The 60,996-nt window shown below is 28.9% G+C and overlaps 2 protein-coding genes across 2 annotated transcripts; both read left to right on the top strand.

Moving 5' to 3' along the window:
• Nucleotides 1-452: 452 nt before the first annotated feature.
• Nucleotides 453-1,250, top strand: LOC119666935. Its single transcript, XM_038076214.1, has one exon. The coding sequence runs from the start codon at nt 453-455 to the stop codon at nt 1,248-1,250; it is 798 nt and encodes a 265-aa protein (XP_037932142.1).
• A 10,567-nt stretch (nt 1,251-11,817) lies between these two features.
• On the top strand, nt 11,818-60,005 carry LOC119670887 (the record flags this gene model as incomplete). The annotated part of the gene is given in 20 exon segments (XM_038081322.1): nt 11,818-12,435; nt 24,426-25,092; nt 25,669-25,823; nt 26,046-27,404; nt 28,127-28,339; nt 28,432-28,630; nt 29,851-30,578; nt 44,189-44,342; nt 45,605-45,728; nt 46,054-46,285; nt 47,302-48,603; nt 49,113-49,318; nt 49,595-49,889; nt 52,248-52,386; nt 52,664-52,739; nt 52,852-52,970; nt 53,095-53,309; nt 54,994-55,236; nt 58,243-58,601; nt 59,154-60,005. Coding segments are annotated over 20 exon segments (8,145 nt in total), but the record flags the coding sequence as incomplete, so codon positions are not given.
• Nucleotides 60,006-60,996: the final 991 nt, after the last annotated feature.

The following is a 60,996-nucleotide window of genomic DNA, read 5'->3' on the forward strand; positions in this document are numbered from 1 at the left end:
TAGTCTGAAGTCACATTAAATTTGAAGAGAAGCAAATAATATTTCTCCAGGAGAGGTTTTGCAGATGACCTCTGCTTTTGTGTTGGTAATGAGAACTCACCATAGATATTCAATACATATATCTAGATAAACAGTGTTAATACAGTTTTAATTTTATTAATTAAAAGCATTGTACTGTGGTGAGAATCAACAAAGTAGGCTAAAATTGTCAGATTCTCTGATATTTAAAAATATTTTATTTAAAAATATTTATTCAGATTTTTTCAGTCAGTTGGTCAGTCAGTCAATTAGTTAGTGTTTCTAAAGTTGTATGAAAAATAATAAAAGTTTGTGTTACAATAAATACTGTTTTTTATTAATAAAAGCTATTTGGTTATTGTAATCACAACATTGGTGACCCCGACACAAAAAGGAGTTGTAAGTTATTATCAAGCCCAACATTAGCAAGCAAGATGACTAACCGTGAGGAAGAAGATTTTTTTCCGGCAGAAGGAGAAAGTCGCACTGACAAGGAGGTATACCGGGTTTCAGTTAAGCCGATGATGTTTTCAAGAGAGCATCCGGACCTTTTTTTTCTGCAAATGGAAGCACAGTTCAGGAATGCGGGAATAACGAAAGATGATACAATGTTCGACCATGTAGTAGCAAGTTTAGAGCCGAAATACCTGGAGTGCATAGTTGATGTGATTCGAGATCCACCGAAGGTGTTGAAATATGAGACGTTGAAGAAACGGTTAATTTATGAATTCACAGAATCGGAGCACAAAAGGCTGCGTAAGTTGCTGACAGAATTGGAGCTAGGTGACATGAAACCAACTCAATTGCTGAAGAAAATGAAGGAGATGGCCGGCAATTCAATGAATGATGATGTACTAAAGTCATTGTGGTTACAGCGACTGCCAGTGGGAGTTAGAACAATCGTAGCTGCAGTGGAAGGTGATTCTGCACAGTGGGCCAAAGTGGCTGATAAGGTATTTGAGGTACAGGAAACAGAAACGGTTTGTGTAGTACAAAGGAATGAACCGAAGGAGATGAGGAAGGAAATTGACGAGTTGAAAGTCATGATAAATAATTTGGTCATTCAGTTGGGCAAAAGAGGAAGAAGCAATGACAGAGATCGTGGAAAAGGGCGATCATCAAGTGCTAGAAGAGATAATATCTGTTTTTATCATCGGCGGTTCAAGGAGAGGTCCACAAAATGTGTTCAGCCTTGCCAGTACAAACCACCGCAAAACTCAGCGGAAAACTAAACACCACTTCACGTCTGACGGCGAGTGAAGTGGCAGAGGGTAAAGCATGCCGTTTGTTCTTCAAAGATAAAAAAACAGGTATAAATTATCTAATAGACACAGGCGCGGAAGTTTCAATTTTGCCAAAGAGAATGCAGCCTGAAAATGAAGCCACGCAATATTATTTATACGCAGCAAACGGAGCGAAAATTAGCACGTATGGAACGAAATTAGTGCAAGTCAATTTGGGGTTGCGCAGACAGTTCCTGTGGGAGTTCCTAGTGGCGAAGGTAAATCACCCAATAATAGGGGCGGATTTTTTGAATAATTTTGGTTTGATAGTTGACCTGAAGAACAGGAGAATTTTAGATGGCATTACAGGCCTCCAGGTAATGGGTTCGAAGAGAGAGATGCACTGCGTGAAGCTAAGCACAATTGATGCGACTAGCCCGGTACATAACATTCTGCGGGATTATAAAGAGATAACGGAACCGGCTACTAGTAATAAGGTGGCCACGAAGGTTACGCTAGTAGAGCATCAAATTGTTACCAAGGGACAGCCAGTGTATGCAAAACCTCGGCGGTTAAATCCTGAAAAATTTGAAATTGCGAGAAAGGAATTTGAATTTATGACGAAACAAGGTATTTGTAGACCAAGTAACAGCAATTGGGCAAGTCCGTTGCATTTAGTGGCGAAAAAGGATGGTAAGTGGAGACCGTGTGGTGACTATAGGAAGCTTAATTCAATAACACTACCAGACCGGTATCCAATACCCCATATACATGATTTTACTCGCATATTGTACAATAAGAAAATTTTCTCAACCATTGACTTGGAAAAGGCCTACAATCAAATTCCGATTGCTGAGGAGGATCGACCTAAAACGGCGATAATAACCCCGTTCGGCTTATATGAGTTTAACATGATGACTTTTGGTTTATGCAATGCTGCGCAAACTTTCCAAAGGTTTATGAATGATGTCCTAAAGAATCTGAGTTATGTGGTAACGTACATAGATGATATATGTATAGCATCAGCTGATGAAAAGGAACACGAAATACATTTAAGAGAAGTGTTCAAACGATTAAGTGATCATGGTCTGAGAATCAATCTGGGAAAGTGTGTGTTTTTTATGAAAGAAGTTACCTTCCTGGGTCATGTGATAAATGGGGATGGAATTAGACCTATAGCTGAAAAGGTAGAAGCGATAAGAAATTTTAAAAAACCGAAGGAAGTACGAGAGTTAAGAAGGTTCATTGCTTCAATTAATTTTTACAGGCGTTTCCTCCCGAATGCCGCAAAAAATCATGGCATCCTGCACGCGCTATTAAAAGGAAATAAGAAAAATGATAGATCTCTGATTGATTGGACAGCAGAGGCCGAGAAAATATTTGAAGTGTGTAAGAATAATCTGGCGAATGCTGCAATGCTAGCACACCCGGCTCCGAATGCGAAACTGGTGCTAAATGTGGATGCTAGCAATGTTGCAGTAGGAGCAGTGTTGCAACAGCTTATAGATGGACAGATGCAACCGCTGGGATTCTATTCCAAAAGGCTGACAGAGACTCAAAAAAGATATAGTACTTATGACCGCGAGCTACTTGCTATATATATGGCGGTCAAGTATTTCAGGTACATGATTGAGGGCAGGAATTGCACTGTGCTAACGGATCATAAACCGATTACATTTGCTTTCTTACAAAGATCTGAAAAAGCATCAGAACGTCAGTTACGCCATTTAGATTTTATCGGGCAGCTGACAACAGATATTCAGCATATAGCAGGCAGCAAAAATACGGTCGCAGATGCTTTATCTCGAGTCGAAAGTGTAGTGGCTGGAGTTAGACGATCACTAGACTATGATAAGTTGGCAGAAGCTCAGAAAGTTGACCAAGAGATGAACGAGTTGATAAGAAACTGTACAGCGTCATCTCTGGAGCTCAAGTTGGTAGAGTTAATTACAGAGGGTGTTTCTGTGTATTGTGATGTATCCGGAAAGAAACCGAGACCGTTTATTACAAAGTCCTTCCGAGCGCAAGTGTTTGAAATGTTACACAATTTAGCTCATCCTGGTAGAAAAGCAACTATAAAACTAATAAGTTCTCGTTTTTGTTGGCCTAAAATGAAGACTGAAATAAGTCAAATGGTGAAAACATGCATGGCATGCCAAAAGTCAAAAATCCAGCGGCACAACAGGACTGTGTTGCAGGATTTCAACGCTCCTGATCAACGTTTTGAGCATGTTCATATTGATATCGTGGGACCTTTGCCCTATAGTAATGGTATGCGGTATTGCCTGACATGCATTGACCGGTTTTCAAGGTGGCCGGTGGTGGTACCATTGGCGGAGATTACGGCAGAATGTGTGGCTGAGGCTTTAATTAAGGATTGGATAGCGCATTATGGTGTGCCGAAAAGGATTACGACAGACCAGGGACGACAATTTGAATCCAAGCTTTTCGATGAGCTAGCCAAAATTTTGGGGTGTGAAAGGCATCGAACTACAGCATATCATCCACAGTCAAATGGACTTGTCGAACGTTTTCATCGCACGCTAAAGTCTGCACTGAAGTGTAAATCAAGTGTTGAATGGACAAGGGCCTTGCCAATTGTTGTAATGGGATTAAGAGCGGCATTTAAGGAAGATTTGCAAGCGACACCGTCGGAATTAATTTATGGGGTAAATATACGTTTACCAGGAGAGGTGTTTGATGGTGATTTAAAGCAAGTATCGCAAACAGAGTTTGTTAAGAAGTTAAGGGAAACTATGAGCGAACTGAAGCCATTGCAAACATCGCGTCATATGACGGAAAAGCCATTCGTATTTAAAGATTTGAAAAGCAGTACGCACGTATTCTTACGTGATGACGCTGTGCGACCACCACTGAAACAGCCGTATGAGGGCCCATATGAAATTTTATGTCGTGGTGAGAAAACTCTAACAATAAGGGCAAGAGGACGCACGATGAACGTCAGCATGGATCGAGTGAAACCAGCATATTTTGCAAATGAAGCTGATGAAGGTTGTTGCCAAGATAGTGTCAAGGTGTTAGATGATGACAGTAACAAGCAGATAGCACCGAAGGTGACTCGAGTGGGTAGAATAGTGCGTTTTCCATTGAGGCTTATGAGGTAGTAATAATGTGTAATACGGATAGAATTTGTCGTGATGCAGCCGTCAAATTCTAGAAGGGGCTGTGTGGTGAGAATCAACAAAGTAGGCTAAAATTGTCAGATTCTCTGATATTTAAAAATATTTTATTTAAAAATAATTATTCAGATTTTTTCAGTCAGTTGATCAGTCAGTCAATTAGTTAGTGTTTCTAAAGTTGTATTAAAAATAATAAAAGCTTGTGTTACAATAAATACTGTTTTTTAATAATAAAAGCTATTTGGTTATTGTAATCACAACAGTAGCAATTGTTTTAATTAAATATTTATGTCAAAATCGTCTTTTAATAGATAAAATATATATGTACTTAAATATAACTAATGATTTGAGTATTAATGAAAACTGGAAAATGTGGCAAAAAAATATAATAACGAAACTAAGTATTGAAGAACGAAGAAATTTTGTAGAAACGGCAAGAAACAGTATATCGAGAGATGCATATAGTAAGTTGAATTATGATCTAGGTGTCAATAATTACTTTCACGAGCAATATGACCTAGAAACAATAAGGACAATCTTCAAAACCCGCGGCGAGCTCCTACGATTGTGCTACGTACCGCATGAAAGTCTAGACACGCTGTGCACGATATGCAACCTTAAATTGAAAGGCGATGTTATACACTTAGTAGGTGAATGCCCAATTTTTAAAGAACATAGATTGCTGTACTTCGGTAAACCCACGCTCGATGTCAATGAAACCATACGGTTACTGAATGGCCCCAACTGGAGATTGTTAACGGCGTTTATTAAAACTACATTTAAATATAGGCAAAATATTATTAATGAAGACTTTTAAATTAACTTATATAAAATCTATTATTTTTATTAAAGTAATTTAATTTAATTTTTATATTGTATTGAGCTCATAAGCAAGAATACCTATTTAATATTTATAAAAATTGGATTAATTAGTTATTAGTTAATTAGCTATTAGATTAATCTAAACTTCCGGCAGACGGCTAAAATGCCATAGCTGTAAGCTTTATGTATATTTATTATAATTATATGTATTATAATTATTATATAACTTCGATGTAATATAATAACTTTAAAATGAAGTAAAAATAAAGCTACTACTACTACTATATGTACTTCAAAGTAATTTATAAGCAGTTCAGGTATATATTATTATATAAAGCAATCCATAATAAACAGGATATTTTAAACTTAGGTATTTGTGGTCAGATCACCTAACACATTGGCAATTACACAAGTTATATATGCTGTCTACTCTATATATTAGCTCTATTTAAAAGAAACAATGAAAGCTTTTGTATTTAAAAAGCTTTAATTGTTATTCGAGTCGTAGGTTAATAAGAGTTAATAGGATAATAGTTAATAAGAGAGTTTTAAAGTTACTTTTAAGATAAAACTCAAAAACATAAATACAAGAGGTATTTAAACTGAAGTTATTTAGTGCATTGTTTTAATAAATATTAAAAAAAAATATATTTAATAAAAATTAAATATAAATATTACTTACTCGCCCAAGTGTTAGTTCCTACACGGATGTACCAACACTATTTCGCGACATTTAGGCATTTAGAGAGCGGATTATTGCTTCTAAAGTAGCAATACTTATCGGTAGACAAGTTAACATAGTAGAAAAATCTTATGGGTTTTTGTTTTAAACTTAATAAACATTTTACTAAAATATTTCAATTGATGACTCCAGTTATAGTGTGGAGATATGAAAAATTTATTAATTATAAAATTTATTAATTGAGATAAAACCTTTATTGCAATTCATAGTATAGTAATAGAAAAGCATTAACTTATCTTATATAAATGTTACGTTACCCAACTACCGAAAACTGTGTGTACGATTTGTTCTAAGAAAGTAAAATTCTTGCTTTTAATAAATGGTCTCGGTTGATATTTTTGCTAAAATTCGAATTTTAATTTTCATCCACACACAGTCTTCATTTTTTTCGGTACCGTACCTCTCCGTTTTCTTTGGAAAAATGCATATGTCGAAAAAAAGAAAGCATAAAGCATTACCCAACAATTCTCGATAGTTTCAAGATTCCGGAAAGAAGTTTCTCGGGACTACATATTGTCATGATGGGACCATTGTCTGCCTACAATGAACTCGATTTTGAATCTGAATCCTAAACTCTGAATCTGAATCTTGAATTCAAGATGCAATATCACTGTTATCGATAGTCTGATATTCTACCAGACTACAAATTAATAATTAAGAATTCACTTAAATTTACTTGACTTGAGGTCTTTTTAAAGACATTTCCCGATCTCATTACCTTAATATAATGAGAGTTAAATTATATTAATTTAACATTAATGGCAGACAAAGATCTTGAGAGGTGTTGTAATGAAGGCCTAGATTGAAAGAAGAAAATCGATTGAGTCTAAGACTGAGAGTCTTGTCAGCATTTTTATAAAAAAAATACCATATAAAAAATATAAGAAAGCTGACAAAATCAGGATTATATTTAATATAAAATATATATATTTAAATGGTGTTTTTCATAAATAACATGCAGTGCTCTTTTGAGATTTTAGTGATTTTGTAGTGATTTTGTAATGATAATGATTTTATCTGTTAGCTTACTAACTAAACATAAATCTAGAGTTTTTAACCAAAATCTCTGTTAAAAGTCATTGAGGTTTAAAAAATCATACCTATAATTTTTTTCTTCTTTCATCTTTTATAATTCTAAGTAAAATTAATATTTTAACTTTTCTAACATCTTCCATAATCCATCTTCTTCATTAATATTAATATTAATTTCACACGAAAACATCTAACTTTACTTAAGATTCACAAATTTAATTTCCTTATAAAGTTAACATTTAGGTATGTTATTTATTTTCATTTAGAATAAAAACAAAACAGTAAAAATTAATGTGAAAACTTTGTTAATTTGCTTGATACAAAATTATAAACTTACTTAAAGTGGTTAAAAAAGAGGTTATGTGATTTACTCATTTACAGAAGTTTGCCAACCTTCAGAAAAGTAAATATTATTTAATTACCACATCAAGCCACACATCAATTACTTTAAACAAAGCATGTGTAATGAATTACTTTCTGCATTACTCCTACAAATTACTAACTATTAAATTAGCTATCAACTCTTTTTCTTTTTGAACTTCATCAAGTATATATAAAGGATCTAAATTAATATATAAACAATGATATACATATTTGAGTGTATATATGATGCTATAATAATTAGTATTAAAATTAATTATACACACATTAGAAATAACATTTTGAACACAACAACATAAAATCTTCCATACAAGCACAATCCTCCACTCCATCATCATGTGTTCTCTATTAGGATCACAAACATTAAACTTAATGCACTTGTATGGGGAATGAAGTACTTGCTTCTCATATGACTTCTTGATGTTAAAGGAAAAAGATTGCAGGAAATATGCTCAAACAAAAGCGAAAAGTATTTTACGAGTACTTAAATGTATATATATATTCTCGCATATGTATTCTACATAAAATACACTTAAGAATATGTACATCTTTTGCTATTGCAAGCTCCTTCAAGAAGTTGCCTTAAAGTCTTATATAAATGCTTGTTTCCTTGTTAGTTAGCTCAACTGATGTGCGGAGCATAGTATGTAGCTTGAGTAGACATACAAATGTACATGGGTATGCACATGAGTACTTAGTGAACACATTTACATTTAGCTGGAAAATAAATTTTAATTAATAAATTGTTTAGTGAGTGCCCAAAGATAGTATTAAAATAAGTAGCAATCTTTATTGAAATAAACAAACAGCTGCTGCTCCAGTGTGGTGCCAGCACGGCAGAGTAAACAGAGTTATTTTTTTAACCAAATCATACTTATGTAATGTTCAAGGCTTCAAGCCTTAAGCGACTGGACAGATAGACAAACGTGCGTCCATACTGCTTATATATATATATATAGAATTATATACAACTTTGTAACATTTGTGTCATCTGGCATTTCAATTAACTTTGTCAGTAATTTCTATTTAATTCTTATTAGTGAACAACTAGTTGCCCACATGTAAGCAAAAATTTGATATTTGTAATTAGGCAACTTACTTATTAATTATTAACTTTATTGGCAAAAAAATATCTACATATATTAAATATATGCTTTCAAAATGTTCAGTTTCTTCTACAGTAATGTATTAAATACGATATACTATATAGCTTTGCAAACGTATATATTAAATACACTTCTGATTTAAAATTGAATTATTGCGATATACTAAAACGGAACTATATAGATTGCAAAATTCTCTCCTTTCTTTTGATTGATTGTAGGCAGTTGATTTTCTCTTCTCTGATTAAATTCATACTATTGAAGAATGTTTCTGGAAATGCTTACAAACAAAACAAAAGACTCGTCAATATACCTCATCTGAAACAAGCTTTAAAAAGTCTAACCACTTTAGGCGAATGGTGTAATGAATCTTTTATCTGGTTTTATGGATATCAGAATATTGAAGAGAAGCGAAAAAATTAGATAAATTGGTAACAACTGAATTTGCAACAAGAGAAGCTCTGTCAAAACCGGTTTTCATAGTACTAAATGTGAGCGCTATTAATAACAAATACCTTTAATAGTTGACTGTATATAGTTAAATCCTTCAACGTATATAACAAGTAAAATATTATGACCTGGATATAATTTCACGACGTAAACATTATTCTATCAACATTGCATTATGCTAAATATCACTATTATTAATCATAAATCAAGTTCGATTTTATTATAATTGAACTACAAATGTTTATAGTATTTACTATAATAACTAAATGACAATTACAATTTTTCATAAGACAATATTAGTTCCATTTATCCATTTATCATTTATCATATATATTAGTTCCATTAGTTTTTTAATCTAATAAAAGTGGAAAGATGTATTAACTAAACGGATTAATTAACTAGACACCTGCTACAGTGGTTTTCATTGTATTAGAGTAGCAAACGAATTAGATAAGGAAAATGTCTTAATGCAGACATATAGACCGGTATCAACAAAAATCACTCCAAAGCTAATCATGATTGCTTTCACGGAAGAGGATCCCGTCATTTAAATTAGTTAAGGAAACTGTCTCATGGCAGCCATATTGGTTGATGTCAGCATAAATCTCTTCAAAACTAATCACAATTGCTTTGATGGGAGAGGATCCTGCTGAACCAATCTTTTTATCTCACAATAGTCTAGAGATGAAAAGCAAATATCTTCAAAATCGGAATAGATCGATTAAAAACAAAACAATGGGAGTGATAACTGGTCATAGCTTTTCAACAAGCATAAAGTGCAATGAAACGTATCAGAAACTGACGAATGCAAACTAAGTATAAAAAACATAGAAATAGACATTTTCCAATTTCCAATTCCATTTCCAGCTCTTATATACTATAAAAGAGGAATTTTCCTGAAAGACTTGGTACACATATCAGAGTAGTCAAACATTGACCGCAAAAGTTTAGGACTTTACTAAATGTAGCTGAAGTAAAAGAAATCGTTCAACAACTTTGAAATGGGCGAGAAAAAATAGTCCAACAATAGACGCACTGTCACGGATAGCTATTGTACTATATTACATACTTTATATCAATTTAATCACGCGTATATTTATTAGGTCTAGTCCTAGTCCTACAATTCAAAATTTTTGAAATATATAATACATTTTTTTCATAATTATGCTTGGCCTATTAAAAATAATGTAATTAAATAAATGAAATTTGATATACAGGTTACATATTTTAGCCAGAAATTTTTATCTCAACGGGTGACATATTTTATTCGCTTGGACCTTATATGAAAAATGAATTTCAATACAAAGAGCATTAACAATAAAAACCTTTTTATTGTTAGCAATTTTCGACAAAATTATAGTGTATAATAAAGTATATAAAATATAAAATAGATTAAGACATATTAATTAAAATAATGAGCACATAACTCAACTCCTACGTTTGTTGACATTCCACGTAAAATGTCATTGAGTGCTTCTGGAATTATTATTTTGGGTTCCAACACGCACGTGGAATTGGAATTGAAACTGAAATTGAAAGGAATTGAAACATGAAGAGCAAAGGTAACAAATTTATTTATTAATACGATGCGTACTTTAACTAAGTAAGTAAACGCTGCGTTACGCTGCGCTGCAATTGCCAAACTTGCGACGTTAACTAAAAAATATAAAAGCAATGAGAAAAAAACAAAATATAATCAAAAGAACTAAAAACACAAAAAACACATGTACGACGTAATATAATAAAAACCAAGTGTTGCTGGTGGTGCATTACCAATACCATAGGTTGAATGAACTTTAACCTTTTCACACATACATAAACATACATATGTGTGTAAAATTTTTGTATTTTGTACGAAGAACTTTGACATTTACCCAGAAAATTGTTGCTTCACCTTTGATGGAAGCATGTAAAGCAGGTATAATATAATGCTTTAATCAAAATATTTATTATAACACTGAAGAGTTACTAAAATAATAAAATTTATATATGCCTGTGTATAGAGAAAAAGTTTTATATACTAATTTGGGTATATAATACATATAAGTTTATATTATATAAAAAATAATTTTCTCTTATTTTAAATTAAAAAAATACTTTTTCATAATTTTAATTAAATCATTGTTTTATACACTTTGCAGGTGACGTCAAAACGAACAGTATTCAAGAATGACAATTATAAAAACAACAAATTATACAATAGCAGAAGAAGTGTTAAACAAAGTAACAGGAACATTATGCATAAAACAACAACAACAGCATATGGACAATATATGCGCCTTCAATATTTGCAAAAATAATATAAAGCATAATAAAACTACACAAAAAAACAAAAACAACAATAGCACGAATGACAAATAAGTTGCAAGAAAATATTTAATAGCGCATTTAAATAGTACAGTTAAACACGAAGAAGCATTATCATATTTTTTTATTTCTAGACTAAGAACTTTAACGTCTATGGAAATCCAATTAAAACCGCTGCAGCAACAAAACTACCAACGCTGTTGTTGTGATAATGACGAAATTAGTTGTTTACCTTTTATTTTTCGGACTTTTTGCAATACAGACTGTTGGCCACATGAACAGTGACCCAGCGCCCGGCCGCTCTCCTGGACCACCCACAGAACATACAGACAGAGTAACTGTAACCGCTGCTACTTTAAATATCGCAAGCAGTGCAGCTGGCGTTCATACAGAAAATAGCAATAACAAAGAAAACAAGAGCAGCAGCAACAACAACAGCGGCAGCATTGGCAATAATAATACAAATAATAATAATGAAAATGAATATAACCGCAATAATAATAACAACAACAATAACAACGAAAATAAATCAAACAAAACGAATACAAAAAATATTTTATTTAATAAACAAAAAACAACTGTAGAGAATATATTAAATGATGATAAATTAAAAAATAATGCAAATCACAATATTAAAAATGTTTACGTTGATGATGTTGATGAGAATGCTGATAATGATGATGTCCAAAATGAGACGCTCGTTAAACAAATGCTGCCAATTCATCAAGCACCAATAGAAACAACAAAAACAGCAAGTGAAACAACAAACGAAACAAAAGCAACAAATACATTATTTTCTTTACCATTTTTTGCTGCGCAAAACCAGCCACTAATAGCCGAAGCAAACGTAAATCCGCTACATGCTGCCGGCATAGCTGCAGTAACACTAACAACGAATGATAAAGCACATGCAGCAAGATTAACAGCAACAACTTCAACTACTACGACAAAAACAACAAGAAAAGCAGCAGCAGCAGCAGCTACAACCTCAACGACTACAACAGGAGCTGAAATAAATTACTGTGATGAAAGTTTAAGCAAATTTTTGAATGACGTTGACATTATTGACGAAACGGAAACAACAGAAACCACAAATGCTAGCCAACAAGAACAACAAAAAACAACACAATCTCAACGTATACGCATACAATTACATTTGGAGCACGACACCTTTGACACGCATACATTTGGTATCAATTGCGGTTTAATGTATAAAGGTGAGTACAATATGATTGAGTGCGTTTTAATGCGAACAAAGTGTAACGTATGTGGTGTGTTTTTGGTGGCAAAATGAAAAATTTATTTACCATTGCAGTTCCACCATATTATTGAGATTTAAGTAAATATGCAGATTACTCATTAATATTGATGTATGCTTATGTTACCACAATTACAAATCCACTACACTTATATATCGCATTCACACTACTTTTTATTTGAATGCATCTAAACAATATAGAAACGAAATTAATTAAATTGAAATCGCTTTTATATAACATATAATTATAGGTTGGAATTTTGATAAAATAAACATATTTACATACTTTGTGGTCTTTAATCGTTTTCAATTAAACAATATGAAATATAAATATTTGATTGCATATTCTCTAAGCATTTTAAAGGTCACATGATTAAATGTTTACAATTTCAAAATTGTAAAAACTTTTTTCACTATTAAGTGGCTGAGGTGAATTTTAAAGAAAAATTGAATTTTATTGGTTTTGAGATAAATATTTTATTTAATATACATGGTCGTAAAATTTATTATTATCCTTGTAAAACTTAAAAGTTTTTATATGAATCTAAGTAAGTAAAAGATTTGAACAAAAATGCAAATTATGTTATTAACAATTTAAAAAATATTTTTATAGCGAATATAAAAAAGTCAACATATTTGAATAAATATTCGCAAATGTTTCGAATATTTTTATGAATTTCTGTATACATAAAAAACAGTTAAACAGCTTATTACAGCAAAAATAGTTTAATATTATTTTGTTATTATATAAATAATTATTTATATTGCGCCTTTACTCTGTCTGTTAAATCCAACAAACTCTAACGATATTAGAGATTCTATTCTTAACTGTTCCACAATCTCACTGTAGTTCAAGGCGTGATCCATTCATCTAAATAGCTTTTGAATTTTTGACATGCACGTCTCTTTCTAAAGATTGATCTAAAATGGGATAGAAAATCGAAATTTTTATTTTCATTCATTATGGACTCGAAATATGTTACTTCTTGCTTAGAACTAAAGATATAGTTAGTGGCATTGTCTTTCAGCTGACAATGTGCTTAGTAAGTTTCTTGGCTTTGTAGAAGTCATTATAAAATATTAACATCTTATTACTTTTACATATAACAGTCACAGTAGTGTAGCCAAGACTGTGCCAAGGAATGGGATATACTCGAAAATATTTTTTGGTAGCTTTCGTTATATTTATATTTAGGTATATATAGATTATTGAACATCAAGTGGTGATCTATGTCTTAATCTTCTACTTGAACACACGTCTAAAATTTTAGTAAAGGTATTTATTTTATTATTGTAAACTATTTTGTTATTCTAACAGCAACTATTTATAAAATTTTCAACAAGATATTCTAACAAAAAATCAACAAAAATAGTTAAAAATTCTAATGACATGCAAACTTGGGTTCTTCTACCACTGGTAAATACTTTTAGTTGCAAGTAATTTTCAAGTTGGGGTTATTTTCTCTTTTATTATTATTAAAAATTTTCACCATCTTAGTTAAAAATTCTAAACTTTTGCAAAAACTTTCCCTAAACGTGTTACAGTGGAAACCTTTAAAATTTTAAGTTGATTATTCAACATTTTTAAATAAAATTTCCCCACATATCACTTTTCGGTTTAAATTTGCTTTGGCACAAAGCTCATTTTAAATTTTAAAGAGTCACAGACGATGTGAAAGTGTTCGCACATGCCTATAACAACATCTTTATTGAATTACCATATTTTATGCTTGTTTATTTACGACATAAGACCTTCTAATATGACTTCAGGTAATAAAATATGTGTGCCACATGATAACATACCAGAAAAATTATACTCTGTTAAAGTGAATTATGCAAATATGGCTGGTTTCAGTGGGTTCAGTTAAAGTGCCAAATAAATTGTGGCAAAAAAGTATATGTAGGTTCAGGCAGAATATCGAAAACATTTTTAAATGTATCTACTTTAAGATGTGCCACTTCAATTATTATTTTTTATAGTAATGTACAATATTACTGATAAAATATTAGGCCTTATTTCTCCTAATAAACTTGCATGTTCAATTAAAATTCCATTAAATTCACACGAACTCTTTCCTAAGCGGGACTAAAATAACACATATGTAAGTAATATCTTTTTAATGTTACTTACATATGTGTTATTAAATTCAAATTTATGCACGCACATGTACATAGCAACGAGTAAACTGAATTAATATTAAAAAAATATTATAAAGCAGCTATAGCTACTAAGCTAATGACAATTGATTGATTGATAAACAGACAGACATTGTTGTGCAGTTTTTCTTTTTTTGACATCCTTTCGTTTCGGGATAACTGAGAGTCATTTGCATGCAATGTTATTCGCATGCAATTGCATTTTGCTTAATAATTAAATTTGCAAATGTGAGTCCTTATTGCAACACACATGCACATGCACATACACATACAATATGTACATTAGTATTTGTAACATAACATGTCTATAGATATAGGTTAACTTACTATATTGATTTCAAGGCGCACATGCACTAGTCTAATGAGTCTGTTGTGCATTCCTCGTACTCGCACATCAAAGGCTTGTGCCGAGAATTTTAATATTTTGCATAATAGAAATGATATCGTTTACCAATCAATGACTGTCAATGATATTAAGGACATTAAGTAGTTCATAGATTGCCTTTTGAATTGATTATTAAGAGTTTTATTGGCACTTTGATTGCAACGCAAGCGACAGTTTAATTGATCTTCATTCTTTGTGAGAAGTTATTTTAAATTTTTAATGATTTTTGTAGAACAATCTAAAGTAATTAAAAGTATCCTTCGAAAAAAAAATAATTGGTACTGAATTAATTAATATTTCTTTTATTTATTGACTCTATTAAAAGATGAAAGAAAAATCATAAAAAGAGGTTTTACAAAAAAATTGATATAAAAAAACAGAAGGGAAAGAAAAGTGTAAAGAAAATCCTCTTATCGGAATGAATAAATTATCAAATAAAAAAAATAATGTTGAAAAAATAATATATTTTTAAATAAACTACCTGTAAATAGTCCTTCATAAATAAGAAAATTGAAATCCAGTTAAATAATAAATAACATTAACAGCATAAGCTTACTTAAAAGAAAAGTGAAAAGAAAATCCTCTTATAGAAATTAAAAAAGAATTATGAATTAATTTTATTTAAATTGTAAAATTGTTAAGAAAACGTATAAGTAAAACTTTATAAATAAGGAAACCGAAAGCTGGTTGGTTAATATATAAATTAAACCGTATAAAAATTACTTAAATATAAACCTAAAAAAAAAACAACAGATTGAGATAGAATATGATTTCACGAAGGGCACTTAACACATGAGATGGAGCACGGTCTCCTCCGCATCTTCATAGCCACAGCCTCGACAAAAGTCATTGTGATGGAGATCCAGTCTCATAGCATGCCTTCCTATTTCGCATTGGCCCCTCAGCACAGATACCGTGGTGCTGAGCAGATTCCGTCTTAATTGAAGCAGCTGACTACATAAGCTTGCTGAACATATTGTTTTTTAAGTTGTAATTACATACTTTACTCGTGTTACTTCTAGATTTCCTTGAATCAAAAGCCTATCAAATATGGTGCTTCTTCACGATATTCAGTGAGTCAGTAGTTTGCTTGATTCTAAGTTCATAGCTGTAAGTGGCCATTGCCGTTATGGTAATTATAACAATATTGCTGCTTGACTATAAAAAAATGGTATTTGTGACATACGAAAAAAAATGAACATTAGTAGCTAATAATATATGAGATATCTTTAAAGTAAAAAATAAAATTGTTCATAAAAACTTTCATAGCAAAAGTAAAACTCCAGAAAATTATGCGAATATAAAAAGTCAGTACGGCTTTGGATCAGTTGGTAAAAGTGCGCTGATTCTGAGCTTCACATTTGCCAGGACCCGAGTTCGATTTGAGACTTGCAGTCTCAAAAAAATAAATATTTACGAATAGTTAAATACAAGAATTATTTCCAAGACCACTGATGATGGGTATTTGGCAATACTCGAAACAGCTGTATGGTCAGCCAAAAATTCAATTAATTAAAATAATATAAAAAATAAAATTTTTGTTATTGTAGTTTACTACTGTTCGAAAGACCTCTTCTTGGAAAAAAATAACTTCATAAACTAAATGAAAAATAGCTCTAATTTGATTTTATAATTTTTAAAAATTTATTTCTGCCTATATGCAAATGAAATATATTTGCTGCAATTGTAATGCTACATAATTATACTTCCTGCTGTCTTGTATTTATAAAAAATTAGTCTATTTTTTAAGAATTTTCTACATAAACTGAATCAGTGTTTCAACAGAAAAGCTTTAAATTTAGAAATGCAAGAAAATTGTTCTAAAAACATGCATAAATACTAGAGTTGGCAGTAAGTGCCAACATGTAGAACTTTCCAGCACTTAATGTGAAATCCACTTTCAGAATGGTTTCAAGACGAAAGAAGTAAATTAGTAAATCACACCAAGCAAACATTTTTACTTACAACTTTTCGTGTGAAATGTGTACGAGTGTATATGTATAACCTAAATAGCAATATATACTCGTATCTATAGGTATGTAGTGAGAAGTTTCTACTTATAACTTTATTTTTACAAAATTTTGGAAAAACGTAATAGCGATTACTGCAACAAAACACCGCTTACTTGTGTATTGCAGAAGGAACTCATGTCAATGACAGCGCCTGGTACAAGACCAGCATACGAAAATATTTAACAAACTCACTTTAGCTGGGGTTTGTTCTAACGAAATAGGTATATCATGGGTATTTCTAATTTCTTGCATGAAAAAGTTGCCAAGCCGCGAAATTGTTAAACGTTCAACTTCATACATAATGCGCAGAAATGAGCAAAATAAAAAATATATATATATTTACGAAAAACTTTGACATTCCAAAAAATATATATAAAAAACAAAAAATAGAAAAATTAAGAAATTCTGTTGAGGTACGAAAACAAATGGCCTAATTACTGAATAGAAAGTTTAGCTGCAAATAAACAATAAATCGCCTCGATTCGACTTTAAGTGTAAATAACGCCAGGAATTCGAATAATTTCTGTTGATTCATTAGTCATGCAGGTTGAATTCTATTGCCGCCGGTCACAGTTCAACAGACTTGCTGAACTCACAATTAGTGAGGTTATCGCTTTTATTATATTTCCATCAATCAACTTTAAGTTGATCTGCCCTCTCGGAAGCCCATCCGAGAGTATTGTATTGTTTTTAGATGACTTTTGTATCTTTTATTAATCACTGATAACTTGAATTTTTGTTTATTTATCTTAATCGCTTTTTCTTAACTGAAATGTGTTTAGTTGCTCCTTTACTGAGGTGTTAAATATTTTGTTTTTAGTGTCATTTTTAATGGTTCCGCTTATATTGAATAAATATCCTTGAGAGGCACTTTTAATTGCTGGAGATTAATTATTGTGTATAAACTTTTTCTTAAGCTTTTCTGCTTTATTTTATACTCTTGTTTTTACTTACAGTTTTATACTATATAAGAACGTTCTTTGTAACTTGTGGCAGCTACTAAGAGCATTAATCTTACGCATTGAAAAAGTTGCCATTATGCTTTTTATATAAAGAGATTGTCACGTCCCAACATTTATTGTTTACATTGTAATAATTGAAATAATAAATGTAGAAAGAGAAAAAAAATTTTGAAGATAAGTAGCTGCAAAATTTATGAATTTATGAAACATTTTATACATAGCATTTTACTGTAATGTATTTAGTATTAACAAAATCTAGTTAGATTCTATTTATGAATGACGTGTGGAATAAAACAAATTAGTTATGAAATATTTTATACATGTATTTAGTATCAACAAAATCTAGTTATATTCTAGACGTGTGGATCAGAACAATTTATTGGCATCCCTATTTTAGTTTTGAAATAGAATTTTCAACAAATTTATTCTCATCAAAGGTGGAATTAGAATTGTGCTAAGGAGAAGATATACAGGAAAATAATTTTTTGCAGTGTACTATTTGTAAATAATTATTTATTATAAAAAAACTTTCTATAGTTTATGACCTCCATGTATTCATTTTAATAGACCATTCACTTTTTTCTTCATACTTTAATTGAATTTAGTTAGGTAAGCTTAATTTGACTGACCGTAAGGCACATATAGGTGTTAGCGATACCAGATACAGCAAGACTTCTAAGTAAAGTTATAATAGGCAACATGAATGTTGGTGATACTTTTTCCAAATCAAAGAAAAGTTTCATAATTGAGTCCCAAAATAATTTTCCTCTGGCTACGCCACTCATTCTCATTTATATACAATAATTATTAAATTGCTTTTTAACGTCCGTTTTAATGAAAAAATTAATATAAACTATTGTGTCTAATAAAAAGGTTCTATAGAACAGTAGTGAATTGTAACAACAAAAATTTTTATTATTTCAAATTAGTTGAATTTTTGATAATAATTATGCACACTTATGTTTTATTAAAGTATAAAGTGAGTAAAAAAGTGCAGTTTTCAAGTAAAGTTTTGGAAATTTAGTATATAGTATATATTTTAACATACTACAATTTTTTTCTGAATTGTATATTGGTATTATATGAAATTGTGGTTTATAAGATTAGAAATGGTAGTACTATTCGGCTGGCACCTGCATAGAAAAACATTATAAAAAAACTCTTAAAAATCGAACTCATGAAGTTGACGATGGTATGTAAAGGTCGGTTAAAGTGGTATGACACATTTTAACCTGCAATACAATTGCTAATATAATAGGCGCATCTAATATATAAAATAACACTCAATTTCTATTAACTCTGCAACGAAAAGATTGTAAAACTATATTGTACAGAATTATAGAATATAGAATTTATCGAAAGTAAAGAATACATGAAATGCAAAGAGCTAGAAAAAACGAGATTGCGAAAGATTTTTTAGTTTTATTCAATCTTTTTGTAACCCTTATATTCTTATCTAAATATTTTTAAAGAAATTTTAAAACTGTTTATCTGAATATCTGAATACCTATAGATGTTGGGTTTTTGATTTCCCTTTTATAAATTCTCTGACACAAATTTCAATGGTATATATGAACTGCCTTAAGCTCTTTTGAACAGATTTTTTCAATCCGTTTTGTAACCCTTATATTCTTATGACCAAGTGTCTAAATATTTTTAAAGAAATTTTAAAACTGCTTATCTGAATTTCTGAATACCTATAGATGTTGGGTTTTTGATTTCCCTTTTATAAATTGTCTGACACAAATTTTAATGGTATATATGAACTACCTTAAGCTCTTTTGAACAGATTTTTTCAATCTGTTTTGTAACCCTTTTATTCTTATGACCACTTATCTAAATATTTTTAAAGAAATTTTAAAACTGGTTAAATATCTGAATATCTAGAAATGTTGGGTTTTTGATTTCTCTTTTATTAATTGTCTGGCACAAATATCAATGATATATATGAACTCTCTTTTGAAAAATTTCCGTTTAGAACAAGTAAGTTTAACTTACGTTACGCTTCACTTATTGTTTTCACCTCTTAATGCATCTAGCTAACTTAGATGCTAATAATTTTAAACTGAAACAGAACCGAAACTATTAAGTGTGAAACAGTTCTTAAACGATTTTATAAGATCGGTAGCCTGACTTTTTTGAGGCGTCGTTCATGTTGTTTATAGCATAATGAAATCAGTACAAAAAACTACATAATATGTAGTATATAGTATATAGTATATAAGATGAAATTTATTATTTTTTATTTTTACCTTTGTTCTACTACATTTTCTTTAAGAGGGGAATTTTATTTTGTTTTTTATTTTTTTATTGTTGAATTTTCAAATAAAAATTTTTTTTTCGCTCCTTTTTCTTAAAAGCTTTAATTTAATTCAATCAAACCAAGCAAAATCAAAATTTTTGATAGTCAATATCACACGACTAAAGAATAAATGCACTTATAGTTTTGATTTCATTTTAGTTTAGAAACTTAAAAGACTATTTTTTAAACACCCACATAAACACACAAGGAAACATAATTGCTTTGAAGAAAAAATTGTAAAAGGACACTATTTGTTATGAAGGTCGGTTGAAAAATGATTTTAGGGTAAGAACAACAGAAATAAAGTATACGATTTCGTTTGTAAATATACTATATGATTATAACAAAAAAATAAATGAATCATTCTTATCCACTCATTGAATTTCACATCAATTTAACTTATTTATGTGAAGTAAGAAAAGTGACTCAGTACATGCAATTTCAAAGGATTTACACATCCTTCAGATATATGTATAAATCTTGCATAATAGAAACAACAAGTACATAAGTATTATATTGATGCATTCGTACATTTGTATGTAAAAAAATTTATAGAAGTTCACATGCTTCACATACTCATATGTCAAATATGTAGATATATTTTTGGTAACATTTATTAAGAATGAAAAACTGCATTGTTGACATTTTATTGAAATGAAATGAAAATACAGTTGACATTTAACCCATTTTCCAACTGACAAATTGACATTGTGTGGTAGTAGCTTCAACACAGATTGCATTTTTTTATCTGTTTTAGTATTTAATTCCACCCATGTATGTTTAAGATTTATTAAATTTAATTTATTTATTCTACGGATTTGTGTAAAACTTCATTTCTTTAAATAACAAAGACAGCAAATAAACACAATGTTTAAATATCACAGTATTTAGAGTGATATAAACATTTATATTTAAATTAAAACAAAAATATTTGATATTCTTATAATGATTTAATGATCATTGTCAGTGTCGAACTGTCACTATTCGACACTCGCCAGAGGGCGCATACCATTCTAAAGGGCTCTTTCATTAAAATCTATTCAAAATCACTGCTATATGCAGTAAAGACATTGTCTTTTTTATTAGAGCAACAAACTGGTTGACTGATACAAAATAGAGTCATATTTACCTAAATTCTTTAAAAGAGTTAATGTAATTGTTGGTTCACTTTCAGTGTTTACGTGAGATACTGTTGCGAGCTTGGCTTTATTTTGCATTAAAACTACAATAATTTAATTTTTTTCTTAAATTAAAACGAAAATATACAATAATTGGAAATGAATTGCAAATTTGTATATTTTTGTAAAATTGTTACATTTACATTTATTAAAAAAAATTGCTATATAATCTTTGTACCCTAGCTACCCCGGCAATATTTACACTTCAATGCACAAAAAACTTCATGGAAAAAATTTTGAAAATAAATAAATAAAATCCATAGATAAAAGGTAACAAAACGCAGTCAAGCAAAAATTATATGCCTGCAATGTTTAACACCTGCAAATGTTACATTTTCAAATATCCTTCGGCATAAAATTAAACGAAAAAAAAATTCTAATTCAACTCACGTAACATTTTCAAATCAATTTCTTTAAATGTTTAGGGTCAGACCAAATTCCTACTACAAAGTAAAGATATTTATGTTGATGTGAGGGAAAAGTTTGCTATTTGACAAAATGTGTACAGTGTTGTGTGTATACCTACGCTCTGTATCGTCTTCATATTTGCACTTAAAAGGGTTAATAGTTTAGATTATGGTTTGGCTTTTAACAGACAATCCTTCAGATACACCAGCTTTACGGTGGGATTGAAGTAGAAAAAAACATAGTCGAATGAAAACACACACTTAGTTTTATTTCATGTTGAAGTCACGTTGGGACAGCAATTTTTATTTTATCAATTTTAGCAATATACGAGTATCAACCTATTATGACCCTTTTTAACGCAAGAGCACCGAAAATTGCAACATATTCAGCAAAATTATCAAATTGACCTCTTAAATCGATAGTTATCACTTTCTTGTGCTGTGCATAAAATAAGTTAACCAATAGATGATACATCAGTATTCTTTAGAAATTATTTATAAGAATGAGTAATTGTGCAGATCTAACATAAAGAAAAAGTTATAAAAATTTCATTAAGAATAAATGAAATATATTTTGTCATTCTTATGATCGAATTTACAAATGGACAATAAAATTTAATTTTATTCTTTCAATGTTTAAAATATATTCTATTAAATTGTTAGAAGGAGCAATTTAAAAATAAGTAAAAAATAAAATTATTAAAACTATTTAAAAAGATTGAAAGAGGAGAATAAGAGAAAATATTTTGCTAAAAGCAGGAATCAGAGAACACTGAAATGTTTAAACCATTGAAATAAAAACTACAATTCTATTCAATAGGTATAATAATTTTATATATAATTTATAATATATATAAATATGGATTTATATTATAAATTACTATATAATACATACATATAATATATATATATATTATTATATATAAATTAATATATACTTTAGCCTCCGGACGCCTCAAGCTAAATGCCACCACTATGAGTTTCTATTGAAATCAGTGATGTGAGCAAGAATCTTTCACTTATCTTTCACTTTAGTGTAATTAAAGCTAATCACGAACTGAGCCAATAGACTACTTCGTTTCATGAAAGGCAAGAAGAATAATATTTTTAAGTCATATCACAGCTTATTGAAACAATAAAGAGAGTACAGACTCAAACCTGTACAAATTTTTGGTTAATGTATGTTTAATATTTTAAAACTAAACTTTCTATAGCTTTCACGCTTATATTTCCTTTTCTTCTTTTTTTTTAACTCATTGGCCCGGTTACAATTTTTTATTAAACCCGATTGCTTATGTAGTCAAAATATATATCCTCGATATTACAAGCAAGCATATCGGACTTAACGCTATGCCAAATGATCGATTAAAAACACTAGTTAAGTAGAACATAATAATTTCTTCTCAATTTCCTCGCAGTAGGAAAATACTAAATAAATCAGTTTTTTATCGAATCAAACTACAGAACAGAATATTTCAAAAAATTATACAATTAGAAGTCTTATTATAAATAAAATATCAATTATTAAACAATGCTCATTTCAACAACATGCTTTTATAGTTTTATAGCCAGTTCGGTGGGACTCTAATAGATATTTAAGATAATGTTTAATATATAATTTGGAAATATTCAATAATTTAAAAACTTTTGTGCATAAACTTATTTTTTAGTATGAAATATAATGTATGCTTCTAAACAAACTAAAATGTCACTCATACGCCATGAACATATTTTACGTTGAAAAAAGCTCTAGAAAAATTAAAAAAAATATTGAATAAAAATTCAATATAAGACCCTTATACACTTATTATCAGTTATTAACGATGATACATGATATATAATTAGATAAATTATTAAGAAAATCTTATTTGCAAGCGTACATTTTATAACTTAAGAATATACTTTCTTATCCGTAAGTCAATAAGTCCGTTTTGTAATAAGCATATTTTCAATGCATGGTTTAATTTTTTCAATAAATGGCTTTAAGGATTTTAATATTGGAAATGTTATTACTAAGGTTTATTTAAAGAAATATTTATTGCAGTTTATATATGATTTGGTACCTTTAGTAAATAATGTTAAGAAACAAATTACTACAAATTATTATTTGTAATGACTTATTTAAGAGTTCTATATCAAACAATGTTTATATTTGCATCAAAAAAATATATAAAAAAGCAAAAAATGTTTTTAAATACAAATTTTGATATCCATTAATTTATAATTTTTATATATCGAAACAGATTTTTTATATTCTTGACACAATCACAGAAAATGCAACTATTATTTATTTCCTGAAAATGATAATATATCTTTAATTATAAAATTTCTTTTAATATACAGCTCACATTAATTTTATTCAAATTATTAAATCTTTCTTATTTTTAAATAATTTTTTCTTAACTGTAAAATTTGTCGAAAAATAAATAATATCAAAAGACCAACAATGAACTTTTAATAATAATAATAATAATAATAATGATAACGTCTTTTAAATATATAAGTGCATTTAATAATAAATTCATTTTAATATCTTTATTTTCCAGTACGTCTAACAACAAATATGCCATCATCGTCAACAACAATAATATCGTCATTATCATCGAAGAGCCCCCCGCGTATTCATTACGCTGGGGAGTTTTTTATAGAAACAGTTTCGATGCTAAACGGCAGAGAACGTGGCAGTTTCGTTGGTCATACCTTAGGCAACAAGTTGCCAATTTCATGGTTCAACACCCTACATCATAATCAAAAAAGTAGTAATAGTATAAATGGCAATGATGTTGGCGTTGGTGCTGGTGCCGATGCTGCTAGAATTCCATTAAAATGGATGACATCGAATGATGAGGCAGAGACTACGAATAATGAAAGTTCGAATGCAGAAAAGAATGAGTTTAACTCAGCAACATCCACTTCAGATGAAGATAAATTTGCCTTTAATAGCGATTACTGGGATGTAACGCGTAAGAATAGAGAGGCCACATCATCAAATAAAAATGCACAAAAAGTAAATGAAAATAATAGTGGTAGGAGCAGTACTAGTACCGGTGGTACTGGTAGTACTCGAAATGCAAAAATGAAAGCATGCCCGGACAATAAATGGCGCGACAGCACCAAGAGTCACATGAATGCCATGGGCAATGTCACTACAGATTCTGTAAATTTTTGGTTTGTGAATGAGCTCTGTGAACAGGATGACACCATAGAATTCAGGTGCGAATTAAACTTATGAATCTAAGATTAGCTACTTTATTTATAATTGAGAATTTTCATTTAAATTTTCAGTGTGCTTTGAAGCACGTAAAAAAAGTAATAATGCTAGTATTAATATTTTTTTTTAATAACTTGCTTATTTTTAATTTTTTTTTTTGAAATTTAAAATGATATAAAAAATTCTTGCGGTTTACTTTTATTTTGATAAGTGAAAATTTCCATTTCGTATTTTACACTAAAATAGGTAAAGTGAAAAACCATTAAAAATAAAAAATAATCTTTATTTGTCTGAAGTTTTCAGTTTTAATTTTGAAAAATTTAAAGAAACTGTTTCGTAAAGTTAATTAAAATTTTAAAATATCCTAAAAATTTTAATATACATGTTGTTTACACTATTTCACTCACTTATCAATTTAACCGGAATAACTGATATATTTTACAAAATTAAAAATGTACCATAATTCATGGATATTTATTATGGTTATTGAGAAGACGAAAATTGAATATACTTGATGTGAAAGTTTCAATGTTCAAAAGTTATACTACGAATACATGGTTATTGTATTTTACTTTCAGGGTTTTTTTTCGTGCCACAATACGTGGCAGTGCAACAGATAATGCCAATGGCAACAGAAATGATAACAATGATGGCAGCAGCATTAACAATGATGCAAATGTCGAAGCACAATTCGAAGTCTACAAAAAAACCTTCAAATTTCAATTACGAAAAGGTAAGACCTTGCAAGATAAATCTGTTTTAAGTAAAAAAAAAAAACTGGAATAAAAATATCCAACAAAAAACTTTTGAACTAAAATTTCAAAATGCATTAGTGCAACACGTGCTGTTGCTGCAAAAAATCAAAAAAAAAAAAAACTAAAACTAAAACTAATGAAAACCTTTACAAGCAATTCTAACTTTTTAATTTTTTTGATACTCTCAAACACCATTGCAGACTGCCAACTTCAACTACGTGAGTTATCCACCACCGGCACATTGGATTACACAACGCTGCCATTATATAGCATCGACTGCACTGTAAACTTTCCAAACTTTCAGCATACAGAAACCAACATACAAAACAATGCATTATCAGTACCACCGCCGGGTATACTCGTAGTATTGCAACGACTCAACATACCATGTTCTAGTGGTGGGTATGTGCGCTTCAACGAACGCTCTAATCTATGCGGTAAATTGGAAGAATTGCCTGACAGTGATCGTGCATATCATTTTGATGTGCGACAAACTACAAGTGTACGGTTTCACAAGAATCCCATGTTCAGTCTCAGCTATAAACTGGTAGATTACTGTTACAATGTCACAACCAGCAATCAAACTGGCGAATTCTATATACGACCAAGTTTGCGAAACTCATTAGAATGTTACTTTCGTATACATTTGCCCTATGGCAATCGCATACTACTACGTTTAGTAACCAACAATGACTCAGATATACTGCAGTCCAGTATGAATGGAGTCAATCAAAATGGCGATGCATTTGCTAATGGTGGCATACTCTATGACGACAATATGCAAGCCATCTACACAAGTCTGGGTGTAAATATAGAAACACAAGTGATAAATTTAACTTTAAGTGATAATAATTATTTTACAACATTGCACGGCAATGATGCAGCAATAAATTCTAGAAATAGTAACTCTACACGCACAAGCGGAAATACACATAGTTACACTGAACCGAACAGTGTATATGGCTTTGGTTTAGATTCGTTTGCATTCCTGACCAATAATAATGCAAATATGCGTAGTACTTTCGGCACTGCCGGTTGTAATGGAATTGTGATAAAAGTATTCGAAAATGATCATTCCAAATGGTCGCATTGCATCAATAGTACAGAACAAATGCGTGGTTTCGTTCTGGAATCAAGCACTAATATGCTTAGCATACACTTGTACAGACCTGCAAGGAATCGTTATTATGGCAATGGTTTAATGTTTACTGCTGATGATACATTTGCAAATACAGCAGTGCCGGCGATTTATTTGTCATATCAAGCACGTTCAATACCTGAAATTGTGTCAAATTGTGCCTTTGGCTGGGTAGCGATGCAACAATTCTGCGTATCTGCAGTTGAAGTATCATTATCATGGTACAATGCAGAGCAGCATTGTATTAGTCTAGGCGGTCATTTATCTTCAATACGCAATGAAGTACAACAACAAATTGTAAATGAATTACTGCTTAACAGTCCTGGTTATCAGGATCAGAACGCCTACTGGGTGGGTGGTTCCGATAAAAGCTATGAAGGCGATTTCCGTTGGAGCGATGGTCTTTCATTTCAATACACAAGTATGTAAAGAGTTATACAAAATAATTTATTTTGTATAATATTTTGAAAATATATTATGTTATATAAGAAATTATTATTAAATTTGATTTTTAAGAGCAATTATTATGAAAGGAACTATTATTTTTAATTAAAAGATTTTCTCAGAATAGGAAAATGAAAGTATAATAACCATAATGCAAAGAACATTATATCTATGGTGATGGGATACCCCGTTTGGGAGAATCATCATCATTAGTTGAATAAACTAAACCTGTCTGGTCAAGAATCTCATTTAAACACAAAAAGTTCACTTGTGATGAGTTACGACACGCTAACGAGTGTTTCCATATATATTGAATGATAAAAGGATATATCAAGGGTTATGAAATAATAGGTTATTAAGTCAGATTATTCAAAAAAATTTTTTTTAAATTATTATGTATATGCTATTACTTTGTAATATAAATTTGATAAAATTGATTAAGGTTTTTTATATTTTAATAAAATAATGGTATTAATTATTTGTATAATACTCTATATATTGCAATATACGGTTTATTGTTTTACATATAACTTTTTTATTATTATAAAAATTAAATTACTAAGTACTTTAAAGAAAATAAACAATATTTAACGCATACTTAATTGTTAATACTTCCTTCATTTACTTTAATGAAAAGCTTTAAGTGTAGTAAAAATGTTAAGATGATTTTCTCTGTATTCTTTACAAATTTTCCAAAAGATTGGTTTCCGGGTTGGTTACAGCATGGTCAGTACAACAGACAACCGAACGATGACGGTCTCAGCAGTCAGGATTGCATTGAATTGCGTCGTTATTTCCGTACACCGCCTGGCATACAAACGAATCGTAGTCCGTTGACAAGTACTTTTATGTGGAATGACCGAGATTGTAGTGCAGAGAATTTTCTTATATGTGAACGTGCCATGAGTGATGGTAAGTTAAATATTAAAACAATTACGAAATGAGAATTTAATTTAATTCGTATCTTACAATTTTCTTTAATATCTGTAATTGTTTTCCTTAAGAATCGATACGTCGAAGTTGGATAAATGATTGTAATAAAACTGTTTCACTAACAAAGGAACATCCGCGTGCTTCCATATGGAGCCCTTCATTTCCACGTCAATATCCAGACAATGCCAATTGTTATACGACAATAACAGCACCGACAGGATATCGCATTGTTATTGAATTTGAGGAGCTAGTAATTGAAAATGAACCTGGGTAAGTTGAATTTTTTATTAAATAAGTACTTTGGAATTCTTAAGGAATTGCAAAAATAATGTTTTTGTTGATAGAAATATCAAGTTAAAAAAATATAAAAATATATAAACTATGTCAAGGAAATAATGGCAATATATTTTACAAACTTAATATGTTTAAAATTAAGATAAAACATTATGTGACTTTATAATTTTTTCTATTATAAAATATAAAGTAAAAAAATTAAATTTTTTTTTAATAACTAGATAATAACAAAAATTTATGATTCAATAGAATTAAAAAAAAAAAACTACGTATGACAGAAAAAATATTTTTAAAGTTATAACTACTTTAAGACATCCTGCTAGGTCAATAATATCTTGGTAGAAGTATCAGAAACAGAAATTTAGCACTACTGAATACTTTTATTTAAAAAGAATAACACCAAAGAAACAATTAGTATCTTATGGGTCATAACAATAGGTTAAGAAGTCAACTTAATAATTTATATTTATAAATTTAAACAACAACAATAGGTTAGGTTAGGTTATACCAGCGATCCCTGGGGGACCCACTTAGGTTTATTGACCCATTATGTTACCGTATATAGAGGAAAAACTCAGAATTTAAAACCACCTAGAATCTTTGACGAAGCCTAAAATACTATTTAGTATCAGGTCTTGTAATATTTATAATAAATTTAAGGTATAAGTAATTGAGTTAAGCATGATTACATAAAAATATTAACATTTAAAACAAATTAGTATACAGCAACTAATAGCCTCTTCACACGGCAATACTTAATAGCGATCCCGTAAACAAGATAAAGTCTATATCACATCAAATTTTTTTACTAATTCTAATAGGTAAATAGAAGTTTAAACGACACATGCGATAGTCAAGAAGAAACTCTATCAGAAATATAAAAAGTAGTATCGCCAAAAAGCACAAAAAGAGAATTCAAACATAAGGTATTAAAAACCCACTTTCATAAATCAGTTTGAACATAACAAACACTAAGACAATATAACAACACGATCCAGATCATCAGTTAATAAAGATAAATAAAAATAAATAAAAATAATTTTAGTTTGTTATTGACAATCTTCACTCGTATCAGTGTTTCAGTTGGTAGTTAAAAAATATTAATTTATTATATACTAAAAGATTTTTTTAAATTATTAAATTAACTTAGCAAAAATATTAATAAATTCAAATTCTTTTTCTTTTCTACTATTTAGTTGCACTTACGACTATTTGGAAATAACAGAACCAACACATTTGGAGTCAGTAAAAACAACAAAATCTTCCAAACATAAAAATTTTAATAATAATATAAATAATAACATTAACACTAATAAAACCTTTCGAAAGCGAAGTTCTTATGAAAATCCTAGTTTAAGATCTTATACATCTACGTCTACTTTTAATACTAATTCTAACACTAATTTTAGTACCAACAACTATTATAATAATAATAATTACTATGATAATATAAATAATAATAATAATAACAATAATAATAATAATAATTTCTATGATAATTTAAATAATGATAATAATTTTAATTATGTATATAATAATAATGATGAAAATTATGCGAATTCGAATTCGTTTAATATTAATGATAATTATTTATATTCGAACAATTACAATAACTATAATCTCGCTCAAACAAACTATCAAAAGCTTTTACATATATTTTCAAGTCTTTATAAGCCTCACACGAATTTTTTAATACAAACTCCCGATTATCCAAGAGGCAATCCCTATTATCATCACAGCAATCACCATATACGCAGTAGTGGCAACGATGCCGAAATGTTGCCAAAACGTTTGTGTGGTGATTGGAGTTCAAAGCTAAAACTACTACGTCATGTCACTGCTGGTTCATATCTTGGCTTGCATTTCGTCTCCGACTACTCCCACCATTTTGGCGGTTACAAAGCTAAGACATATATGGAAAATAGTGAGTATTAGATTTGATATATTTTCATAATTACATATATATACCATATATATTTATATGCTCTACATAAGCATAACAAAATTTATTTGATGATATCATACTGTCATACATCGACGTTTTTATGTACATATACAGTTATATTTTTAAATATATATGCTTCACTTATATTTATTATCACAGAATATACTTTAATACATACTACTAACTGCACTTGAAATCTTTATATATTTTTAATCTACTGCTTTTTTTATATACTAAACAATTTTGCATGCTTAACAATTTATTTTACTATAAAATAATATTTTTTATAAATTTTTGGAACATTAAAACAAATTTGAAAAGTTTATTCTATATTAATAATTCTATATATGTTCAAACAAATTTTTTTAATAGACGTTTTTTTAATATATACAAAACTACTAGTATCACCAAATTTTTTGTAGAAAAGAAGAGATATACCACTTAAATAAAAAAAAATTATTTTTATAATAAAGTCGAGACAGACATAATATGTTTTTATAATACAGTAATTCTTATCCTTAAGAAATATAATCAAACTCAACAAATTTTTAGATTGATTAATTTTTTTATAGCTTTTATATATTCATTATTGTTGCTATTAGTTTGTTTTTATTTATACATATATTTATATATAAAATCTTCAAATCCCATAATACTAAGCATACTATATTATATATATATATATGATAAACATGCTACAGTGATATTTAATATGTAGTTTAAACTGTTGCATGGTATAGCCTTATTGTCTCTCACAAAATAACTTGAAACTTATTACTTCAAGTAAGTATGCTTATAGTATTTACTATACCGACTCTCAGTATCAAAATCTATGACCGAATAGCTTAAGACCATATTTTCTACTACATTAGAAGTTATCGGTAATATATTCAATATTCATATTCGTATGAAATGAGAAAAAAAACAGTTTAACCAACCTTAGTTGTTTCTTTTGGGGTAACGATATGCACTTAGAAATCGTTAAAATCTCTTACATTGTATACAAACTGCCGATACTAGCTGGCAGTTACTTACAATGTATATAATACCACGATTAACCTAACCCTAATACAATACGATCAAGTACTGAGAACGAATAGGTTAATTGTAGTGCTTTTATGTCATTTTAATACTATTTGCTGAAGTTGTGAAAACTTAGATAAAAAAGAAACTCATTTTCACTGCGGTTTCCTAGTTTTGACAAGAAATGGTTCTAAAGTTTCATTCCTTAGTATTTTCTTGACAATTTGCAGTTTTACTTCTTGGTGAAAAAAAGACCTGTTAAATTGCATAAAATCAACAGCCCAAATATAACCTTATATATTAGGGTTCAGCTGCTGTTTAGCTACTTCTACTAATCGACTAACCAACCATTCATTGTCTAGATAAATCTTACTAGTATAAAAATATGATGTAGAGAAGACTTAGTTAATTGTGTTTACCATTAACTTCTTTCATGCATATTACATATAATATAGTATCTTTCTTCTAATAATTACCATCTAACATTACTTATATAAATAAAATATTAATACCCTAAAAATGAAATATTCAACATTAAAAAAAAATTTAATATATTTTTTATTTTTATATATTTTATTATTAAAATAAATTTCTTTAACATTAAAGTTAAACCATATTTTTCTTTAAATAATACTTTTAATCCATGACCAAAACTACATGTCAGCAATATAAAATGAATAAATAATTCACCTTTTGCAAAAGATATTGTATTAAATTTATCAAATAAATTTATTTTTTATGTTAATTACAACGAATTTCTGCCATTGTATTCAATTAATATTTATAAATCAATTTGTTTTTACAATATTCAATTAAAGATAAATCAAATTTGCCCTCATTGTTCATCCATACATGACTTCATCCATATTTTTTGTTTTATAGTGGAATTCGGAACAGCATAAAAACAAAATAATAAATAAAATATGTGAAGGTAAATACCAAAAACTAGAAAAATCGACTTTTTATTAAAACAAAAAATAAAAATGAACCTTAAAATAAACAATGAATATTGCAAAATTTCAGGACTCTAACAATGCAGAAATGCATCGAACATTTGTGCAATATGCAACTTTTTATTCATACATGCAAAATACTCCGATAAGGGAAATATGGCATTTTCATTATTGTTTGCTTAAAATTGTATTTTTTGCTTAAACATTTTAATATTATTTTATACTGGCTTACGATATTTTTTCATATTACTTAGTCCTTTTAAAAATATATTTTTCTCATACCTTTTTATTCCGTTTTTGAATTTATAAAATATGCGTGCAAATTGTTATTTTATCATAAATAAAATATTTAATTAAGTAAAACAATAACGACATCAGGAGAAATAAATTTTATCATAAAACTGATGTAAAGGATATACGAGTAATTAAATTGGATATATTTTTCTACTTTATTCAATTGAATAAATGTTTTTTATGCATATCAGAGAAAAAGCAGTAAATATAATTTGGTTTTTTTCTACGAAGTGGATGAATAAACAGAACCCATTTTTCTTTTCATATCTAAATAAAAATATCTATCTTAATTCTCACAATGCAGTATTGCAAATATGCTTAGTTCCAAAATTCATGTTAATTTTTAGAGCTTCAGTAGCACTTATTATGTAAATTTAGACACATTACTAAATTAATTCCGCAGATTAAAACTGATGTTTATAACACTTTTTTCACAATTTAATAAATTTTTACGATTAAAATATTAATCACTACTGAGGTGTTTAAAAAGATTATTTAATCATACTCCAAATCTGTCTTCGCTCTATTTTTTATTTTAGGGTTTTGATTATATACATACATTTTTAACTTTTGAAATTCATCTAGTATGGCCTCAAGCAAAAAATTTTCCAATAAGTTCAATCCTCAAAAATTAAGCTAGAGTATGTCTAGAACTTTTAAAATCTAAAAATTAGTTATGATTTTATTAATCATGTTTACGGTATCAAATATTAATAGATCCTGTGAGAAACAAAGGGCCACGTTAAAATATTTGATAGGTTATATATTTTTTATTTTGTCAAGCTTAAGGTAAGACTCATAATACTTTTATAATAATTTAAATATAAAATTTAATAATTAATCAGTCGTTATTATTATTATACATATATTATTATAATACTATTTGTAATTCATTTTCTATCAATTTAATATAACTATTTAATACAACTACCCATGATCTAATAATTTTTCAGATACAAATTTTATTTATAAATTATGTTTAAATACTTTTTATTTTAATATATATATAATTTACTTACAAATTTTATTTAATTAATCAAACAAACTTCTCACTATTTTTAAGTAATGTTTTTTAATTGAATTTTAATGTAACAATACTGCCACAATATTTGCATGATATATACATTACAGATCTAGTTATTACAAATATTCTCATTTTTTTCATGTTAGACTTTATATAAAAATTTTAATATTTTTGTTTAATATTTCACACTTTTGTATGAAATATGTGGACTTTAAACTTACTCATGGTATAAATTAAAAAAAAAGTAAATCGTTATAGTACATTTTTGTCTACTACACAAATCTCATTTTCGAAAGCATAAATTCATAAATGTGCAGCTATATATCTTAACTATGTCCATTTAACATACGAGGGTAGCAAGCTATGTTTTTTGACTCAATCCATTTCTATGAAGTTCCTATTAGTTAAGGTCTTGTTGCCATAAGGAATGTTTTTTTATGGCTGGTACTTTTTAAGCTATATGAATAAACAAACTGGAAGAGAAGTAAATCAAGGTGTCGACTACAATTTGCTATTTTATGAAAACTGTTAATTTTTCAACCATACCTTATTGAATTTATAGCTGTCATGGAATGGTTTAATAATATTAATCAACCAAAAATACATATAATAATAATTATTACAAATGATGTTGAAATTTAATACACTACTTTTCATTGATCTATAAATTGGTCTAAACAAACACTATATCATTCTATTATAGCATAACTTTTACTTCTATATTAATTAGTATATATTTACGTCGGATCAGGTCTTTAAAGACATATACTAACTTATATATAAAGGAAAAAAATAAAATAAAGTGTTTCCCACCAACTCAACTCTCTTTCAAATATAGTTATCATATGTTTGCTAACAATATTATTTAGGTTAGGTTGTCACATTGTCTCATTGATTCTTCAAAAAGTTTGTGATAGTATTGCTTACCAAATAAACTATCTTCAAACATGGCTTTTATTTATTTCTTGACAATATTGGTCCTTACCAACCTTTTTATGTGGTAACCTTTCACCACATAATCGATATATCGATTATTTTAGGAGATGATATATGTGTTTACAATACCAATTGTAAGGCTGAACTCTATTTGAAGATCCTAGCGATATTAATTACGAACTAAGTTCATTGAGTAGTATTTACCTATTAGTGAGTTAGTTCCTAAAAAGGCCCTACGTAATTTAAATTAAATGATGTTATTTTATATAGTTTTTGAAATTTAAATATATTAAATTTTTTTTGTGACTTAATTATAAAAAAAAAAAAATTTTAATATAATATTTTGATAAGTAATTTAAAGTTACAAACTTGTTATACATATCCAACTCAATGCTCCCCAGAGTTCCACTAAGGACAAAGAACATTGTTCATTATCAACTATTAAGGTTGAGTTTGAAAAAGTTTCTTCTTCAAATTTTTATTCAGATGTGTGGTAACAAAATAATTCAAATGAGCTACATAAACACAAGATATAAGTCTGCCGCCACAAATATCTACTAGCTAGTTAGTTCTATACTCGAAATATTTTATTTGTTTATAAAATATTGTTTCAATTTTTTTCTCTACACTATCGCCAGAGTTGTTTAATCGGTCCCCAACCCAACATTTTTCTTATTAATTTTAATCTAAAGTACATGCTTTGGTACGTATATTTCTTATTTAATTTTTTTCTTTAAACGAGTATAATTAATTTCGATATATAGGACATAGCTTAAGCTGTTTTTTGAAATAAATGACTCACTAAGTTTGAGGAGACAGTAAACAAGATGTCAGATATTATTTAAATTCCTGACAAACGTGAGCGGAATGATTCAGTAATCCTTCCCTTTTCAACAAAAGTAATACTGGCCCTTATTAGCATTTTTATTAGGACGCATTAAGAATATATTTAGTTAAAAATAAAATTATATAAAAATGTTTTAAAAGATGTAGAAGTGGTAATTCTTTTATTGTGCTTATTTTATTTAAATTAAAAAATTAAACTATTTCTTCTCACTTTTATTCACTTCGTTTGTCGTTTAACTAAATCGTCTGTTGATTTTATCTCACTTATATCATATATATAAAAGACTTAAATTATTATATTGTAGTTAGGTTTCGAAAGCCATCGAAAGCTACATTTGAGTCTTAATATCACCTCTTAGGAATTCAAAATGGACAAATTTCATTTGACAGTAAAGGTCAAATGTTGACACTTCACAAAACAAACAAAACACAGACATTAGACACAGCAAGTTTAGTATATAGATATATATAAGTCCAAAAATTGGAAACAAGTGAGAAGAGGAAAGGAAATTATGTTTGCTAGGTAGTCATTACTGACTAAGAGTAAATATTCTATGCAATGGATTTTTTTAACCACGATTTATACGATTATGTCGATGAGGTTGTCTAAATCAGGGATGTCCAAATCATGACCTATGGGCCACATGCGGAACGGGGCTAATATTTGTGCACACAGCCCGTGAATATTTATAATCTACCACAACAAATTTTCTTTTGGTGTGCTGGTAAAACTGCATTATTTTATTTTTATGGTATAGTTACCAAATATATGAAATTAAATTGATAAATTAATAAAACTAAATGTAAAATTATAACCGTGTTTTTGTTGAAAACAACTAATAACGTATGTATTTGTTTCTGCGTCCCTCCAATGTGCACAGTGATTTGTATTTACCCGCGATCGCATTCAGTCTGGGCAACGTTGGTCTAGATAAAGCTTGCAGTTCATATTATTAAATAGGTCGCTGAAAAATTGAGCTGCGTGAAAAATATCAGATAGACTTATAAGGTCTTTGGTGCAAATATAGATTGTTTCCAACATTTTTTCCATTTTGGCATAAAAATATGAACCACACAAATTACATACTGTAATAGAAACGCATAAAAATAACTTCATTTCATTAAATGTTCACTTTCTATTGATAAACAGCTACCCTCGTATATTTGATTTAATTTTTCTTTTTAATGCAACTATAAAAAACGCTTAAACCAATAATCGTACTACTAAAACTATTACAACTAATAACACCAAAACTTCTGCTACAACTATTACTCAACTTCTACTACTACTACTACTACTACTACTACTACTGTACTTCAACAACTACTACTGTGTATGTATATATGTATGTATTACTATTTGTATTTCTACTACAATTACAACAACTGCCACGTAACTGCAACAACAAAATCCATCCAGGAAGTCCTCCGTTGCGTGGTAAGTTTTGTAAGTTTTTTTTTTCCTTCTGCAAAAATTATATTTTTATTTTTATATCTTAATTTTATGCAAGTCTTATATAGTGTAAAACAGTGCAATTAATGGTGTATTTTTGTGTAGTGTGTTGTTTACTGATAAATTGCACTTTTAACACTTTACACTTTCACACATTTATCTTTTTAATTTCGAATTACAGATACAATGAAAACATTGCTTCTAGTACAATTTTTGTAGTAGAAATAAAATTACTAAATATTATTAGGTACATCTACCTTATTATATGTACTAAATTTTTGTAATAATAAATGTATTAGATTACTTAAATAATATTATTATATATGTAGTATTAAAATAAATACTACATTGTAGTATATTTATGTATTAACCACCTTGAGGATTATAATATTTTTTAGTTTTGTAATTTATTTATTTATGTTAGTGTTTGCTATGGAGTTTTTACAATTTTTTATGTTTTTTTTTGTTATTTATTTTATTTTAATTTTTGTTTTTGTATTTGTATGAATTTTTGAATTTCAATCCTTTTTCAATTGCTTGCGTGTACATATTTTAGATAAGAAGAAACTTTTCTTTTACTTTGCATAAAGTTTGGCATGAATTGCATAATTTACTAACTATATTATTTGCACTTAGCATTTGTAATGTAAAACACATAGAAAAAATTGACAATAGAAGTTGCTGGCATAACTACAACTACTCCTTACAGACATTACTTGCACAATATAAAGTATATGTCAAGGTAGCTTAAATTTAACAAAGTTTTAAGATATCTATGTTCTGATAGCAAATTCGTGCAAGTTAACTGAATGCATAGCAAGACAACTTATATTTTAATATAAAAATTGGTATTTATAAAATCTCTTGTGTTACATATCTGGATTCCCTTTGGCAAACTAATTTCACAGCATATTTACGCTTCATGCATTTTAATCTCAAAAAGTTTTGAACATTTAAATGCCAAGTGTTTAAGCACTTAGGAATTGCCTTTAGGAAAAGCTAATATAACAATTTTGTTTACAATGTGATAATATATATAAAAAATATTTGTTTTCAGAAATTTTTACTCAATATAAATTTGAGTTATCAAATATTTTAACAAATTTTTAAAAATCGAAAACATAAATATATATATTTGGTCTAAAATGAATTAATAATTTTGTTTTTGATGTTAACATTTATTTGGCAATAACAAAATTTTAAATGTTTCATACAAATATATATATTTTTTTATTTAATAATAAATAATGCTAAAAATATTTTTTTATTAGTCTAATATATATTAATAATTACGTTTTTAAAGCCAGCTTATTTTAAGCTATAAATAAATAAATTAAATATATTCCATACTAATACATAAATTTTTCTATTTCACATAAAATGCTAAAAATATTATTTAAGGGTATGAAAATAATTACCAACTGTTTTTAATTACATAAATAATTAACATTTTAATTAATTAATTGATTATAGTCTATAATGAATTAACATTTTAGTTTTTGAGATTAGCATTTATTTTGCAATAAAAAAAATCCTAAATGTTTAATACGAATATATATATTTTTTTATTTAAAAATAAATAATGCTAACAATAATTTTTTATTCGTCTAATATTAATTAATAATTCAGTTTCTAAAACTATAAATAAATAAATTAAATATTTTTCATACAAAAACATAAATTTTTCAAATTCACATAAAATACTGAAAGTATTATTCATGAGTCTGAAAATAATTAGTGACTGTTTTAAATATTTAAATAAATTATTACAATTATTAGTACTTATTTAGTAAAAATTAAATAAATTAAATATTTTTATACAAATACGTATTACAAATATTTTTTCAATCAAAAATTAAATATCAAAAATAAAATTTATGGGCATAAAATCAATTCATAATTAATGTTTTTGAACTTCGCATTTATTTAACAGTAAATAATTGAATTAAATATTTTTAAAGCTTCCTTTATTTTCAAACTAATTTAAATTCACAAATATTTAACACCTATCATTCACATTTGTTATGCAAATAAAAATTATTTTAAATCAACTTAAAATTTAATTGAAAATAGTTTATACGTGTTTTGTGTAAATACACAAACAATTTTATAAAAACAATAAACCAAATGCTTAAACATAAATTACAAGCAATTTTATGTAAATTTTTAATTACTTAATTATTTGTAGTAATAATGTAATTATTATAAAAAATTCATAAAATAAATATTTTTATGACGGAACTGGGCCACACTGCGTATGAGTAATATTTTTTTAATGGTCAGTTTGTAATGTAAATCCCTGAAGGCCAGCATAAAAACGAATTAAATTATTGAGAAATGTAAACAATTAATTTGAATAAAAGAAATTAATAACATCAATTTTATTTGTTAAATACCAATGAATTTACTAAAAATATTTTTTTTTTGCATTCGTGTAATTTAAATTTTTGAACTTACATATCTACACTAAGAAGCGTCCTCTTATAAAGTTATTTATAAATTAATAGGAAGTAATAATAATCTGTTTAATTTACAGATTAGTTTATTAAAAAGCCACTGTACCGGAAGACTATTTATAATAGTTAATTAGTAATAAAATCACTACAAATTAAAGCAGATTACAGATAATAATAGCATGAGGTTATGTTCTTTAAGCTATGTATAGTAGCACAATTATTGTTTGGGTTAATGCTAGACCTTTGTTTAGATTTGGCTAAATTTAATATCTTTTGCGCTAGAATATCTGTCTTGAATAAAGCAGCTTGGTGTACAATTATAATAAAAAATAATAATTATTATTAAAAACATCTAATGCACATTTTTTAACACCATAAATAATAGCTAATCATCAGATACGCACTAGTGTCTTACTTCAAACAAAATAAAATTTTGACAGTATAGGACAATATTCTGTTATTATTACTCAAATATAATCCATATAATCCACGTTTAAGCAGAACAATACATTTGCATAAGGAAAATATATCATACAGAAACATCCACAGTGCATTCAAACTGTTATTTGATTTTATAAATTTAATTTATAATTAATTTAATTTATTTATAAATTTAAGAAATTTATCTATATTCTCAAATCTGATTTAAAGACAATACAATTATTTGAAAATTAAGTAAAATTAAGTCTATTAAAAGAAATAGAAAAATTTATAAATAAGTCATGAAAACATATTACAATGGAAAACTATTAAAGGACAGATTATAGATAATGCATCAATGATACGTAACTATAGAAAACTTATAAATAGGGCATGAAAATATAGAACAATAGAAAGCCATTAAAAGCCAGATTGATGGAAATTCATAAGAATATTAAGTAAATAATAAAATAAAATCTAATTAACCTCACATTTTCTTTGACCAGCAATGATAATTAATGTAATGTAAAGAATATTTAACAAAACTTTTAAACTACTAACTAAGACACAAATAGTCTATGGTAAGAACAATAAAATTAGTTTTTGAAAAGGCACTTTAATCCCCATCCAATTAAGATATATTTAAGATATATTAGTCCTACCTATTTAACATTATTGCTCTTTGATTGAACAAATACCTTTAAATAAATGTTAAGCATAGTTAATCTGAGGGAAATCCTTATATTTCGTTAAAATTAAATTTTTCTCAAATATTCAATGAAAACTATCTCACATAAAGTGCATAAATTATTTTTAACATTAATATCTATAATTGCGTAAATAAATTATAACGAAAACTGCTACAATGCTCACATGAATCGTTTCTGCAATTACGTTAATTTGAATAAATTATTATAAGTAATTAAATTTTCAATTGAAAACTCAATTAAATTTAAGTTTAATAAAAATTAACGAATGAATTCATGAATAAAAATAAACATTTGTGTATATATAGAAATATTGTGTGTATCGCAAGTTATAATAACAATGATAATTAAAGATAGTTAAGGTTAAAAGATTTAAATTACAAAATTTTTAAATGAGTTGAAGTTGTTAAAGCTTATCATTATACAAAAAAAAAATTATTTCGTTATAATTTTTAAATAAATTATTGAACTGGATTAAAGTAAAATAATTCAACTTGAAAAATAAATGTTGTAGGTAGTATTTCTGAATTAAATTAATTATATACTGACATGAAATGTTGAAATCGTATAGATTTAAAGCTTATAGAATTACGTTAAAGTTAATAGAATTCGAAAATTGCAACAAATATTTAAACGAAATAATAATAATCATTGACGGAAATTTTTAATACACTTTTATATTAGAAATATCTCATCGAGGTACAATCGAACCTTCATTAGAAAAACTAACCGCTTTCCGATCAATTAGAGTTACTTGCAAACTTACTACGGTTGCACTGCTTTGCTCTAAATTCCCTTTTTCCTATTTAACAATATATCTATTAATATATCTACAAATATAACACTGCTATGAACCTGAAATGGAGCTGATTTTCTTAACATTTGTAGCGGCATGATAAAATCAAAAGTGCTTAAAGCCATATATAAAATCAGCACATAAAATCAGTAATTGCAAATATAAATATCTAATTCCAGTCATAAGTATTTCTATATGCTGGACAATTCCTATATTGTAATTTATATGTAAGGTGTATAGCTTAAAAGGTGTAAATACCTTGTTCAGATAAATTATTGAAAGAGCATGTCATTTAAAATATTATTTATCGGTAATTATGTTATTTGCCCATCTTTATGCCAGCAAAATATGAGGTGCTAATCGAAAGGGCAAAGTCTGGCCTACATGACTGGTAAGGTCATGTAGCTTTTTGTACACTATTATTGTGGAACAGTTTTTAACCGGTACAATAACATTCGATGAGGTGTGTTAACATGATAGAAAATAACGGATGTATGTTTGGTTGCATATTTCGTTCCACTTGTGGACATAGTTTTTTGCAAACGAATCAATTTTTATCTCCACGGCCATATTTTACTAGCCCATAATGAATGAGACCATTTTAATTTATTCAAAAATATAATAATTATTTTGGTTTGGCTGGGGATTATGGTGATAGATCCACTTTTCTTTATTAAATCAATTTTTTATTTCTTTAACTAATTGATGTAATAAATACTTTTTTGTAGCATTCAAACAGCATTTCAGATGCACAATATGAGGTCTTTTGAGTTCAACTTATTTGGTATCCTAATACCTTCATTTTGAATGAGTATCAATTATTTCACACACTTGTAACTTCTTACGTGGTTCCATAAATTTTTCTAATATTTGACACGAATATTACTCGATTACGCAAAACTGTGTGTGGTTTATATAGTAAATTACTAGTAGTGAAATGTATTTTGTCACACTAACTCTAAAATAAAATTGCTATGTGACTATTTTCTACTACAAGTAAATAATAAATTTTTTCAGCAGCCATATCAAAAGATACACTACCCTATTACTTCAAATGTAGAATCTCCGACTTAATACAAAGAAGTAAATCCAAAGTTTCTAAAATAATATCTCTTCTCACAGAATACTGGAGTAAAGGACAGCATTTAGCCAGTCTCAGACTGCCCGAAGCACCTGTTGTGTCTATGTCAAGAGTTGTGCAGAATCAGGTTTAAGCTTCAATGCACTTGACGATATTTCCAACATAAGTATTCTAAACTCTAAGACACTCTTTAAGGCTAGTTCTAGTTCTTTTATCCTTCTGCCAACAATTACGAGGATTGAGGAATCAAAAAAGCTTTTTTAACTATTTAAGGAGGATATGATTCTTCTTCCACTTAACGTACCTACCTACCTTCCCACTCTAAAATGCTCCATGCATAAAAAAACATTCATTTAACAATTTTTTTATTTTGAAATATAAGTAAATTTTTATAAGAGAATATTTACAGCTCTTCCCTTACAATCCCTTAAGTGAAAGATTAGTTTAAAACATTAAAAAATATTTTCTTTGCTAAAGTGAAGCCTTGTTATCAACATTTATACATCAAAAGCAAACCTTTTCTCCAGAAAAAAATTACAAAAGGAAACTATTTGTAATAAAATTATATACAATATAAGAATGCTTCTCTTCTTCTGAAGTAGCACAAAATATTAAAAATGTTGAATTTTTAAAAACAAAATTTAACTTGTAAGTTAATACAAATTTTTATACAGAATTTCCTCATTATTTTCACTCTAAAAACAAACTTTTTATATATTCACAACACCAAAGAGTACGTCAAGGCCTAAAGGCAACCACCAGCAAAAGCAACATCAACACCAACGAAAATTAATTTCTTCATTTAACAACACAAACAAAACCAAGTACACGCACACACACACACACACAGACACACATTTTCACTTACTTACTCACACTTTAAAAAAATTTATTAAACAATTTGTATATATTTTTTTAATATAAATGATGTCAAATATACGCCGTTGTCCTTCCTTTTTAATTATAAATATTTATTGTTTAATGGTTGCTATGTGCAAACACCGCGACTTTCTTGTAGATTTAGGCATTAAGCAAACACTGTTGGTTGTTGTTGCTATTTTCCTGCTTCCTGCTGCCATTGCTTTTTATACCTGTTTACATTTGTTCGTTAATAAAAAATTTACCTCACGGTATACCCAACGGAATACAGCCTCACATATTTATACAAAAAACAAAAAAAAAACACTCATACGCACTATAGTCCGCACTTAAGCGGCGTATTTATGTATCCTCTTTGTTAATGAAGCTTTTAATTATTTATATTAAATGTGCGCTGCCGTTTATTGCTACATTTTTCGACGTAGCTTTAAATGTTGTCATTTTTTATGTGAAAATAATTACAAAGCAATTAAAATACGCTAATTAAATTAAATGTTTTATTAATGTTTGTTGTTTATGCACAAAAGTAATTTATTCAAGTGAATATTAATTTTGAATTGTCTTAATTAAAATCTGATAATTTTTGTATATAATATTTTTGTTTTAATTTAACAAATAAAATTATTAATAATATATTTTTAGGAATGCCAAATTTTGGGTTTTAGATAATAAATAATATTGTTTTTATAATTAATAAACCAAATTATTTAATTTATTTCAGCTGCTTCTGAATGCGGTAATGAACGTTTAAAGCCTTACAATGGTTCTTGTTACCTTTTTGTTTCATATCCAGAAGTCGACTGGTTCACTGCACAACAAGTTTGTCATGGTTTGGGTGCAAAATTGTCCTCAGTGTCAACTTCGGATGAACACAGGTATTAATGATTAAATGCTTGAAAATATGTATTTTAAAATATTTTAAATTAAATTAAACAAAATTAACGCAGTAATAAATTTTCAAAAGTCAGTAGTAGAAATAAATAAAACTCATTTAGTATAGAGTAAACACCTTTCACTGAAATTTAAAATTTTTATTAATGTTGTGCAGCCTTGGCTACTTTTGGATAAACACGATTAGTCATCGCTTCTAATTTGACAGATACGAGTTCTAAGCCTGGCACTTACAGTCCAAATTATATACGGACCATAAACTAATTAAGAAATTCGGTTATTTTCTAAGACCACTTATAATGAGTACTTGGCAATACGTTGTATGGTCAGCCAAATTTCAATAAAATCAAATAAACTTTTGTGTTTGTCCTTTCTTTCTTTTTCTTTATCATTATAAGAAAGCGTAGCTTTTTCGACAACACTAATGAAAACTTTAAAAATTTTATTTTATTATGTTGAAGCTATTTGAGCCAGTGCAATTGAGCAGTTGTACTGTTTATTAACTCGAGGTATCTTCAAAACTTCTATTTACGCCTTAACTGGATTAATGTTTATCACTTCATCAGACTAAGCAATAATTGACCTTAGATCTGCACACCTGTATAAAGTCTGTCAGGTTTCGCAGTTTATATTTATAAAGTTAAGTAAAGATGCAATGATTATGCTTAATACTTTTAAAAAAAATTTATTTTTCTTTTCTTACGCATAACAAAATGTTATACGTTCAGAAATTTAAGCTCCACTTTATACCGTATCGTCATATATATGAAATCATATTCAATAAATGTCCATTGTATATTCTTAATGAACCAATTCAATTAACTTCAAATGAAATAATTATTTAGCTCAATGCAACATTTCAATTTATTTACTAATCCAACTAAGTACACAAGCAAATATGTAAATAAATATCAAGGAAGCCAAAAGAAAAAATATAAATTTCAAAAACATGAAATTTATTTAGATTTACATATCATATATAATGAGTGCACCGAATGCACTCAAGCTAGAATGACCATCAATTGCTGCTATGACTTTAATGTATCTTTATATATCACAAATGTACAGTCGAATCTAACCTTTTGCAGATTTTTTTTTTTTTTTTGATTTTATGCATTCTTTACACAAAAAAAAAACCAACCTTCAATATAGTAAACTAAGTGCAATATAAATAACCTGAGCTCATTTATCCTTATTTACTGAGTTTCCTTCACGTCTTACCCTATTTTTATATACAATTTTACAGATTCATAACATCGAACATTCGTAACCACATCGATTACTCACCACAATTGATTTACTGGCTTGGTGCTGAACTAGAGAAGAATGGACAATTTGAATGGACAGATGACACAAAAATGAGTTTCCAGGTAATAGCACGGAACAGAACAGCTTTTCATGAAAAAGTTACAGTAGAAGCAAATTAAATCAACTCGTTCAATTGATTTTAATTCGCAAAAATTCTTAAGCACTAAACGAGTAAGACCACAAAATGGCTTAGAAATTTCTCTACTCTTTCATTATGCAATGGAATGCAGCTTCACTAATAACAAAACAAAAAAAGAAGAAAAAAAAAGAAAAAAAATCCTTACATGAAATACAGAATTTATATTAAATTATATATTTTTTGTTTGTATAGAATACTTTTTGCTTAATGCTTTATAATATTCTCTCTACATGTCTAATATTACATAGGGCTGGTTACCTGGACAGGGACAGTTTGATGTAATGCCAGCTGATGCAATGTGCTTAGGTCTACAATGGAAAATGTCACCAACACCAATGTTGCCTTCTGGTTTATATTGGCAATCACAAAAGTGCACCAAAGTCGGTGGATATGTGTGTAAGAAACCAAAAGAATCCTTTGGAAATTTTGCTGTTAACAATTTTACAGTAAATGGCACTGAAGGACGTCTCGTATCACCAGGTATGTGCAAGAATTTTTATAGCAAACACGAGATGAATATGTATTATATATGGATAAGTAATCATGTATATCTCTACCTTTGTATCATAAGTTTGTGTATGTTGAACACATGTATCAGTAGTTTAAAGTTCCATTGAAGAGATTTGAACTGAGGCTAGAATTGAATGTGACAGCTAAATTGAACTCCTGTGTAGCATTCACATTTATAATATACATTTTGTTAAAATTACTACTGGGCAAACTTCATTTTGATTTACTAAAGATACAAATAGTTACTTTTGTAAATGATTGATTTATATTCAGATGTCTGAGTTGGTGAATCAGCACCTTTACTCTATTTTATCTGTGGACGATTTTAAGTCACACTAAATACGGGGCTTTACGGGGCTTTATAATATGATGGATCTGATATCTTTGTATCTGCCTGTGTTTATCAAATTTCGCTGTATTTTTAGGATACTGAGAGTAAATGAAAGTTGTTTGAAGTGAATTTCGGATAAACATATGTGTCTGCTTTATGTATGAATATATGTATTAGTACGTTCAAAGAGCTTTATTACAGTTTCAAAAGAAAATGTTTGCTAATTACTAGTATTTAATAATGTTTCTAACATATCCTCTAACTTTAAAGCCTCTTTGAGTTTTACGTAGAGTTAACACCAAACCATAAAGACTTTCAATTAAAATATTTTTCCACTTTTCTAAACGACTAGTTTATTATGTTGAAGCTATTTGAGCCAGTGCACTTGAGCACTTTTACTCTTTCTTAACTCGAGGTATTTTCAAAACCCAACTTTACGCCTTGATTGGATTATTGTAGATCTGCATACCTCCTCAAGGAGCGTGTAACCATTCTGAGATTTGATAACTCGGTATTGGTAAGTCTGTCAGTTTTCGCAAAAAATTTCAGGGCTCTATCTTTTATGTAATTTGTCCATAGTATATTTAACGATATATATATTTAATTTATATTAAATAAATACTAATACTAGTTTTCAAATATCTCTCTTTTACAGCCTATCCTAATACTTATCCTCTTAATTTAGACTATTGGATACATATAAAATCAGCAGAACGCACACGCATTATTGTGCAATTTCAAAAAATAGATTTGGAACCACAAGATGAGTGTCTGTATGATTTTGTTAGTATAGAAAATTATGAGCTCGTTTCGAAAATAACACTTGAGCCTGGTACAAATCCCCTACCGATGGCAATGTTAATGTCAGCTGATGTTATGACACAATACGATGATGAGAACGTTAATGGTGATAATGATATGCAAAACAATTTGCACCGTAGACTAGGGCGACACATTAACAAAAAGAAACACATTTCCGTAAGCACTGCCATACAGCACAGGCGGAAGCGAAATACACGAAATGAGTACGACCACAATTTAATGGCAGAATCTGCAATGCAAATGCCAGACCAAAAAACGAATGGACAGCACAATATTGCCAAGAAGCATAGTTGCAAACATTGTAAAAATATCGTCAACAGGAAAAAACATAACAACAACAAAAATCACAAAAGACAAGAACCTACTAACGATACAAATAGTCAAACAAATGAAAATCCAAAACGTCGACGTCGGAAAAAATACTTACCGGAAATTGAAAATAAATTACCAAAGAATTTAAGCAACGATAGAAATGTTATAAATAAGGCAAATACTGCACAGGAAATGCATTTAAGCCAACATCAACATTATCGAAAACAACAACAACAACCACATAAAAGTAATTTCCAAAAAATATACACTAAACATCGCCAAAGACGTAGTATTATCGCTAACGATGGTATACTTAGTGTGCCGACTGCTAATAATGCACAATCCTTCCTGCCTTATGTGCGATGGTGTGGTTCTCATGACTCTAATATGTCAAAATTTGATTTTGTCTCGAGCTCAAATCAGGTTATGTTAAATTTTCATAGCGATTATTCGGTCACAGGACTTGGTTTTGCTGCCACTTGGAAAGCCATAGATGTGTCTGGTTGTCCTTTGCGTACATTAACCGCTCATGAAGGCACAATCGATAGTCCAAATTATCCACATTTTTTATTAAATAATCTTAATTGCGCTTATGTGATACAAGCACCGCTGGGGAAGCGTGTTTGGTTGGAATTTAAAGATTACGATTTATTATCCGATGCACTGTTAGAGGTGGACATTGGTAATGGTATTTTCAGACCATTTCGTCAGCGGGAACATCTTAACGAGGGTGTTTTTGTTAGTTTACGCGAACAGCTCCGTGTACAATTTAGAACAGGTACACATCCAAGAGGGAAGGGATTTCAAGCTGCTTATCGCATAGGTGAGTTAATAGAAATAACTATTAAACTATCTTAGCTAATTTAGTAATAAGCAAATAAATATGTGAAAATGGCAACTTGTTGTTTGTGTTTATAAACAAAAAATAAAAATTAATAAATAAAATTACAGTGAAAACTCTGCTTATGACTACTCCTGTTAAACAGAAACCACTGTTAAACGCTGACTTCTTTTGTTTCGAAGACAATTTTTTCTTTTCACCTTTTTTGACCGCAAGCTCAACTTTTATCCTTTTTCATTGTATTATAGTATATATGCAATATATTTCCACAATAATTTAATAACAGTTCGCAATATTCTTACCAAATATCAGTATTTTCTTCACGTTCTTATTATATTCAGATGTCAGCAAAAATGGTCACAGCTGCTTCAGTCATCCCATCATCCACAATCACATATAACTTCTTCTTAAACATATTCAAAAATCCCAACTGACCCATTGTAATGACTGCTTTTAACATTAATTTAACTTGTTATACTTTGATTTTCCAGTTGGACAAACGGAGCCTCGTGAACGTGTCATCAATTTAACAAGCAATGTCACAGGTTATCTCTACCAATTGAACTATCCACAAGATGTAGAAAACGTTGTCGATTTTACACAGCATCTAGTAGCACCGTTCGGAGACAATATTCTACTCGAATTACATGGCGTTGAGTTCAGTGAAAATGGCTGTCCAGATAATAATATTCTTGAGGTAAGTCAACAGTAAACATTTGTTGGCAAGCTTATGTTTGGAATGATTTATGAAATATTCTCATAAATCATCAAATAACAAGACAGCATACGGAGATGTGCATGTCAATTGGAAATTAAAATTGCATTTATTCTGCACATATTGCATTGATGTAAATACGTTTAAGTACTTCGTATTTAAATGAGTTCATAAGTTACTTTTATTGCATATTTAAATACAATCACTTAAGCCATTTACTTAAATGAATGTGACTTACATCTCTCTAATACCTTTTAGATATACGATAACTATGCTGACAATAATGGCACCAAATGGCAGTTATGCAAATTTGCAAATCCTTTACCTTACACCAGCAATCCCATTGATGATAATTATTATGGTAGTACAGAACAAAATTCTTACGTTTACCATCAGCAGACATATAACAATAGATTGGAACTGAATAGACGAAGTCAGCAATATGCTGCACCACCTGTCTACATTACATCCTATCTGAACACATTGCATATACGCCAACACACCACTGCCAAATCTGATGCCAATTTAAATGCAACCGTACGAATTCAATGGGGTAAGTGCTCTTACTTTTGTTTCGAATCCAAATGATTGAATGACATAAAGTTGTACCTTCACTGTTTCTTTGCTTATGAGAAAATCATATCCTCACCGTAATTGTTATGAATTAATTATTACTTTCTGAAATGTTGCTATATAATCTTCTTCTCTGTACATTGTTGAGAATATAAAAACCTGAAATTGGAATTTAAATTTAATATACAAATTTGAAAACGCATACAATGATTAAATTTTTAATTCAATATTATACAGACATGACATGAACTTTCATCTTCACAAAGCTCATAAAGATGCTACTTTCATTTAGAATTTAAATTGATATAACATCCACACATGCCCAGTCTTAAAGAGTGTGGCCTAGCACTTTTCGATTGTTAATGATACTATTGTAGAATATTAATCTTTTAAACTTGGTTAATATTACCTGTTAAGTAATAAACAGTCGTACAACAAGGTTTTTTCTTAACAAGGTATTAAAACAACGAAATTCATATCAGTCGGTGACATACACTCCAAACATTCCGAATGAATACCATATATCACACTGAACCCTTACTAAGCATTTGATCGGTCATGTGTAACATTTTAACTCTAATGTTTGTTTGTCAGTCAAATTTATTACCTCATAGTTGTTCGCATCGGAACTAAAAACCCTGTTCTGCTATTTTTAGCCACCCCAAGCTTAGCCATTATATTCAGTGCCACAGATCTTACCACTTCCCACTTTTTAAGCATTTCAAATATTTTTCGTAGCCGATTTGTGACTATTGTTACTACTCCAAATGTTTTTCCAATATTCCTCTTCTCGGTTAAAAAAACTGGTATTTCAAGAAGATGTGTCTCGCTCCTATACTTCACTCAGCCACACACACACACATATAATGAGTAATTCTTGTCTGTCCTTATCTACCGAGACGGTAAAATTGATAGAAATTATTCTCTAACAGAAATGTTAAGTTTAACACTCTGCGTTACTTGAATTAAGCTCACCATGTTTCCGGTAAATTAACAACCCTATATTTGGGAGGAAAAGGAACGTCGATTTTTCTTTCTTCGATGTTTGTCATCCTTTTTACTACTCCTTTTTACTACTCCGTTTGGAACTTTTTTTTAATAATTTCCCCAAATAATTAATAAGTAATTGAAAAGGATATAATTTTTAAATATTAAATATTTATATTAATAGAATTTAATACATTATTAACTAACTAATAAATAGGTGTTCTTATTCCTGAACGCTATTACTTCTCTCAACGCTACTGGTGACTCTTAGAACTTGTATGAATTTCGCACGCCATAATGTCTTATTAGTTTAAACGCATCTTATGTCGCAGTGCGAAAAATACATTTATGCGTAAATTTGCATTTATTTGTGCACTTTACTTATCTTTCCAAGTGACATTGGTCATATGAACGTTATCACAGGGTCAACATCTTCTGACACTGTGCAAAAAACTTATTAAAGCATTATATTGCCCTTATACGGAGAATATATGTACCCTCCAGAATGACATTGGTGGTATGGACGTTACCACTCCGTGAACATCTTCTGAAACTATTCGAAAAAATCATTTAAGTAATATATTGTCATTATTCGGACAATATATGTCAACATCTTGTTGCCATTTGTTATTATTATATGACCAATATATTTTCCTTTTCAATATCATAAAGTTCATTACTTTCACGACGAGATTACTTCTAACCGACCATTATTTACGTGAAACCGTCTCAGCCGGTACCCTATACTCTATGCAATGAGGCCGCGGTTCAGTAGTTATTAAAGATGATTTTTACCACTAGAAGATAGAAGCTGATAATTGAGCCGAGTAGCTATTTCAAATATGTTGAGCACAATATATAATAATATTTATAATAATATTTATTAATAATATTTGTTAATTAGACACTATATGCTTAGTTATATACTATTAACATATTTTGTTAAAATTATTTTACCCTCTTTAGTACAGACTATAAATTAATTTACAAAATCCTAAAGGACACCGTCTTTTATTATCCACCTTTGAAACTTTTAAACAATTTAAAACATTTAAAATTTGTATCAAATTAAATTATTTAAATTTTATAAAATATTCATTAGCATATTCAACAAAAAACATACACTTTCTGTAAGCTCTCAGTAAAAGCATATTTATAATTTCCGTCATATCCTTCCGCATTTTTTGAAGAACGATGAGAACGATGGGGAAAAGCGTTAGTATGCCATTTTAAAAAGCTTCCTCTTTATTTCAATTAAAAACAACAATAACAATAACTACGACTACAACAACAACAAAAATAAATATCTCCATAGAAAGGATAACAAAATTTATAAATTTAAACGTTTCAGATAATAATTACAAAATGAAATTAACATCTGGGGATAAAGCGGTCGAGTCATGCCAACCGAATCCTTGTCAGTACAACGGAAAATGTGTGATTAACAATGGTACCAGTTACTGCCAGTGCCAAGGACACTATACCGGAAGGTAAGTTATTATGAATGGAATTTCTGTGTTACCCAGTGAGTACTCGCAATCAAATGAGGAATAAATTAATGCTAAATCTTTTTGAGCCGCAGCAGCATAGTTGATGTTATGATATTGAGCTTAAATAGGATTACTTAAATTGCATTCTGCAATTCAATTGTTGAGTTTCGTTAGACTTAATACATCTTGAAAATTAATTTATTTTAATTTTGACAAAAATATTTTTAAATAATTCTTATTACAAAATATATTTATATTTATATACAATTTATTCTAGATTTTGTGGACTTAATCTATGTGAACTAGAACCATGTGTCTTTGGCAAATGCGAATTAACTGCTACAAATTTCAAGGTAAATAAACATTATTCATTAAATAAAAATAAATTTTTGTATATATTGGATTTGTTAATAAAAATAAAAATACTTCATTTATTTTTCTTTTTTATATACAAAAAAAAATTAGTGCCAATGTCAGCCAGGTTATATGGGTACAACATGTGAGCAGAAACAGAGGCCTTGCGCTGATAATCCTTGCGAAGGACGTGGCATTTGTTTTGAAAAAAATGGTGGATATTTTTGTCGGTAAGTTTACATTTTGAATTAATGAAGGAAAAAAATTTATTTTATATGTACAATACTAATAAATGTTAACACTAATCGGAAAACATAATTTTTGATTTTTATTATATCATTGCATACATAAAAGTTGCCATGCTTGGTGGGAAGGACATAAGTGCGAACGTCGCATGATGCATATACCATATAAACCACTTTCGGAGCGTATGTTACAGGAACCATTTTGGTTAGGTCTCATTACAGTTTTTGTAGTTTTGGCTGTTATTGGCTTAGTTTGGTGCGCCAAACGTCATTTTCCGGAGAAAATAGAAAAGCTGTTAGCCGAAGAAGCTGATCGCAATAGACGTAAGTATTTTTATTTATTTATAATTTTATTTATTTATGACTCTTTTGTATTTTATTTATTTACTATAAAGGAATTTAAAAAGTTTTTAATTTATATAAAAAATATTTTTTAGTTTATAATAAATAAATAAAATGAACCTTGGAAGTTTACAGAATCGCTAGCGTAACTATATTTCCAAACGGAACTACATTTCTTTAAAAACTTTAAATTAAATACAATAACTTATCGCTATTGTAATTTTATTAGTTAATATGTCAACTAATTAAAGAATAGAATTATGATAAAATGTCATCCCTGAAAATAAAAAGAAAACTATTATTAAGGAAGCTTGCTGCTTAATTTTAGGATATATGTTAATAATAAACTTGAAGGCTTTTTAAAAATAATTTTTTAATATAATTAAAAAATCAATATGATCTTTTTATACTTTTACTATATACTACAATGTATCTATATATCATATGTATCCACTTTTATAACATTTAACTGATCTAAGGATTTACTATCTACCATGCTTTCAGAGTGGTAAGCTTCACAATCCTCTATCGGTAAGCAACTTACTCTCAATTTAGTATACGTAGAATGAGAGTGGTCCATGAAGCAATGGATATCAGCAAATCTCGCTTTCTTTCAGTGATATACGTAAAAACATCGACGTTTTTGCGACTCGTTAAAAACTGTGACAATAATTATCAAACCTAATACATATGATTTATCGATTATAGCTCATAATTATAACTTTACTTCCAAGAATTATAGATTATTTTCATATATATACAAAAAAAAACGCCCTTACTGCAACGAGGTAAAACTCCTAATAGCCATAGATTATTTTCATATATTTATATACAAATATATGTGACTATAATTAACAATACATTAATTATAATACATATGATTGATCAATTCCAGCTTACAATAGCAATTTCACTCCCAATAGTTATAGATTATCTAAGAATAAATTATTAGTTATTACAGAAATCTTCTTATAGAGCTTTCCACAGAAATGATCCCAATGGGGTTATATTAACTATAATACTAAAGGGGTTATCATTCGAATTTCATTTGTTTTATAGTTCTATAAATGCTTTATACCACCCTGACTGCTAAAATTTAATTTGCAAACCTCACCGATTTCATGCTACTTGCTACAATGTTGCATCCATCGCTTTTAGTGTATTCTTGTCTGGCGTTGTCACTACGTTACTTTTAATGCTATATGCATATAGTTACCACATATTTATATGCATATTAAATAAAGTAAATATTTTTATCACATCAAGATTTTTTGAGAACTAATTAGAATTGCTGTATTATCAGTCCATAAATTATGTTTATCAATAAATTGTAATAAATTTAACTAAAAAATTATTTAAACTAATTAAAAAAAAATGTTTCATAAATGTTTCGTATAGTTAATTTATATAATTTCTGCAAAAATAATTTTATTTTATCTTGCATTATTCAATTAATTTTTTGTCTCTTCTTGTCTCAATATTTTTTACTTTCTCTTTTGTATTTTGTACACCTTTTTTTAATATAAAATTTTTTTATCTTATAATATTCTGCCACAATTGTAATATAACAAAAATATTTTATTAAATTCCGATAAACTTTTTTCAACTTTGTATGTAAATTTCTTCTTGTTCTTTGTCTTTTTTCTATTTTGATATATTTATATAGCACCTGGTTCAATACATGGACATCATCATCATACATCATTGCGCGAGCAATTGCAATTTACAACTGCCATACCTCAGACAACCGTCAGTAATGCACCGGGGGCACCACGTTCCATATTCAACAGATTGGGTATAAGAAAACCATCTCTTTTGAGCCTCAGCAGCCCCAATCCAATTCCTGGAGGTGGTGGGGCAGCAGCGCGTACATTTTCATTAGACGATTTATTACGACCACCTCCTCGACGTAAGATAGGCTAAATTGTTTCATTTCAAAACCAAAACAAAATTATCAAAAAAAAAGCAATTTTAAAACCAAATATAAAATTTAAATGCAAATGCAAATCACTTCAAGTTCTACTATCTATATCTATCTGTCTTTCTTTTTTTTTAATTGTCTTCTGTCTCTCTTTGTAATTGGATGATAAGTCTTACTTTCAGTTTTGAAACATCCACTAAAAAAGAAACTTACCCCATACCCTCACCAATCATTTTTAAATAATTTCTTATTGTACACAAAAGTAAATGTTTAATAATTGTACAAAAACAAATATTTTTAATTTAATTTTTTTTTTGTTTTCACGTATTGTAAAATAAATATATATTGCAATCTATAAAGCTACATTAATATACATATATACCAATTTAAATATACTATCTTTAAAATTAAACATTAAATTAATCTCCCCAATCAATTGATTCATAATTTTTTATTATGTAGAAAATGGCTTTAAATCCACTCTGTAGTACTAAACTCCAAAAATACTTATCATATTCTCAATATCTATATTTAAATAAAATTAAATTAATACATAATAATAATAAAACAAAATTCAAGAATGCACTTCTATTACACAAACTCATCGATCAGTTTCATTGAGACATGAATACTCCAAACTTTTAACAGCAAAGCACCAAATCCGCTTTAATCCTTTAAAAAATTAGACGCTTAAAGTCCTAGTAAAACTAAATTGCACCTCCTCTCCAATGCTGTTGCTTAATCACCGCTTAATTACTCTCGTATAATGCGTACTGACCGTTTTTAACTCGCAGGATAAGCAACTTATAAACAGACTCCTAATAGAAATACTCCGTTCGATGCGTTCGATAATCTATAGTAGGAAGATATTAGTTGCTCATATCCAAGACTATAACACTGTTAGATCGAGGACTATAAAACATTTTTTTTTGATAATTCAAATATAAGTAAAACAGGAACTTACGGTTAGTACATGCACTACACAGTAAGTCAAAAAATCGTTTTAATAACCAGCGTTCAGAAAGCTAAAACACAATAACAAAAAAAACTGTGAAAAACGATCAATTAAATCTATAATACTAGTTTTTCAAAAAATTCACTACGTATTCATATGTTTTTTAAGGTTTAGTTATTTATATAAAGAACAAAGTTCAATCTATGACATATTATCCAATTTATTCGATAACCTCTTGACAAGTTTTAGTAAAGTGCACAATTATTTGTTTATAGAAGGGTCTGTCTTAATGACCCTTGAAATTTGAAATAAGTACTGATATTTAATCACATCTGAGTTCAATTGTTTACCACATACGGAATTTTGAAACAAGTATAAATCTTATGATCAAATTTCACACTTGTTTATGGTCTCATATACAACAACTTCTACGATTAATACGTTTTAAATAGTACTGGGTAAGCTCCGAAAAGAAATCCTAACAGACTGACACTTATCCGTTCTCTATTAAATATTTGCTTTCAATATCATTTGACACCACGTTTCTTTAATCTTTTGTGGATTTGACTGGATTGATGCATTTATTTTGTTGTCCACTCAGGGATGTCAACCGCACATCCCTGAGTGAACTGCTTCGTATTGTCTCCGAAAACTTTACTAAATTTTGTTTACAGAAATAAGGCACTATGGATAACTGTGTACTTTTGCTTTTCCATCTTAAACTAGTTGAAAAATCTACAAAGCAGATTTCTGGTTTTTCTTTTTTGAATGTTTTTAAGAAAGTCAGCTGCTAAATCATATCAAAATGACTCGGATGAAAATAACTCTAATATATCCAAAGTAATGTAGCGCTAACAGGAATAAGGATATTCTATTAAAAATCTCAATTTTTTTTAGCAGACTTTGTATATAAGTTTGAACTTTATATTTTTAAATTACTTTTTTTAAATTAATGACAAATAAGAAGACTTACTAATGCACAAATATTAATTGTAATTGTCTTATATATCTCGAAAATTCGTTGCTTCTGCTTCTATGTGCCCTTTTCAACTCTACTATAGAATAGACAATTATTATTAATGTACATATGGTAAATAAGAACTACAATGTTCATAGTAAATTCAAGGAAATCTGAAAATATATATAAGCTGTGTAACCCCAAGTTCCATTAATTTTTGTTCCAATTTATATAGCTGCATTTACACTATTTTATCTCAAATATTGAGAAATCATTATAATAGAATCTATATTTTTGATGTTTTCCCATAGAATGAAACCGTTTGTGGTAGCTGTTCTTCGTACTCTAATAATAAAAGTCCTGGTCTCATAAATTCACCAGATATTCATCGATTGTATATATCGCATAAGACAGTTTAACAAATCATCAAACTATTTTAATTTTTGAGGGACAAAAAAAAAAAACTAAAGCCAACATATATATATATAATATCGAAAAACTAAATTTACATATCTTTCAGGGACCTTTAAAGAGTAAAACTATCTTGTAAATATATAATATTATCTGTCAACCCACGAAAAGATAAGATAAACTTCACTTTTTTTCATTATTTTTATTGAAAATATTTGTGGCTGCTGGTGGACAACTCTTTACTATATAAAATATTTATTTGAGTGTTAACTAAATGTGTTTGACGTTTTTTCTTGTTTATTTAAAATGTTTTTTTTTTTAATTTAGCATATCAAGTACAACAAAAAAATATGTAGTTAACCTTTCGTTGCAAATCCACTAATTTGCTAATTACAAGTAAATGTAGAATACTAATTTTAAGCAGTTTCAATTGTAGTTACATCTTAATTTTAATATTACTAACCATTAGTTATTAAAACATGCATATATAAACTAAATTCACATAAGCTTGAGTAGTAAAAAATTATATTTAATTGCATATTTCCACTTCACTTTTCTTTATTGCACTTCTATGTTAATTTCTGTGCCTTAGTTATTAGCTTTTAATATAACTTTTTAAAAATTATCAAAAAATATTAATTTCTCTTTTTTTGCTTTTCATAAAATATAGGTTCTCCATCACCACGTAAAAAGCGGAATAATTCCACGCCTGTCAAGAAGAATGCCACCGAAAAAAAGCAAATATTACAACAATTAGTTTCGCCGGCCGTCGCTCAAGCCAAACCCAAAGTGAGCCTGGATGAACTGATATCGATGTCCGAGAATCGATTGCGTGTGAATAACATTGATTCTGAGAGCGATCTTAAGGAAACAACTTTCTCAGAGAATTCTGGTTCCTTAGCCTCAGGGTCCATGCCGCGCAATATAACCGATCCGAAGTTGGAGAAGAAGGTCACTTTTGCACGTCTCTTAAATAAAGTTTCTGCAGAGATGAGCTCTGGTTCAGAGATCGATATTGGTCAAATGGGGGTAAGTTAATTGTTAAATTTAATCCACAATATTTGTGTATATTAAGCTGACTTGTGATTCTCAGGCAAAAAGAACAAAATTTTTATGTGCTTACAAGGACTTGGAGGAGAGGGAAGCTTTTCTTTAACTAAACAATTCTGAACTTTTTGCATTTGAACATTTTAGGTATTCGAAAATAACAAAGAAAACCATCAAAAATAGTTGAAATTATTAGTACAAAAAAAAAATTATATTGCAGTGCACTTGTTCACATTGTAGTTAAACATACTTCACACTCTTACGTACATACAACAATTTTCAATCAAACTGAAAGCACACATCTCGAGTGTTGTCTGAGAATCATTCGTTTTCAGTCCCAAATCAACCTTATGTGCTGTTTATATATTGCTTACAAATTAATTAATATTTTATAATTAAGAAATATATTTATTAAAACATTAATTATATATAATTATTCATGCTACTTACTCTAACTCACTATACACATTTATATTTATTTCTCATGCATTACTTTGCTGGCAACAAACATTTTTTCACATAAACATAAAATAGAGCACAAGGAACTCTAGCGCTCTTAGTTTGCCAACTGATATACAATTTCGCGCCAGCTCCATGCCCCCATCACCGTGCACAAATGATATACGCTCACCGCATAGCACCTCATCGAATCAGGGCAGCGATTCATTGTCCAGTTCAGATCTGGCACTAACCGATTTTGGCCTTCGCTCAATACAAAACAGTGGCAGTGAAATCGGTGGCACAAGCCATCAGCTCAATAGCTTAGCAGCCGGTATACCGGCACGTTGTCGTATTGGTTCGCCAGCACGTCCAAAAGTATCCAGTGCCGATTCAATATTAGCAATGTTTCGTAATTTTGGTTCGATATCAACGACTGCTTCAATTACAGCTAACAATATTATGCCTTCAACCACATCGATATTTATATCGCCATCGACAACTCCTACTGTTTCCAGTCCACAAGACGATGCACCTGGTGATGATGAATCATCAACATCATCTATGCATACACCTGTCAGTTTCTCTAGCGGTCCACCGGACTCACCTGTATTTTATCGCCAAACGACTATTGAAGTGCCAGTGCTTGATGTTTTGAATGCGCACAAAACATCATCGCCATCGTCGTCTACGTCGTCTAGTTCAACGAATTTATTACACCCACCGACGATTCTACTTGAAATACCAAGCAATGGCATAAATAATAAATGCTTATCACCAATACGAGAAATGCCCACACCGATTCCATCACCAGCGCTTACGCCTATCATGCCTAGGCCACAACGTTCAAACAGTCCAATATTTCAAGAGGATCCGTTATCTAGTGGAGATTTTAGTGATGATGAAATCAAAAGTGAACGCAGTGAACGTAGTGACGCACAACTATCAGTAAGTAAAAAATATCAATCATTCAATACTTCATATCTTTTCGTTATCTCACTCAAACACATAGAAAGCCTTTAGACACTGCTATCAATTATATATAGTTTTAGTCCACTTTTTCAAAAATTCCAAATTTATATCTACAAAATTGTACAGCAAAACACTTTTTAAATAATCAAGATAATTTTAAATATTTATAAAAAAAAATGTAGATATCATTTATTTAACTCCTCTTCTCTGCCCTCGTACGAACACTAAACAAAAAGAACAATTACTTTTGGATTTAGAGAAGTTCCAAAACGTTCATAAAAATTATTTAGTTTTTAATAAAAAGAAGTATTTCATATCACAAACTATAGTAACTATATCTAAAGTTTATTTGATCAGTTAGAACACAACTAAAAATTTCTGAGTTCTAAACCTTAAGTATCACTGAGAACATCGTAGTTCTTTTGTGCGAACGACCTACCCTTTAGTACTAAGAACTTACCCTCACAAAACAAAAGACGTTCAGATCTTCGAATGTTGGTCAGAATATCTCTCTATAAGAAGTTTCTAATATTTGATAAGTTCCCAGCCCAATGCTCTGCTCCTAACATGAACCGCAGTCAGACACTCACAAAGAGTTTAATTAGAAGTTTCATCTTCTAGTAGATAATGACGGCACTCTGTGACTACAAAAATGCCTATCTTGTGAAAATACGGATAAGATTACCCGACTGGATATCTGCAAACAACTTTATCTCTGTCCTACTGAACAGGAATGCCTCTTTCGAATTTAAAAGTATTTTTTGTATATCAGTTTATTTATTTAAATACGGTTTCGATAAAAATATGTTACGAGGGCGGTTTAATAAGTCAGTGACTTTTTAAATAAAACAAATTTTTTTCGGCAAATAAACATTTTATTTTTCTACATAATCACCTTTTAGCTTGATACATTTAGTCCATTTAGTCCATAATAGGTTTTCTCAAAGCTCTCAAAATACGCGTTTGT

This window comes from Teleopsis dalmanni, chromosome 1 (assembly GCF_002237135.1).
Source record: "Teleopsis dalmanni isolate 2A chromosome 1, ASM223713v2, whole genome shotgun sequence".
Taxonomy (NCBI): Eukaryota; Metazoa; Arthropoda; class Insecta; order Diptera; family Diopsidae; genus Teleopsis; species Teleopsis dalmanni.

Coding starts and splice junctions, on each gene's coding strand:
- LOC119666935 (XM_038076214.1), top strand. CDS start 453: ATGACTAACCGTGAGGAAGAAGATTTTTTTCCGGCAGAAGGAGAAAGT.